The sequence below is a fragment of the Dermacentor albipictus genome, chromosome 2 (genome assembly GCF_038994185.2).
Source record: "Dermacentor albipictus isolate Rhodes 1998 colony chromosome 2, USDA_Dalb.pri_finalv2, whole genome shotgun sequence".
Lineage (NCBI taxonomy): Eukaryota > Metazoa > Arthropoda > Arachnida > Ixodida > Ixodidae > Dermacentor > Dermacentor albipictus.
In genome coordinates this window covers 105,848,925-105,914,209 of record NC_091822.1, presented here as the reverse complement: position 1 = coordinate 105,914,209, position 65,285 = coordinate 105,848,925, and the positions used below count along the sequence as shown (strand labels likewise).

Below are 65,285 nucleotides of genomic sequence, written 5' to 3'. Positions count from 1 at the left end.
AGTAACCGTTTGAAGTGTATACGTATTGAGTCTGTTAGATTGAATGTGCATGCCAAATACACGGATTTTGTCTACTACGGGAACTTCCTTCCCGTTAATGTTAATCTGAATGTTCGGCGTAACACGTTTATTTGCGGATAGAATTAACAGCTCAGATTTGGTGGGCGAGCACTCGAGGTTCATGAACCCGGCTCTCGTAGCCACTGCGTCTGCAGCCTCTTGTAAGGTATATTAAATGTAGCCATCCGAGCCACCTTTAATCCATAGGGTAATGTCGTCTGCATATAAAGAATATTGGAGATCCGGTATTTGTGCTAGCTTCCCAGCAATAGACCTCATAGCTAGGTTAAATAGAAACGGCGAGAGCACAGATCCCTGAGGAGTGCCAAAGCTACCTAGGGTGATTGGGGGCGAAGTTTGATCATCGAGACTTATGATAGCTGTGCGATTGGTAAGAAATTCGCGGATGTAGTCATGCATTTTTCTACCGCAGTTAATAACATTCAACTCACGTAAGATAGATCCATGATCTATGTTGTTGAATGCACCGCGAAGGTTGAGTCCTAAGATGGCTTGGGTATCTTTACTAAACGTTGGAGTGAGAAGGTCATGCTTGAGCCTTAGCATGGCGTCCTGGCAAGAAAGCGACTGGCGAAAGCCAATCATCTCCAGCGGGAATAACTGATTGTCTTCCGCGTATTTTGTGACGCGATTAAGCATGACATGCTCGAGCGTTTTGCCCAAGCACGACGTGAGGGAAATAGGTCTAAGATTAGTTATGTCAGAGGGTTTATTGGGTTTCGGAATAAAGATTACTTTAGCAGTTTTCCATGAGCTCGGAAGAGAGCTGTTATCGAAGCAATGGTTATAGTATTCTGTGAGGGCAGAGATTGATTTGTCGTCCAGATTTCGGAGTAATTTATTATTTACATTATCTATACCGGGAGCAGATGTAGTTTTAAGGGAAGCTAAGGCATGTCGCACTTCTGCCTCCGTTATTGGGGCGTCTAGAAGTTCGTTAACATCGCCTGTATAATCTGAATTTTCATGAGTTGTGGTAGGAGGGAGGTGTAATCGTGCAAGCTCCTGAAAAAGATGGGGAATATTATCCTTGTGTTTGTGCAATAATTGAGTGATGTAGTGACTGTGTTGCGCGCGCGAGGTCGAGGGATCAAGCAAATGTCTCAGCAGTTGCCAAGTCTTTTTACTACTGAGATTACCATGCATGCTCTCACATACTTGGCCCCATTGTTGATTAACTAGTTGGGTCGCATATGCTTGTATGTCACCGTCAAGGCGAGCTACACGTATACGAAGCCTGCGGTTATGGCGGCGTCTTTTCCACTGCTTTAATAGTGATTCCTTCGCTTGCCCCATGTGTAATAGTTTGGCATCAGCTGTTTGAAAAGGAGGCATCAGGTGGCATAGTTGTAGTATGATTGTCAACGTCCGTTTGGAGTTGACTAATCCATTGCTGTAGATCAAGAATGGAATTGGGAGCATTATTTGCACGAGTTTTCCGAAATTTGTCCCAATCCGTAAGTTTGGGAGGCTTGTGAGAGAAGGTAACAGAAATCTGTATGACGTAGTGATCGCTACCAAAATTAATTTGAAGGTTTTCCCATTTAGTTAAGCTAACCCGAGAGGTGAGGGTGAGATCTGGTGATGTATCTATGGAGACACTATTCCCTAAGCGAGTGGGTGTGTCGAAGTCATTGTGGAGGGTGAGTTGATGATCCTGAATGTGGGTCCATAAAGCTCGACCTTTAGGTGTGGAAGTAGTGTGACCCTATAGTTGATTTGGAGAGTTAAAATCGCCAACAATGAGGAGCGGGTTTCTTCGAGCTTCCTGTTTAGCACGAGCAAGAACGGTAGTAAAACGGTGGTGTTTAGAGCTGGGACTGCTGTAAACGTTAAGGATAGGATGTAAGGATGTAAAATAGGAGCTGACCTGGTCTTTCTAGGAAGTATTTCTACGAAGTCGTGATCAATGTCGATATTCTCAAAATAGGAGCAAGTAACAGTCAAATGTTTTTGTGCTAGGATCGCGGTATTGGGACGTTCGCATCTTTTGCATTGGAATGTGTTGTATCCGGGGAATTTAACGTAACCATTCGTTTCTTGTAAAGCAATGACTGCGGGCGGTTGCGTGAGATTGGCTATGTATTGTTGCAGACTGGCCTTCTTTTTCGAAAAGCCCCGACAATTCCACTGCCAAACAACTAGGTTGGAGCGCTTAGGGGATGCGGCCATGCAGTCGATCGAGTCTTTCGATAATTTGATTTAATCGCTCATCAATCTGGCTAAGTCGCGCGTCATCCTGGTTAAATTTAGCATTTATATGGGCACTGAGGCTATGAATGTTAGTAATGAGGGACTCAAGCTTGGCTTCTACGGCATCCATGCGTTTTTCAAGGGCCTCAAAGCGATTGTTAGAGTTTCTAATGCGTGCGGTGAGTGTACGACTCAGCTTATCGTGTTCCTCCCAAGTATCTCTTCCATCATCAATAGATTTGCGCTTTGTGGCGGTTATGGTAGTAGGATGAGGAGAAGTGTCCATGGTTAGAGATTGATCGCCATTCTGACTGACAGGGGGAGGAGTTACAGTGGGTTGCTCATCAGTGGAGGGTTGAGATCGAGTGGTAGTAGTCGTACATGGAGAAGGGGTTTGGAGGTCGAGAATTTGTTTACGCAGAAGACGATTTTCGTCCTCTAACTGCTGTAGGAGGGCATAGATTGGGGCATCAGGTTGCTTAGGTTTAGGTAAGCTGTGGGAAGCTACCGATGCCCAGCTTACCTGAGGAGAGCTTGATTTGTTGTTAGATGGAGCAGCGGATAGAAGAGGCCAATCTTCGTCTTGTTTTTTCTTAGGAAGAGGTCCCTGCTTCTTGGGCGAAGGAGAAGACTTGGTCTTGGATTGAGGAGGAGTCTTGTCAGCCATGAGGAGTGAGATTTTGGGCTTATATCGTAGTGGACACTGAATGGATCCAGTCTCATGACTTCCACTACATAGTACACACTTAGGAATGAAGCTAAACATTTCGACAGAATTGCCTGTCTGGTTGGGAAATTGATTAGAACTTGAGACTGACTCCAACCAAATAACTGAATTTTATTAGCCCGACGTTTCGGAGCCCATTCGGCTCCTTCTTCAGGGGGTTGTTCTTCGGGGGGTGGCGGTGTGCCGCTTTTAAAGCGTCTTTTTTGAAGAAAGGAGGGGGGGGGGAACACGGGAGGTGGGGAGACACTCCACAGACGGAAAGGTGGGGGGAACAAAAGGAAAGGGGGGTTGTGTTGTTGACCGCTTCCAAGGTGCTGCGATGACCGGTGCTGGGTGGAGTGCTCACGAGGGTGCCCTTGATGGGCCGCGGGGGGGGGGGGGGAGGTTACAGGGTCGCGCCGACGTTCTGTGTTGGTGAAACGAGCGGGAGTCTATCTGGCTGTGCGTCCTTTTCTTCTTTTCGTCATGTCGCCAAGGCCATGGACATAGACCGAGGGTAGGTTGCCCTTCACACGGTTTATGTTATTCTCCGTATTCTGAATGTGCCATGACTCCAGTAGTAGTCTCTTTCGCCAGTTCGTTTCTGTTTGAAGGATTTCAGTTTCCTTGAAAGCAATTTTGTGGTCGGCGACTTCAGAGTGTTCAGCGACGGCGCTGCGAATACGGTTGAATGTCCTGACGTCGTTCTCGTGTTGTCTGATCCTTTCTTTTAGATTTTTGGTTTCCCCGATGTACGACGCCGGACAGTCAGCACAACTGATTTTGTAGACGACGCCTTGAGCTTTTTCTTTTGGTGGACGATCTTTTGGTTTAGGGAGGAGGATATTGAAAGTGTTTATTGGTTTGTGCGCCACTTTGAGGCCTTCTTTTTTTTTAATATTCGGCTGAGCGCTTCGCTGGTACCTCTGATGTACGGGATGGACACTCGCTTCTGGGGTTGGGGAGAAGTAAACGGCTGAAGGTCCCGCATTTTGCTTCTTCTTTTTTGCTGTCTGGTGTTGTCTGGTTGGTCGTTGTCTTTTGTTGTATGGGCTCCGAAACGTCGGGCTAATAAAATTCAGTTATTTGGTTGGAGTCAGTCTCAAGTTCTAACACTTAGGAATGCACACATGATCAGTCGGAGGATTCACAGTTCCGCATTTATGGCAAGTATCCTCAGTATGCGTAGGCCACACGTCCGGTCGATGTCCAACTTTCCAACAGCATGTGCAGGCCTCCATTTTTTGTCGAAAAGGCTTGCATCGGAGCATCGCCATTTCATATTTGAGCCAAAAAGGAACTTTCGTTCCCAAGAAAGTCACGAGGACTGCGTCGGAAGTTTTTCCCATTCCTCTGGCTTCTAAAAAGTGCATTAGTGGGTTGCACTCACGAAGCATGGGTAGAATGTCTTTTTCATAGATAACTTCTCCCAGGCATACCCTGTCGATGTAGATTATGCCTTTTCACGTCTCGGAGTTTGGAACGCTGTAGGAGGTGACTTCGTGCTCTTGGCCGTCGGCTGTGAGCGACTTGATGGCGAGGTATTTCTTCAAGCGATCGCAGCTTTCCGTGCTGAGGGTAACTGTGTTGGTGGTGGGGTTGATGGTAACGATGTCTTGGCGCAGCTCCGCAGTGGCTGGAAAGCCGGCTGCCGTAGAGAGAATCTTGGTGAGTTGGAAGTGGCTGAAGCGGGAGGCGTCGAAGCCTCCGCGAATGCGAAAAATGGCCTTGTATGAGCCTTCGGGTAACTTGGGAGGCCTCACTTTGTTATTCCTTGAGATCATCTGTTTCCATACAGCAGCCTTGGCCGTGGCAGTGATGGCGTCCTTGCGGAGTGAGTCTTGATATGCGGCGTCGTATATGTGCGTTTGTCGCCACTTGAGCATCTCCTCCGGGGAAAGATCCTCCCCGTCTACTACCTCAACCGGGTTCATGACGCCCGCACGAGGCGTGTCAACGCCTACGGCGTCGGAGAGCCACCAAGTTCTCGTAGGCGAGGAACCACAAAAGTCACAATAACAAGCGTTCTAACGCACACACATCTTCAAAAATAGTCTCAAAACGTCGCGGAAATCTTCACACATGTCGCGTGAAAGAGCCACTAGGATATAGCAAAAAAAACGGGCGCTACACCCAAGAACTCACGGAGCCGATGAGACACGTCCACACGCGGCGACGCCACCTCGCGTTTCCCCCGCGAGGAGTTCCAAGGACCGCTCACCGGCGTTCAATTGGACATGAATGCTTTCGCATTCACAACTCATAAGAAGCACTTAGGTGTGCACGGATACTTGGTTTTCTTTTGTCTTCTGTTTGTTTGTATCCCATTACGCTTCGTTATATTTGTTTCACATAGCTCGCTCCTCGTCGTAAGGGGCCCTTCTAGGACTCGGGCCTGCCAGATCATAACTGAGCAGAATCTCAATAAAGTTGTTACCACCACCACCACATAGCTACCTTTATTGTCGTTGTCTTTGTGTGTTGCTCCTGGGCGCATTAATAGATTGTTGATCGTTATTATCAACGTTATTAATGTTATTATTATCAACGTTATTAATGTTATTATTATCAACGTTATTAATGATATTATTATCAATGTTATTATTGTCGTCGTCGTCGTCGTTGTTGTTGTTGACCCTAGAGCGTTATAAATTGAATTATTACGCTGCAAAGCGCACGACCACCAACAACACCACTGCTCATGGCACAGCGAGGGCACCAGAAGAGGAAAAAGAAGCGTAGGTGCGCGCTCTCGTTCTGGGTTCTTGGCCTGTGACCTAAGGAAGAAGGTGGCGCCATTTCGCTTGAGAACAACATCAGCTGGGTCCTATACTGCTGCACCGGGACAATGAGCACCGCATTCCCGCCAGCTAGTCAGGTAAGCAGTTTTCCTGAGAAGTACTAGTAACAAGGCAGGCGTAACCGGGTCTCGATTTGGGAGAGTTGGTCTGAATTCGTGACGTCAATGCGGCGCAAGGAAAGCGTAGGAGTTCAGGAAGATATGGTGCGCGCTTAACGGAAATACTGATCTTTCCGCCAACAACATACACCCATCTTCTCGCAAATGGATGCTTTGCGCTCCATTCATTCCATGAGCGTATTTACGCTTATGCTCGTGTGCCCCTGCCCATCGAAAGGGGGCAGATTGGTGCGGCAAATAAATTGCGTCTTGATGCCATCTAGGACTTCGCATATTTTCGAGCGCAGCTGACGAAATGTCTCCTGTCACGGGGACCGTGGATGGTCCTTCTGAGAGTGCACATGAGAATATCCGCACACGATTAGAGCTTTATATGAACCTTATTTCCATTCTTAGAAAGAAAAAAAATGAGTCACTTAAGTATCCTTACGTTATTTAAATGCAAAAGCATTAGGACGTGTCTAAGTTATCGCTTTAAATTAATTCTCCACCCTAATGCACCTTAATTACCTTGCTCCACCTTAATGCACCTTGCTCTAATTTGTACCAAACTTAATCTTGGGCAACGGCGTCGGACGGACACCGTGGCTGTTCATCGCGGGCTTTCGCAGTGCGAGCAGGTCCAGGACCGGGAACATGACGTCATCACTTGGTCACGTGGCTTTCCTTGCCATCCGACGTTAACGGCGGACGCTAGCTGGATTTTCCACTTCATGGGGCATACAGACTTTCGTATGCCCCATAAGACTTTCGCTTTAATATTATCCTTCACCTGATAGTAACACAAAGCTACAAAGGAAACACAAGCGAGCTTCGTAGAAAGCGTCGCGGCTGAAACAAATTATGCGGATCCAACGCATATGTTGGAAATCCATGAGTGAGTCGACTAATTTAATGCAATGTAACTGAATCTAATGCGTACACTTTTTATCGTCATCTATGCAACACGCGATAGCGTGCAATGTTTAGGTTTACGCGTTACAACGTTCACAATAGAAGCCGAAATGCAAACAACAGTTCATGCGAACACACACTGCGATACGTCGACGCATTGACGTGATGAGGACATGGGTGACGCTTTTTCGCGGGAAGAATGAGGAGCTGTGAGAAGTACGACGGGGAATGCAGGGGTACGGTTGAATTTCGTTATTCCACTTCCATTCTTGCGTCCATGGTCTAATGGAAACCGGCGGGAGCGTGAAGCGCGACGTAGGACATGCGCCTATTTAGCGACACCGCAGCAGCCATTGTCAGGAAGCTCTATGAGGGCTTGCTAAGGAAGTGGCGCTTTAAAAATTCATCCAGGTCTGGGAATCGAACCCGGGACCAACGCCTTTCCCGAGCGATCGCTTTGCCGTTTCGGCTAGCAGGTTGGCTTGCAAATAGCAACTACAATTTTCTTTTTCATGGGCCTTCCTCCTCGTTGCGAGTTTGCGCAAACCTAATTTGCCTTAATTCCTTATTTTTTTTTTAGATACACGTTTTCGGTGAGTATTCCGCATGATCACCAAACTGTTGTGAACCGTGGTTAGGCTGCACATGGGGCTTATTCGGTACGGTGCATCAGGCTTGTTGTTAGGTGGTCTCCGCTCATATTTGCAAATTATATATTGCTGATACGACAGTTGCCTAAAATGACACGGGCGCAAGAATTCTGATAGGACTCGTTCAATACCTAACAAGTCTGGTTGCTCTATCGGCCACAAAGCGGTGTGCCAAGCACTTGGACTTCTCCTATAGGCTACGGCTTACAATCTCAATATTTCTGGGGAGAAAAATAAAGATAATTTTGCCCAGTGAGTGCGACCAATCGGTAATTCAACCAGAACATTGGCGAAACAATTGACACGTTCAAGCCGAAATCGACCCTGCCACCCCACATTGGCCCAAGCGCAAAATATCTGCGGCAGCCAGAATCAATCAGCCACTGCCTCTACATGAAGTGGTTTGCATGTGTTATACTGGCCTAGACTATAACCGACGCAGTTATTACTGTGAAGGTGCCAGTAGTGTCTCAGCGACTATCTTCTGAATTGACGATTTCACTCGTTTTTTTTTTCCTACACTTCGCGGACGTGCTCATTGACAAAAAAAAAATGAACGCAGAGTGTGTAAAGTATAATGCTTCAAGTAAATGTCAACTTATCCACTCTTTCGTGAGTCGTTCTTCCAGTTGCAAAGATGCCAGCAAAATTTGCGGATATCAACTGTCGCACGTGTTTCGAGCGTAATCTTTCCTCGAATCTGGCGTTCAGCAACAGCACAAAGCGTGCGTTCAGGGCAGCTAAGCCAACAAAATATTGACGGCGAGTAATTTCCTGCCTGCGTGATTACATACCTACGAAGAGGTCGGTATTTTCATATTAAAAAAGCAGCGCTTGTTTTACCTAGAGGCCGCTATGGGCAGTTGTTGTTCGCGTCTATTTTTGCCGACGTTAGAATGCCCCACTAGTGCGTGCGGCTGTGTGTCTGGGGAGGGAATTGCTTTCCACGCCGCCTCTCAGCCTAATTGCCTGGGTTTCGAGTCCATTCCCTTCAGTTAGCCCTAGGAACGCGAAAATATCATTTTTTTTTAATCTTCGTTTCTAGAGCGGCAGTCCACAAGTGTGTGCTGCGGAGCCACTGAATGCTTCCCAGCGTTCAAGCGCCCCGGCAATTTCCGCTTCCGAAGAGGCCACGCAACACGTAAGAGCCCCTGCGGCCCGACTGTGTCACTTGGTTCGTTCGCCCGACTACGACGGCTACGGTTTCAAACTGCTTACTGTCGAGCAGCTCTATCTTCCACGAGTGACCGCCGTGGAATCCGGAAGTCCAGCGGAAGCTGCTGGCCTACGAGTCAATGACACTGTCATCGAGGTGAGACGTCGCCTTCTTCTTTTTTGCTTCTTTTCGATGCGAAAGCCTCGAATGGCCCATTGAGCGAAAACGCTGGCGTCTGTAGTCTGTGGCGGCGAAACGGCTCCCAAAGTCCCGTTGGCTGCGACGCCACGTCACGAGCGACGGCTCGACGGAGCAGAGCGGGCGAAAGGGTCACACGTCCTGCCGTGCTAGCGCGCTAGGTGTCGCGTGAGGGGAGAGGGCTTCGTAGTAAAACCCCTTAAACTTCGTAAAGTAGCGGCACTCTCCTCCTCCGCCTTCACTCCTCTTCGTTTCTCCTCTCGTTCACGCTCCCTCCTCGACCGTGGCGCCGCCTACACTGCTCGAGCGTAGCAACGGCCCCAACATGCGCTCCTCGCCACTCCGTAGACGCTTCTCGAGCAAAAATGGCGCCGACGCGTGGCGCGAGGGCCCACGTGATGCTATTAGGCCAATAGCGACGCGACGTCGGTCTCGGCCAGAGCACGCGAGGAGGAGGCGGCATTCTTTAAAGCGTGGCACTACTTTACGAAGTTTAATGGGTTTTACTTCGCAGCGGTGCCACGTCACCCTCTCTCTCGAAAGACGGCGCGCGGCGCCAGCGCCACGGGCTGCTGCTGCTTGCTGGCTCGGGCAGCACGTACCGCTATGCCACATTACTCGCAGCGCGAAACTCGAAGGACCGCTCTGCGGCGTTCAATTGGACGTTAATGCTTTCGCATTCACAACTTACAGGAAGTGCTTTTTTGTGGACGCTTTCGTCACGGAAGGTGATGCAATCGCACAGTAGTGTAGAAAGTAACTGAGTATAAACTAAGCGAGCCAGATGTGGTTTTGTTCGGGGAGAAAATATATCTAAAGGTTTTGATGATATTAAACCGAAACCAATAAAATACGTAGGTGACATAATAGCTCCAATCTTGGCGTATATTATAAACAGAATGTTCGAAACTGCTGTCTTTCCATATTGTTCAAAAATTGCGAGAGTATGCCCTGTTGGTAAAGAAGGGGATATGCTATAGTTGACCAATTGCAGACCAATCTCCGTTCCAAAGTATTTCAGAGCGCGTTAATTATCGGGTTCCATCGATTCTTCTCAAAGTACAATATAATTATATGCAATTAGGATATCGATAGAATAAATCATGTGGAATGGCGCTTCTTAATATTAAACATTAAAAAATTTAGAACATTGAAAATAGGTTCTATACACATTGCGTTTATACATAGATTTAAGAAAGGCTTTTGATTCATGTGTGATAACATCCTAATGAACAAGCTCGGCAAATACGGTGTGCGTGACGTGGTGTTCAAGTTATTAAAGGACTAACTAATCGCTATCAGTATGCTAGCATAAAGGATAGCCAACCCACTTATGCTGCAAAAATAATTTTTAAAAACGTGTCCCGTGGGGTCAATCCTTGGGCCGCTCTTATTTCTAATTTATGTTAATGATCTGTGTGATATCCCAGTCTCCCCTAAGCTAATGATGCATGGTGACGATGAGAATGTTTTCCTCAGCGGATCATCTCTTCAAGAGGTTGAGCATGACATAAATAACTACTTAATTAAACTGTCACACTGGTTAAGGTGTATTAAGTTGCAAATAAATGTTTATGAAACTTAATCTGTGATCTTTTCTCCCATAAATAATCCACCCAACTCCACTACAACTGTTCTCTTTGGGGGTGAAATACTGGAATAAGTAGAGAGCCAAAGATATTTAGGGGTTTAGTTCAGCGAGGGCTTAACGTGGAATAAGCACGTACAAAAGCTCGTAACAGAACTGAGTAACGCTGTAGGGTGTATCTACATAATTAGCTCCCTTCTTACGAAATAGCTGAAAATTGAATTATATCACGCGCTCTTCTACTGCATGCTAACATTCTGGTGTGGGGCACAACCACGCAATATAATTACAGAAAAGTACCAGTCGAATAATGTTAAGAGCATTTGGACAATATCATGGGCTCGTTAGATATTTAAATAGAGGACCGATCTTCAAAAATATGCTTTGCTGAAGGATAACCGTGTTTAAACTACTTCAAACTTATGCAATGGATTAAACGAAATTCGCCGGAGTGTTTCCGGACCACACCAGAACATACGCTTACTCAAAACGTCAGAGAAACAGAAAAAAGCCAAAACTAAGGACTAGCTTCGGTAAACAGAGTGTAGAGTACCGAATACCGCATCGATAAATCGTCTAAACAAAGTCAGCAATACCAGTGCTGTTTGTACAAATGATGCTTTCAAATCAGATTTGATAGAACATAGTACTGAGTTTGTGTAATTAGATTTCTTTTTCTTGTCATTGTTGTAGTTATTGCTGTTTTATTCGTGTGTACACAGTTTGTGTATGTATAGTTTATGTATATGTGTCTATAATACTGTGTATGGTTTCTAGAGTGGCGTACATTAAACTGCATTATTTTTTTTGTACGTGCTTGCTGATCTTGATCATCATGCGATTATTGCATGCGTCTTATTGTCCCCTGCGTGTCTAACTGCGTTAAAAGCAGAGCCTTTAGCTTCTGCGCCTGCTCATGTAAATAAGAAGGACAAGTAAAGTGAAATCGAAACTGATCGGCGTAGTCATTCTCTCGACAGTGGTTTGTCGAAGATAACGCAGAGGTACTTCTTCAAGGTTCTTAATCCAGATTTCATGGCATCTGCCTTTGTGTATCATCCTCGTGATTATCATCGTCGTGTTTCCTCGGTTTCGCGGTTTCACGTAAGGGTTCCCGACATTACTGCACAACACCAATTACGCTAATTTTGTAATCAAGCGTTGTGCCGTGCGTGTCAGTAACATCCCCGGACGTACAATATAGAACAAAAGCATATTCGTGAAAGCTACCGGTACCGTCGGAGGACGCATCAGAAAGACGGCTACTCCTAATGAGAACTTGGTACATGGAACCGGGTGGAACATGAAACGTGTCCGGGGGGGAGGGGGGGAGGGGGGGAGGTGGGATGCGTTTGGTGGTACGCCTGGTCGTACAGCTAACGTACGGCTCTTACGCCACAAGTATAACGTGCACGAACGTCTGCCACGCAGGTGAACGATGCAAGCTTAGAAGGGCTCAAAAATCAGGAAGTCGTGCAGCTCATCAAGTCGATGCCCAACGAGGCTCGCCTCTTGGTCGTGGACGACGAAACCGCGGCCTGGTACGAAAGACAAGACATCGCCATCCGCAGCAACCTACTGAAGATCGTCCACGTGAACTCCAAAGCACCAGAGAGTAAGACGCGCAAGAAGCAGGACACGACGCCGTCGCTCAGCAGTCTCTCATCGGGCAGCACGACGCCGAGCGTGAGTGTGGCACGCACCACGTTTTTCATAGCGAACAACTTGCCTCCGCACGACCCTCTTCGTGTGTGGGGGTGGCGGTGTGTGGCAACGTGCTCGGCACCAAATGCCAACCAAAGGACAGCCAGCAGCGTAATCTGTCTGAATCGCCATGTTTAGCTTTTAAAGGTAGTGGAATGTGGCAGCGCATTTCGAAATAATGACGTTACACAGAATGAACTTACACGCACGCTGTTCATTCTGTGGAACGTCGTTATTTCGAAGGGCGCTGCCATATTCCACCGTGACTCCCTAACTAGACTACCAGTGCGCCCTTTGAAACGTAATTATAAACGTTTTTAAAGTTAAAGGTACATTGCGTATTCGTCCCTTGAGTGCATAACTCCTCTGTGCAGTAGCTTGTATGTTTGTTTGTTTGCTTGCTTGCTCGTTTGTTTGTTTGCTTGCTCGTTTGTTTGCTTGCTTGCTCGATTGTTTGTTTGCTTGCTCGTTTGTTTGTTTGCTTGCTCACTTGTTTGTTTGTTTGTTTGTTTGTTTGTTTGTTTGTTTGTTTGCTTGCTTGCTTGCTCGTTTGTTTGTTTGTTTGTTTGTTTATTTGTTTGTTTGTTTGCTCGTTCGTTTGTTTGTTTGTTTGCTCGTTTGTTTGCTTGCTCCTTCATTTGTTTGTTTGTTTGTTTATTTATTTATTTTTTTGTAGACAGAATCCCGTAATTCTTGCGTCTGGCGATGTTTTTAACGGCTCCACGTTGGAGGTCAGGTGAGGCGGGTAAAACAGCCGAGGCGAGGAAAACTGATGGCACCGTCCAGCAGCAACTTAGCTCCCGTAGAAACCCCGAAGCGGCTGAATAACCAAAGTGTCGGTGATCAATTGTCACTGAGCACAGCCAGCAAATAGGCCCCGAGTACTTCCGATAGGCATGAGAACTCGCCTATATATGCAACTTCGCTGTCATTGATGTATCAGTTGCTCAGAGCGGCAGACATCTGCGAAGCACTTGGTCGTGCCAGACACTGAGCGACCCAGTTCCACGGACTATCGGCTCCGTCAAAGCGCTTTAGTGTTTAAGGAACGACGCAGTGGGTTCGTGACCGTCGCTCACACGAAGTCTAAAGCAGGGGCCGCATATCTGTAGTCCCGAAATACGAAGATTCCGAGCAGGCTGGCCAAAGGTTATACTGCACTGCTTTCTAATGAACAAAATGGTTGCTTAAAAATTATTCGCACATGAGGTCATAGACAAGTCATATTCGTTTTAGAGGGAAGCAAGTTTTCAAACTGAATCCACAACTTTGCATATTCGGCTTGCATAGATATGAAGATTGTTGCGGATTCGCCCTTGCTTTTACTCGCTCTCCATTCACGCCAGACGGAAGTCGAGGTTACATGAACACGAAAAGGAGTTCATTATAAAAACTTACGTAATGAAGCAAATAATGAACTCAAAGCCGTCGCTCACGAACATAACAGCTGGCCGCCATCTCCAGCCATTGTCGCCAGTCTGCTCTCCGAACGTAGGTGCGCAGACCATTTATATATCGGCGCTGTAGATCAGTGCGCATTGCAATGCCCAGTACGTGGCAATGATGCAGCACCTATTAAGAAATTGATGCTGCGGCATTACCTGCAAAGTGTACGTCGCTGTAGGTGTTCTCCATTCAACGCGATCAAGCCATTGTTCTTCCCGTCATCAGCGCAAGCTTCGAATTGTGAAATCGAGCGATGAGGAAAAACTGCCACCTAGAGTTGATATGTAAGCTGTCGCATTCGTATACACAAACGGCAACATCAAAGCTTATATGAAAAGACAATGACAGCAAACAATTTTAATTGGAGGCAGACATACCAATAAAATATGCATCTATACGCAATTCTTCAAGGTGTACAAAGTCTTATTTCTTTGTAAGTATGAAGAAAAAGACGTAACAACCGTAAGGAGACTTCACCGACGGTTATCAGAGAAGTATAGAAAGTGCACCTGCATTCCACAGTTTCAATTATGTTTACACTGTGTGCTATATCTTTAATGACTGTTACTACTTTGGTAACTGATTTCTTTAAACGAGCCCTTACAATCAAATATCGTTCACGACGAAAGACATCTGAACTCTCCCATTTATGATTAAATTAAGAACGCAGTTAACGCAACGGGGTTGGAGTGATGGTGTTTAACATCCGGAACGACATAAATAACATGACAAGCATTTTTATCATGTCATTTACGTCACGTCATTCATAATGTCCCAACAGACAGGCTAACGGTGCGACAAAGACTATTACCATATTTAGTGAGCCGACGCGCCAACTTCTTCTTCACCCCCTGGCTGGTGGTCGTTGGTTGCTGTCCATGTTGCTCGCCTCATTTTCATTTTAACGCGATAGCGTTAAGGAGCTCGTGTCGCAGAAAAGCCGGTGTCGTCGGCGTCGGTGTTTGCGGCGTTGACCGTGAGCGATAAATCACGGCAGGCGCTTCATAAATAAAAAGCAACTTCCAAGATTGGCCCGGTGGGAATCGAACCAGGGTCTCCGGAGTGTGAGACGGAGACGCTACCACTCGGCCACGAGTTCGATGCTTCCAAGCGGTGCAAACGCGCCTCTAGTGAATGCGGTGTTGCCTTCGAAACGAGCCGTGGAAAGTTATACTGCGGTGTATATCGGTAATTATGAACATGTAACGTACAGAAGTCACAATTACACGAGTTGCGAAGTGCGTTTCCGCTGCATTTCTTCTGCGCTTTCCGCACACGCAGAGCCATCTTGCGGCAAACACAGAAGACCCCCTCCTCTCAATGTACGGCGCTGCCCCGACAGGAGGCGCACCGCGCGCGCATTGGGACCGCTGCCAGGCGCGTCGCGGGACTCCCTCTCCCCTGACGACGCTTCGCCGTGCTCCCGGTCCTTTCTTTAGATTACTATCTATCTCTCTGCCCGTGCCGATCGCGACGTTTGGCTGGCGTAGATCGTTTCCCCTCCGAGACACCGAGTTCTTTGGTTCGTTCCGTTCGCTCAGGCGCACGTTTCGTTGCCGCGCCGAACGCTGCGTTGCTCGACGCTCACCGCGTGATAGGTGGGCGCTAAGTCCGATGCGGGGCGCATCGTAAGTGATCGCTGTGCCGTAGCACATTGTCTTATACCCCTTGGCGGGTCAACGGGAACGCTGTCGCGTCCCACTCTTGAAGGCGAAGCTTAAGCGTCCTCCAATTTTTCTGTACCTTTAAGATGCGGCATTAGCCTCTCTTCAAAGAGAGCATCGTACCGATGCTTTATTCACGTCATCAACATCCTCACACGTTGGTGGTGCTGTGAAGTGATTTAGAAAAGAAGAGCTCGAAGAGACCGCATGCACTACTTCTGGTACACGTCGTTTACACCACGAGCAATGCGGACGGTCGAGCGCAATTTCATAGTTGGCGTCACTTAAGCGTCAGAGAAATTTCTACGTCCCGAAGTACCACCTCAACAGTTTCTCGGAGAGGCTGTGATGGCGGACACAGGTGCAAACCCAAAAACGCCCGCCCGGCTCGTAGGACACAGATTGGTGAAGTAGATTAAATTAAATTATAGGGTTTTACGTGCCAAACCCACTTTCTGATTACGAGGCACGCCGTAGTGGAGGACTCCGAAAATTTGGACCACCTGGGGTTCTTTAACCGGCACCTCAATCAAAGTACACGGGTGTTTTCGCTTTTCGCCCCCATCGAAATGCGGCCGCCGTTCCCGGGATTCGATCCCGCGACCTCGTGCTTAGCAGCCAAAGACCATAGCCACTAAGCAACCACGGTGGGTATCGGTGAAGTAGATTGTAGTACCTTGAGCCATACTCCTACTGTAGATGGATACGTACTCGTGCAAGCTGTCGGGCTTCTTCAGCGCGCTGATCTTCGGCAGCCGTCTGAGTGTCGTCGCATTCATCATTGTGCCTACTTCGTGGCCGTGGAAAAGACGGAAAGGTGTCATTCGTGTTGTCTCATGCTCAGGTGTATTATAGAATAACGTAACAATATAATCTCATGCATAGCTAGCTTGGGCTACTAGTTATGTGATCGTGGTTTTTCATGTCATTACATGTCTGTCATACATGCCTTGCGTGTGAAGCCATGCGTGTATATAATTTGTGTATTGCATGTAATGTTATGACACGTCCTACATGTCATTTGTGTCATGCGTGTGAAGCCATGCGTGGATATAGTTTGTCTTGCATGCCAAGCCATTAAATGTCATTTGTCATGCAGACGTGTCACTACTATTCCATGTCATGACATGCCAGTCATGTCACGCATGCATGGTATAACATGTAGTTACGTGACGACACGAACGACATGTAATATATGTCATTCATGTTATGTATGTCATGTCATGTGGGCCTGCCTGTCATAAATGTCATATCTGCATTTCATGTCATGCATGGAATGTCACTCTTTTCGTGTAACGCGTGCCTTGTGATGTCAGTACATTTCATCTTCATGTCATGTCCTTCATGCTTGACAGTCGTCATGTCATTTATGTCGACATTACATGCGATTATGTCGTTTATTTATCTTATTTACTGTACCCTCAAGACCGAAGTATTACAGAAGGTAGTGGGTAAAAAACATAAGTAAATACAGAGCAGCAAAAGGTGGTTAGTTATTACAGCAAAGTTGATTAGTTAATTGTATCTGGGAGTGATGATGTCTGATAAGGCCGAAAGACACTTTGAGTTGTCCTTGATCGCGACTACTGCGCCGGGAAAGTGGTTCCATTCCTGATAGGTCCTAGGAATAAATGATTCGTTATAGGTTCTGGTGCAACATTGAATGATTCCAACCTTATGGCTATGATCAATGCGAGAGGAAATGTAGGTAGGAGATGATATAAGATTATCGCGCAGGTAGGAATTGTGGAAATATAGTTTATGAAATAAAGCAAGGCGAAAGCACTTACGCCGGGCTGAGAGAGGGGCAAGAAGCAAAAAGCTTTTCATGGCAGTTACGCTTGATGTCCGGTTGTTATTGCTATGAATGAAACGCTCGGCATTGTTTTGGATTAGTTCAAGTGATTGAATAAGGGTTTCGAGGTGTGGGTCCCAGATGGATGAGGCGTACTCCATTTTACTTCTAATAAGCATTTTGTATATGATCACTTTTAAAGATGTATAAGCAGCATGAAAATTTCGGCGAAGATAACCTAGCATGCGGTTAGTTTTGTTGATTACCTTATTGATGTGTAACGACCAGGAAAGTGACAAGGTTATGTGGACGCCTAGGTATTTATAGGAGGTTGCGACCTCTAGGGCAGTATCATTAAGGTAATAGTTCGGCGGAGGAATACTGCAGCGAGTTACACGCATACATTTACATTTAGTTACGTCAAGTTGCATTAACCATACGCGACACCAGTTAGAAATAGCGTTTGTATCGTCTTGTAAGAATTTGTTATCAGATTTGTCCGAGATTTCACGGAGGATAACACAGTCATCTGCGAAAAGGTAAATATTAGAAAAAGCGTCATTGGTTAAATCGTTAATGTAAATTAACAAAAGAAGAGGGCCTATAACTGATCCTTGGGGCACACGTGTTACGGAACCAGCTGGTTGCGATGTTGATAGCATTGAACGTAACGAAAAGTCGGTGTCCACAAAGTTGGCTTCCTTGCATTGCGTTGGAACATGTACATCATTATAGACCACGTGATGGCGTTGGACGGCTAGCGGCGCGATCGGCGAAAAGAGAGGCACAACTCCGCTCGCTTGCGTAAACCCGGACAATACGCGCAATCTCGGTGGTACACTTCGACGGGCGCGCGTGAGCTCTTCGCTTTAGACACGCGTGCACCGCGAAGCCAGGCCCTCATCACGGAGCTCAAGCAGAGCCGTGCCTTGTTGGATGCGCACGATCAGGCACGGTACGCGCTGCGTTTCCATTTCCTTCTGCGGGTGCCGTCACGTCGGTATCGGCGCGGGCGTCGGGGCGCGTCGCGATTTTATTCGCTAAACGTTTCGCCACGCACGGGCTCACCATTGCGTCGGACGTACCTATGGCACCCGGTGGCCTCCGCGGTGCTGTTCACACTGCGTAGCAGCACTGGCCTAGCGACCTTGTTATCGCTGTCATTGCTTCGCTCTTCGAGCGAAACTGTAATTAATAAAGGGCTGCACATTTATGGACTTGTGGTTCTCAGTGTGCGGTGAAGCGGCCACTTATTCTCAGAATACGCGTTTCACTTTCGTGTTCTGACCAATCACTCGAAAAGAGGAATCAACCAACTCGTTTTTTGTTAGAATGTTATCGATAGTTCTTTAGCTGAGAAAAACGCCGTTGTACGTTGATATCCTTATTTCTGTGCTAACATCTCCTCCTTTGTTTTGCTTTTTCTTTTTCGCAGGAGCTTGCCGGCGGTCTCCGGTTGTGCCACCTGCGCAAGTGGCCCAACTATGAAGGATACGGGTTCAGTGTCCGAGAAGACAAAGAGCGCCAGAGCTACTTCATCACAGGCGTCATGTCCAACAGCCCGGCAGAGCTGGGCGGACTCCGCAACGATGACAGGCTCGTCGAAGTAAGCACAGCCTAGCAAGTTCTTGCTAGGACAACTGGGTCAAAACAAGCGAGATATTACAAAGCTTTCTTGCATTGTTGACTATATAGTGACTTTCAAGTTTCGTCGAAATACTGTCGCCGGTTTCGCGAGGTATCAGCAGTCGTTTGCGTGGCATAGTTGATGCCTGTGCCGGTAAGTTTTTAATGCCTAAATAATTCCAAAAGCACATAATGTGGGCACGTGAATGGCAGTATCGATGACGCCGTCATCAAAAGATGACGTGTAAAACGCGCTGTATTACTGAGCAGCGCAGTTTGTCTCGGAAAGTCAGTCTAGCAGCATCGGCGGTTTAGGAGAAAAAAAAATTCTTGCAGGAGCTGCAGTTCTGCGAGTTTGTGGCGAAATAACGGTGCAGACATTACCGACGATGATTCTCAATGTAAGCGAGTAGCCGAACGCTTCTATAAATATATTTTCTTATTAAAGAAACCATACGCTTCAGGGCGTATGCTTCTAGCCGCGATGATATTTTGGTAGCGTTTGTTATTATAGTGCGTATTTCCTTAGAGAACAGAGCCGTTAACCGGCGACGGCTGACGCACCCTGCAACTCGGAAGCGCGATAGCACGTGACTTATGCATCAGCGCCTTTGTATCGGTTTGTATCGGCAGTACAGTTCTGCCACCACCTACCGCCATGAAAACGGATGGCATAGCCAACGAAAGATATTTGCTTTCAAACTTGTGATGGAGACAGATACGAGAAATTCGGTAACGAGGGGCAACGGTTACGAAGTTTACATTTTAGTGAGGAGATCGCTAGCGTTGCACGCGTATCGTCCTAGAGGGTGACTATAGCGGCATGGTTCTGGACGGATGCGAGTGTTTGAGCGATATTGGATTGGAGTGGGTCAAATACGACACGTGAATATTGACGTTTTTTATCCTATGAAGACATGCAGACTACTAATTTTACGGTAGACAGTGTCGCGTAGATGATATGGCGTAGATAACGAAGCGCGTTCTTCGCAGAATTACGCAGTCTACATGATTCCGCCAAGTAGAACGTAGGTGAGGCAAAACAAGGGTCTTAGCCAACAGACAGGAACAGGCGTGAGGCTTCTCGCACAATAAACGCACCTACGTTAGTTTTACGTACCGTATATACTCGTGTAAGGGCCGCCCTCGTGTAAGGGCCGCACCCCAACTTTGAAAGCGGATATTTCGAAAAAAAAAAACAAAAGTTCAAAATGTCCCGCCAGAAAAGTGTAGTTAGTTCATTTACAGCCAGATGGCGCTGCACGCTTTTCCGCTTTTATTCTACTTCCGCCGACGCGCCGACCACGCTGTTGACAGCGCGCCGCCATATTTGCCTTGTGCGGCCTCTTTGTTGGCATCGTTCCTAGCATCGTGTCGATACGTTGGCAGCGCGACTTCAGATCGGTGTCGTCGGTGTCACTTTGTTGGTTGTAGTGAACCCTGCAGAAGCCAGCGCACGTGACGGACGATGGGCCGGCATCTGAGATCATTCACTGCAGCATTTAAGCTGCAAGTGATTGACTATGCCGAGGAGCACGGGAAGCGGGAAGCTGGACGAAAGTACGACGTCGATGAGAAGCGCGTGCGTTACTGGATGAATCAGAAAGATGCCCTCGCCGCTACTAACAGGAGCCGAAAGGCGTTTCGCGGGAAAAAGTGCAAGTACCCGCAACTCGAAAGCGAGCTCGTCAACTACGTCGTCGACACACGAAGGGACGGCTACGCCGTATCGACTGACATGATACGCGTCAAAGCCCTCAGCATCGCTCGCCACATGGAAATACCCCCGGCACAATTCAAGGCAAGTCGGGGCTGGGCTACGCGGTTTATGAACCGTAACCAGCTTTCTATTCGGCGCCGAACGACGATTTGCCAAAAACTGCCGCGCGAGTACGAAGACCACGTCATTAAGTTTCATCGCTTCGTGAATGCTCTCAGGAGGGAGCATGAATACGACCTGTCCCAAATTGGGAATGCGGACCAGACACCTGTGTGGTTCGATGCACCGGAAAGCACCACAGTGGATTTAAAAGGTGCGAAAAGTGTGTCTGTGCGCACGACTGGTGCAGAACGCCAAAGGTGCACTGTGATGTTGTGCATCACGGCAGACGGCAGGAGGCTTCCGCCGTACGTCGTATTTAAAAGGAAGACTCTCCCAAAAGAGAAGTTCCCTCAGGGAATCGTCGTACGTGCGCAAGAGAAGGGCTGGATGTCCGAGGAACTGGTCGTTGACTGGATTAAGACCGTCTGGGCAAACAGACCTGGAGGGCTGTTACAACGGAAAGCCCTCCTTGTTTTGGACAGCTTTAGGGGCCACTTGACCGACCGCGTCAAGAACCGAGTTGCCGCAACTCGTACGGACTTGGCCGTCATTCCCGGTGGCCTGACGAGTGTGCTGCAGCCGCTCGACGTATGCGTCAACAGACCATTCAAAGTGGAATTTCGCCGATGTTACTCTGAATGGATGGCTGGAGGCGTCCACGAGAAGACCCCTACAGGACGGCTGAAGCGGGCGTCGCTCCAACAGGTGTGTGAATGGATTTTGAATGCGTGGCGTGCCATGTCAGTAGAAGTAGTTGCTAAAAGCTTCAAGGTAACGGGAATTTCGAACTCCATGAACGGCACCGAAGATGACCGTCTCTGGGAAGACGCGGACGCCGAGGCGAGCTCCTCCGAGAACGAGGACAGCGAAATGGAATCCGAATAAAAACATTTCTGGCATGTCATTTGTGACTCTTGCACTCTGCTACTGTTGCATAAACAGTACAGACCTTTGGCCTGTACTGCCTGTACTAAATCGGCCTGATTCGTGTAAGGGCCGCACCTAGCAAAATTTTCGAAGAAAAAGTGCGGCCCTTACACGAGTATATACGGTATAACAGCGCGGAATTTGTCGCGAAGTTCCTCTTTGTGCGCTCATCGTGGAACACCGCAGGTGAACGCGGTGTCGGTAGAGAACAAGAGCTACCAGGAGATAATGGGCCGCATGGGAAAGGAGCCGGACCAAGTCGACTTGCTGGTCATCGACCGCGAGACGGACGAGGCGTTCGCGAGCCGCAGCCAGAGACCCAGCGGCCAAGCGGACGGCGTGCTTCGGCGCTGGACACCCGGCCGACCACCACGGCTGACCTCAAGGAAAAGCAAGAAACCGGTATAACAGCTGTGGCCGTGGTAACCTGGCATAAGCAGCCACTTGTGCCTAACGCAATTGAAAAGCTCGTCTGCAGAATGTACCGACTAAAATACTGTGCGCTTCTTTTTTGCTTCGAACACTTCTCTTTTTTTTCAAGAAGCCCACGAAATATGCTCCTATAACGTCCTTACAATTTTATTATCTGCCCAGTCAGATACCGTGTACAAGAAAAACAAATGCACTTAATTCATTACAAAATTCCACTATTCGCTAGCTTCCACCACTACAGCACATGTTTACACTGGAAGTTGAGTGCAATCGTCATAAAAGTAATTGTCATAAAAGTCTACTTCCGTGTTCGTACATATTAAAAACGGCCATGTAAAGCGAGAAAATTCGGCAGAGACACTTAAGACCGCTTGCGTGCCGGAATACGAAAGCGTTATAGTCAACTTTCCTGGTCTCTGTACCCCGGAATCTCTCTTCTGCGCCGTCACGTGTCCAATGACGCACGCACTAGGCACACCTCTAGCCAACCAGAACCGTGGAGCTGCCGTGGCGTCTGGGAAGCGTGCTAGTCTCGCATCCCGGAGATCCGGGCTCGATTGCCACCCTGACCGATGTGTACCAAATTTTCTTTTCAAAGCCATTAATTTACTATGTTTACTGGAACCTCCCTGACAAGATTGACGTCAATCGGAGCATATCTTATGCGTTTTTACTCTTTGCACCGTCCACCACTTTTGGCACCATCGCTTAGACTCGCCGACGACGATGACGCCGAATTGTCGCGTGCCTGGGCGTATAATGCTCTCGCGCTTTAATAACTGGCGTCAAATTATTTCCTCAGTTTAGCTAATAAGACACGCAGCACCTCTACGGCGCGATACAGCGGTCCGCCTTGCCCCTGATACTCAGTTAATCTGCAGCTGCACACAGCGTCAATCGGAAAAAATATCGCGGGAAGAGGGAAATACGACGGCTCCTGTTTTCACGCCACGCTTTGCAAGAGCCGCGTTTCGCTGCGCCACGTGCGTGTTCAAGTTTTCACGTCAGTTATTAATAATATATGGGGTTTTACGTGCCAAAACCACTTTCTGATTATGAGGCACGCCGTAGTAGGGTACTCCGGAAATTTTGACCACCTGGGGTTCTTTAATTAACGTGCACCTAAATCTAAGTACACGGGTGTTTTCGCATTTCGCCCCCATCGAAATGCGGCCGCCGTGGCCGGGATTCAATCCCGCGACCTCGTGCTTAGCAGCCTAACACCATAGCCACTGAGCAACCACGGCGGGTGCGTCAGTTATTTTGGTCAGTGTGGCCACATTGAAATTTAGAAACACGGAATTAGACATTGCGGGAGCGCCGGCATGATGAGCGGCATCGGAGCCAGCGGCGGAAGAAGTCTACGAACCCGCGTGCAGTGGCTCGAGGCGCGGCCATGGGCACTCTTGGGCTTGGCTGGCCAGGACTGGGCCCTGCCGGCATGGACTGTGGGGGCCAGGTCGTTCTCACAACATATGTGATAATTTCTTTCAGCTTAGGACTATAGACATGTGCCATAAATTTGGCAATTTGCAACCTAACTATTGCATTTATCTTAATTAGTAGGTGGATTGCTGTGGTTTCTTTTGCAAATCATGTCCGCCTGGGCAGATAATTAATCTGTAGTGGCTTAATTCCGTTAAATTTGTGCGATTTTTTGTTCACGGTGTTAGAAGTAGAAAAATGCACTGTATAGAACCTGCTTGGCTTCAAGGCCAAAAGTAACATAGGTTCGTATCGGATGTCTCCTATTCGACCCCAGCGTGCTTGCGCGAATATGAAAAACTTCGAATGCTGATCGGATACATAAGCAAAATAAGATCTCGGCACGCTCATTCACGAAAGTCAAAAAGACGCTCTCCTAACGAACACGTTTTTTCAGTTAGATTAACTATTTAAAGCATGACGGGCAACGACGATTTTGATCTTGTCGCTCACCAGTATCGCGTCTGTCAATTAACATCTCAAAAAAAGACGCAGTTTCACCCAAAGGCGAAGCGTCGATCGCGATAGCAAATTAGTGTACAGCTACACGAAGTAACGATAGCAGTTTTATTAGCCGCATATACTTGTAAACATAGGCGTACCAAATAAATTGACAAGCATGGTGTTACGCGCGCACAAGCAAGCATGAAGACATCTCGCTCGACGACCGCGGAAACTCGCTGTCGAAACGCTGGAGCGAGGAAGCGCGGCAGCAGCAGCGAGCGAATTGACCTTCGTGCTGCATCTCGCATCAACGCGAACTAAGCCGCGCAAACACAGCGCGCGGCAAACTCTGTCCCTGTCGCAGATGGTTTTGAAGACATAGGGGCCGGAGCGGGCGCGCGCGACCGCCCGTGCCGCCCGGAATAGAACGCCCCGCCCCCCTCCACCCACAGCCTCGCTCGCGAGTCGCGACTGAAGACGGCGTGCTTCCTCCCCGCTTTCCTTCTTCGCGTGCGCGAGAATTAAGCCACGATCACCGCCTCACCCTCGCGCGCTTTCACTCGCACATACAGCATATGGCGCGCGGCGACGATTTTGGCGCCCTCGGACTTTATACGGAACCTCACGCGACGGCGACGGCAGAAATGCGTTTGCAGGGTCCATATAATTGCTATTGCAAAAAAAATATTTAAAAAAATGAAATTCTGGGCTTTTACGGGCCAGAACCAAGCCATAGTGGGGCACTCCGAATTATTTTTGACCCCCTTGGTAAAAAACACTCAAAAAAACGAGTGTTTTTGCACTACGCCCTCATCGGAATGCCAGGATCGAACCCCTGACCTCGAGTACAGCAGCGGAGGGCCATAGCGACTGGGCTATACCGAGGCGGGTCAATTAACTTCTCAAGAAAGATGTGCCAACATGCCCGGAGTGTGAAGCGGAGTTTCGAAACTGGCATAATCGAACTCTAGTGCAACCCCTGCGTTACACAATATGGAACACGACCAGACAGGCGTTCGTGAAATTCTTTACTGAGTCCGTTCACCTTCTGCATACTTCCGCTACCGTTCATTAGCCGTGGATGCCTCCAACAGTGGGAGATTTGTGATTTCCCAGGTTAACAAAGCAAGCCCAAAGCACATCGCCACTTCAACTGCGAACGTCGCTGAACGTGACGGCCCAGCAGTCAGTGAAAGGCACCAGGTCGTGACCGAGGACGGCAACTTGATCGAGTACAAACAGCAGCTTCCCGCCCCCCGGCCCGTGTTGGTGAACTGCGACAGTCCCTTATCCACCCCGAGAAGTGGCACCGATAGCATCGACCTTGCGTCCGTTAGCATCGGGTCATCGGAAGCCATGTCGCCCGTCGTCAGTATTATGTTTCTACCGCGAGTACTTCAGACTATTCGGTTCCACACACTATAAAGACGAGTGGAATGCTGACCACTTGTTCTGCGGGAGTCTAGCGTTTAGCTTTATTATCAAGCGTTATATTATTATCTACATAGTAGTATACGCTCACCCTTAAATAGTGCTTGCTAAACTTGGGGCAGTAAAATGTTTCCTCGTGCCGCTTAAGTCCATCACTATTTTGCTTAAATGGATCGTCCGGCGTAATCTTATAATACAAAAATGTATTCGCATTCTCCTACCTCTGAAACACCCAGCACCTTTTTCTGGCTTCCAAGAGGCACCAAAATATTATAAGAATAAATTTTATCTTGAATACCAGACTTGACATCATATGGCTCGACTGACGCAATGTAATACGCGTGAAAAGGGTTAGGTGCTTGGTGTGCGCTTGCACAGTGCTGCTACTCGCGTATTCTCAAACGAGCCTCGACTGAAATGTCTTCTTCACTACACTGACTGAAACTGCAGCGCCGCCTCTCGAACTGAAATCATGTCACGTAAGAGGGTTTCTTCACTGACCAGAGATCAGATGCCCGTCACTCATAATAAAGTTGCTTCGGTAAGGTGTATATCGCCGCGGCAACGGCCTATCGCTGATAGCACATCACAGGTATTTAGGGAATACGTACACTCTCAGAACAGTTTACACCCTTTGGCTTGCCCCTTCTGCCACACAAAAATAATCGTCATCTGCCTTGATGCGTTTCCTTTCTTTATCGCTGCAAGCCCGGAACTTTCCAGTACACTCTTAAAACGGTTGCACCCTTTGGGGTGTATATTTGACCCACAACAACAATCATCATCTGCCTCGCTTGCGTTTCCTTTCTTGAAAGCTCGGCGCTCGCTACTTTCCTGTCGAGAAGCTGCGTCACACTGATAACGCGCATGCCGTTCGTGACTGGGAAGTACCAGGCTCGCAGCGTTAAAGAAAGGAAACGCGGGCCAGACAGATGACGACTATTGTTGTGGGACAAGATACGCCCCAAAGGGTGTAAATTTTTCTAAGAGTATAACGAACGGCACGCGCGTTATCAGCATAGAACAGTTCACACCCTTTGGAGTGCCTCTTCTGATAACGCGCGTGCCGTTCGTCACTGGAAAGTTCCGGGCTTGCAGCGATAAAGAAAGGAAACGCATCAAGGCAGATGACGATTATTTTTGTGTGGCAGAAGGGGCAAGCCAAAGGGTGTAAACTGTTCTTATAGTGTACTCTGAATGAAACTGATCCGAGGCTGAAGCGAATTCATCAGCACTCGCCGCTTTCAGGCGGCGGACTCTCTTATGTGCACCAACCGAGCGCAGTGCTGCTTAGTTTCTGTGACGTGACGATCATTGGTGTATTTGGCGCGACATGGCCACTGAGTCTGAAGCAGGTCTTTCGTTGGGTTCTTTGCCGTCGCCATCGCGACCTTGCAGGAGCCTACAGAAGGGCTGCGTCTGTGCCACTTGTGCAAGTGGCCAAACTTCGACGGCTACGGATTCGCGCTGAACGCAAACAGGAACCGAGAAGGACAGTTCGTCGCGCACGTTGACTTCGGCAGTCCAGCCCATCTCGGCGGCTTGCGAAAAAGAGACCGGATAGTCGAGGTACCCTTCCTTTTGATCCTGCAGTAGCACAGGGGAAGCAAATCATGGGTTTCTTTTTTTTTTATCCAGTCGAATTCAGTTTTCAGTTCACTGGTGTCGATAATCAGCAGTGGCTTTGTGATGGCACGTGAACCCGTGAATATTGTTATTGCTACAATATGTGAAAGCACGGATCTGTGCAATAAAAGGCAACGCTATACAGACGCAAGTGTATCTCATCGCGTATCTGTGCCGCCTATTTATACACTTTGGCGTGTTACCATCTTATGCAAAAATAATATGATCGCAAACTACTTGGCCCTGTCGGAGCTTTGTCTATTCTCGATGCCGTTGCAATGCACTAAGTGCTACAAGCATATCGAGCGTTAGTGAAGCGCTTAGTGCTGCAAGTTACCTTCTGGGCAACTTTATTTTCGCTTGTTCTATGTCGAAAACTCGTGCCCGTACTCACAAACTCACGTCTGCCTCAATGATGTTTTCGACTTTTTTCATGTATGGTACATACAGGGTGTCCCAGCTTAAGTTAGACTGTTAAAAAAAGCTTATGCAATATACGATATCGAGGCCTGCAGTGTTCAGACAGTTTCTTCTCCTGCCACCAGAATAACGTTTCTGTACAAAATACCCAACGAATGAGATATTAAATATATTTTATATGCGAAGCATTTCTTTGGCTAGTAAGAGCCAAGGTCAACGCAAGATCACGCGCATGCAGTCGATGACATTTTGATGACATTAGTCTCCGCGAAATTGGGTCGATCCCAAAGGTCTTGCAGTCTAAAAATTTGGATACAGTGCGAATTAAGGTGACCCGATTGACCATTATCGCACATAGTGGACACGAATATCAAATGTAGTACGAATTGAGGCGATTCGCGGCGGCAGGTGATGCACTTGAGTGCAGACGTGAGCTTCAACACCAACATGCCGGCTTTGTCGTGCTGCCTTCATCATTCTATCGTCGTCATTTCATTGCCTTCGTGACAGTGTGATGTCATTCCTTCGTTGCCTTCTCGTCGACATTTTTCAGCCACGATCACTCGCTTTCTCTGACTGCGTTGTCATCACGCCGTCTTCGAGCCATCGGCGCCATGCCGTCGTCAGCGATCAATCGTCGTCATGCAATTGTCGACATCGCGCCATCATCACAGAGTTGCTGTCATGCCTTCGTGGTCATCTTATCGTCGTCGTTTCGTCGTAGCGACTGCACTGTCGCCAAGGCGTTCTCCCCGTATCTTTTGGTCCCGGTGTAGTTCGTGGTCCATTTCGGTCATCCTTTTGCCGTCGTGCCATCCCCAACACGCCTTTGTCGACACACCTTTGTAATCATTTTGGCAATGTCGTCCCACTGTCGCCGGGCCGACATCGTCATTCCAGCTCCGTCATTCCCGCCGTGACACCATCCTCGTCACGCCATCCTAGTCACATCGTCGGCATCGATCCAGCATCGGCGTCCCTTTGTCGTCACGTGATCACCGACGTGCCGTCACTGTCATACGTAGCCATCCTCTTACCAACGCCGTCACTCCAGCGACGCTATATCTTGGTCATCGTGCAGTCGTCGTCACGCCATCGTGATGCAATGGTCGTCACGTCACCTGCGTCACTCCAGTCCACACATTTGTGTCCTCTATACCTTTCATAGATGCCTCGCACGACATAGTGATAATCATCAATAGTGGTTTCTGTCTTTATTTATTTAATTTTTTTTAATTATGGGTGCGTCTAGCGATTGGAAAGCTGTCATCGCATCCTAATGCATTCCATTCGGGCACATTTGAGCACGTTACGTCCTTCGTAACTATTTTTACCGCGCTTTACTCCGTGCGAAATGCTATGAGTGCCACGTGATTTACTGCCCGCGCGCCGCGACTGCAGCGGTCCCAAACGTGGCTTGAAAAACATAACTCCACTCAATGCCTGCTCGACAAACGCCTGGTCATTGTACAAACGGGGACTGTGACGTGGAAACACGCGGCTCGCGATGGCTCCCGACGCCTGCGTAACGGACTATGATTTCCCGCAGTGCGGAGGCGCAGGCGAGGGAAAAAGCCCCCGCGGCATGCATGCATGTATGGGCGTCTTGCGCTGGAGTTTGAGGTATAGTAGCGGCGCCTGGTGGCGGCGCTACTGGGTCGTACCAGCTTGGGTTGTATTGAGCCCTGGCTGTGGCGAAGGACGTTTCTAGGCCGAGTTTTGCGTCGATTCGCACTTATTTCTGCCCTGTTGCGAGTGCGAAAAGGCTCGTCACTTCTCGCAGACCATGTCAACCACGCTGCGAGCTCGCCGCAGCCTATAGTTTAACGAAAACGGGCTCTCTGTGTGCCGTGGGACGCAATGCTGGGAGCAGACGGAATCGGTAGCGCCGATCCGGAGACCTAGCCCAGCCTCGAGAAGGCGTCACCGTCATTACTTCTGCGTCGTGGGATGCCATGAACAAGAAGGCCTGAATCCCAACATCATATTCTGCCGTTTTCCTTCAAGGCCTCACGAAGTGGAGCGTCGGGCGCGCTGCATAGCTGCAGTTCGTCGCGCTGAGTAAGCGAAACTTCGCGCCATGCTGACTGCTTCGCCTGTCTTGAAGCTTGCTTGATTATCTGCGTTCTAATGTTCGGTATTTTGCACCTACAGTCCCGACAGCAGACCGACATAGCAGCAGGCATGGCTGGTAATTCACGATTCGAGACCCGGCCACAGCGACAATTAACAATTCGACCGATGCGAAGTGGTGAAGTGACCAGGTGTGTGCAAATGAGCACAAATGGTCGGGCTCATTCGATGACAATTCACTACTCCACTACGAGCAGCACAGGTTAAGAGAGTTAAATGCGCTCATCCTTGATCTCAAGCCAGCACGTTGAGGCAACGCAGCAAGGCAGTATTGATTGCAGCACATCGATGTTCGAGCGCTGTCATTAAAACCTACATCAAGCGAGCGGCGTACGAGCTCGCGCTGCAGCGCGATTCGCACGTACGTACTACGTGCGAGCTCATATGCATTGCATCAGTTATTACCAGTTACTAAAAGGAACAGATGGCCGCTACTACAACGCAGGCATAACTACTTCTTTAGCGGCATGCAGTCAACAAAGAATGCAGGAGGCCCACCGTTTCGCGGCATGTCGAAAGACCACTGCCGTCGCGGCGCGTACGATCGTGCGCTCGAGCAGTTCGTACATCGCGGCACGTACCGTCGTGTGCTCGAGCAGTTCTGTACACATGATGCCTGCTTATCGCTGCTGTGGATTCATTTATAACAAGCATTTCCTCGCGTTTGAGCGCCTGAATCTAGCAGCTGGCGTGCAAACCTTACCTGAAGTTCCACTTCGTACGCGACTCGCTTCACTTGCGATTGACACGGTGCTAAAACTTCGCCGCCTAATTCTTGAACGGCGTACACGTATTCGGCACTGCATAATTTCTTGCCTTTACGCAGCGTGCCACCCCTGAAAAAATCTTCGGCGCCCGATATTCGCTGCAGGCCGTGAAACAACACAACCGAAAGCGGCGGGTCCATATTGTAAACGTGCTTTCCGAAGCAGACGACCGAGCTTGGTACGACCCATTTTTGCACAGAGGGCGCTTTTTAGCACCTTTTTCGCAGCGCCCCCTGGGCAATGCAAGAGCCCCATGGTGGAACTGGTTCTGAATTTATATAGACCATCTTATTGAGGGCGCCGCCATTTTGCGATTACGGCGCCTTCTGTCGTCCGTCGCCATTACTGGTATGTGGGATCACGCTGGACGTTGTACGGCGAACGTGCTACTGACGAGTGGCAAGTTCTCGCGTTTTCCTGAGAGGTGTCAACAAGTTTTTTTGTTTTTTGTGTTTTTGCGATTGGGAAACTTCTTAGGGTGTCATTTCTAAGCTTTGAGCTACGATATAGCCGCAATATCTAACGGCGATGGCGCGTTCTGCCACAGCTGCCACAGCTCTGGCCGCGACCGAAATGGGAGGCAAGTCGAATCTGAACATTGTCGATGCGTAAGATACGGGAAACATGTTATTATTGTATGTCTAGGCTTGAACTCTATTAAGGTGTCACTCAGATGACAACAATCAGTGGTGTCTCGTTGTACTAAGCTGTGTCAACAGCGTACATCCTAATCCAGGTAAGTAGCGAAGATCTGAGGCAACCCTTTTTGCTAGCTTTCGTGCTGCTAAAATTTTCGCTGTTCCATCTTCTCTGCATAGTGTACCTATCGCACGTGCATCGAGATTTACAAAATAAATAACTGTACAATAACTCTACCGGAAAGGCCTTGACGTTAGAGTACTCGATAAAGCGACCTGGTGACAGTGGCCGCGAATGCGCCAAGGTCAACCAGCAAGCGACGCGTTGACAGAATATGCGCACTCTTTGGTCTTGGATGGTGCCTGTGCACATGTGCAGTATACAACTGATGGAAAAGTGCACAATAAATTCTCTCTGTATATGTATCTGCTCCGGACCGCATTCAGTTGCACTTCGCTCCTCGAAGGTGCAGGTCGTGCGTCGAGTGACCTCCTCACCAACACTTCGCAGTGTAGTGAACGCGGTTTAAATCATGGATCCGGGAGCTCAAAGTGCTGCGACTTGATAACGGATTTCTCTAGCAATAACTGCTAAATTGCCACTGATTGTTTTAGAACAATAATCCGTCCCATCATTTGGACGTCATTTCATTCAATATACAGTCCCACGTAACTTGAGCCAAACTTCAAAAGTATACAAGTGCCACGTAGCTGAACCGAACCAAGCTAATGTTTTTTGTGGACGCTTGGAGATACTCAGATTCTTTTCTGCATTCCGCCTAATGAGATAGTCTTAATTTGTTAATCAACTTCTGAAGTATTATGATTGGATGAGAAGCGTCAATGAGAAAATTGTAAAGCAACATGAAAAACTCCTGATACAGCTTTTTGTTGCTCAATACGTGCTACCTAAAAGTCCTTTCCGAGCATGAAAGAAGCCCTCGAATACACGCAAAGTGCCTCGAGCGGCCAGTCGCGCGGTGATTTTGCGTGTATTCCCGGGTTTCTTTCACGCTCGGAAAAACACTTTTATGTAGTACGCATCGAGCAACAGAAAGCTGTATCGGGAGGTTTTCATTTTGCTCTACAATTTTCGCATTGACACTTTTCATCTAAATATAATAATTGAGAAGTTGAATAACTAATTAATTACTAATTAATTTATTAGACGGAACGCAAAAGAATAATGTATCTCCAAGCGACGGCCAACGAAATTACCTTGGTTCGGTCCAGCAACGTGGAATTTACATATTTATAAATTTTGGTTCAAGTTACGTGGCACAGCCGGCATATTGATGACATGTCACGGGCTTTTCCCGATCGAGCATCGATGTCTGCGGCATAATCCTTCGCCATGTCGGCATGCTGTTCACACAGGTAAATGGTGAATCGGTACAGGGGGCCACCTACCGGGAGGTAGTCAACCGCATAAAGATGGATCCCGGTAAGGTGGACCTTCTGGTCATCGACCGGGAGACTGACGAGGAATTCGCGCGTCAAAGCAAGACTCCCAGCAGCCAAGCAGACTGCGTGGTTGAACGCAGGACGCCACCTACACAGCCGCAGTCATACGCCAGAGCTCCAGGTTTCAGGCTTTCCTTTTGTGTAAGTCAGTGATAAGTGTTTTCTTGGGAAGAACCGCAGTTACCAGGTGCACGAACCAAGCCATGCAAATACAATACCGCGCTTTGAATAAACACGCGTTTGACGCAACCAGCCGTCGCCAATGGTAGTTCGACTACAGAGAAAGACATTTAACAAGAGCGGACCTTCCCATAGAGCCCAGCGGCCGAATCGACTGTAGTGCACCAAGCGGATGGGATTAACATCTTGCGGTTTCGGTTTTGGCCGCGCACGTTTTGAACACTTGCTAACACGCGTTGCGCCGGCTGCGCTAATCGGTGCATTTTATAGTTATTTTATTTTTGCTTCTGCTGCTCAAACGCACGCGTTCTTAGTACAGAATCGTTTTATTTAGTACAAATGATTGCGAACGATCTTTAGAAGCCTCCGTCGAATCTGTGCCACGTGCAATTTCATAAAGTAGATGTAAGGCGTCTGTATTATATGAGGAAATTTTTATTTTGCTCTATATAAATGCTCGTTCTGGGCTTGTTGTGCGTTCATCTAACGTCGTGGCACCAGGTGAAGCTGAAAAAAATTAAAGCATGTGTCAATTTGGTGTTCAGACCTTACAGGAACAGTGCGTGTAGAGGCGAAGCGTACGAAAGTCGTGAATGGGCGGCATTACAAACCAAAGAAATTCGCTTCTACGCACACTTCCCTTGGGAAATACCCAACTCATTCCAAGCAATTCCATAAAATATGAAAACATCTCATTTGCAACCATTACCCATTGGCGGTCATTATTGCTTGCCCTTTAAGAGCACAAATACACGGGTGACTGCGCGTTTCCAAAACAACTTGGCCTCAACCAACGCGATGGTAAGCTACATACACAGAAGTGGCCATAACACAGGCTCTCAGCCAGACCGTGCTAGACGCTGGCACAATTCCATCTACTCGCACTCAAGACAAGTGCGTGGGTGCAAAACCTGCTTTCAGTCATTGAGAAGACAAAATTTTCAAGTTATTGATTTTTTGAGCTCCTCGGCGTTATCATTTGCGGGTTCTGCCGGTGCAAGCAACACACTCCAGTGTTATCACACCTGGAAATCGCTCGTCGCGGTTTCGCAAATGTGTGCACCGAAAGAAGGTATGTTGCGGGATCATAAAAAGCGTCACAAACTTGTCCCCACCGAGATTCTGTACACGCCAAACTTGCTTTCTCGCCACGACCAAGCTGCTTTTCGCTAACTGCGTCACAATGCCAGGCGCGGCAAGCGTACCTCAGAAGTATCCCAAAGAGTCAGTAACGAAATTACAATGATGATGGGGGTCAGAGAATGCTTCACGAACTTGTCCCAGCAATATTCAGTACACGCGAAACTAACTGCGTCAGACGGCGGCCGAGATGCTTCTCTCTAATTGCATCACAACGCCAGGCGCGGCCACTGCGCCTCAAAGGTATACCAAAATGTAATTCGTCAGAATAATCTTGGGAATCAGAGAAAGCTCCAAAATTTCTCCCAGTAAGATTCAGTACACGCGAAACTAATTACGTTACCTAGCCGGGTGCGGCGAGCCCGGCCAAATACTACGGAAAAAAAGTTAAAATAATGTTGGGGCTCACAGAAAACGTCGCAAACATTTTCCAGTACGAGTCATCAACTCAAACTAAATACGTCGGGACGGCCGAGCTGTTTTTCGCTAACTGCGTCACAGGTCTCGGTTCCGGAAGGAAGGATGTAGCAAAAAGAAAGGAAGCAAATAAATAGGAAATAGAAAGAAGGATGTAGACGAACTAAGTAAGTGTGACGTAACGCTTACGCATTTCAGCTACAGCCCTCGTGTTGGTTTTATCTGCCATTTCTTTTCATTGTCGTGATCGCAGTACACTTATTGTCGAATTTTCGAAGAATGAAATTGCTATCTAGTTCGTTCGAAACGCCTCTCACGTACCATTACCGCTATGCGCTTTCTGTTACACGAATTTCACAGTACGTCTAAACCATATTGTCAATTTATATGTGTTCGTTGACCTGTACCAGCAAACGGAAAGTTATACTGTGAACCGAAAGATATGGAACGCTAAAGCAAAAATTTATAGGACGCTTAAGCTTCGCCTATAAGAGTGGAACGCTGCTTTTCATGCTTCCCGGCAACTGCAGCTTATGCAACCCTAACGTTTAACGGGAAACGCTGGCTGGGAACACTATCCACGAATGCGAGCTTTCTGGTAGAAACGCGGCCTCTTGCATGGGTAAATCCCCTGTTATCGTTTCACACTTCTAATATTTCAGTCTGAGAAATTTTTCAGCTGAGAAGAGGCCAAGTCGGAGTCTGAGAAGAGCTAACATAAAGGATATGCGCTGTCGCTGTTTTTTTTCTATTGCATTTGTTTGTGGGCTGCCGTTCTCAATATTCCGAGGAGTAACTTTGTAAAGAATGAAAGGCAAGGTATGAGCAACTTTGGTGGTAGAGAAGTGGTCGGGATGCGTGGTTCGGGATTCGGTTCGAAATTCTGTTTGCCGAGGCGATGTCCAACCCGGTACGCCGCATTTTCTGTAACACGGGCTCCTTAACGCTGTCGCGGTAATATAGTGCGCTTTCCGCGCATAGGAACACCGCTGAGCATCTGTGATTCTTGCAGGAGGCCCTCGGGACAGCGACTACGCCCGATGCACCCACTGTCATCCCCGGCAACATGCCTAGGGACGGGTGCACGGCGGCTGGAAAACCGCCCAGCAACCAACAGTCCAAGCCCACATCGTCCGTTAAGCATGTGCCACAACCTTCGGCACTTGTCGGCACAAGGCCAATGACGCCATCTTCGGAAACCCTTCGGTGCAACGACGACGAAGCCGCATCACTCCGAAATAAGGACAATGGCCGCACCCAATGGGCAGTCGAAAGTCAGCCGGCCAAGTCGGAGCCTCGCTACACTGCGTGGCCTCCTCCCAAGCTCTACACCATCGAGGAATCTCCCAGGCGCTCCACGCCCGCAACCTCCGCCTTCATGGCGTCGCAGCTTCGCGTTTCGTCCGGACCGTACGACAACGGTTCGCCTTCGTGCTGTTCTGTGAGAAACGCCGCGGACTACTTCATGGCCTTCGACGAGTCCTCCGGCCCTACCTCAACGGAGTTCAGTCCCGTTCGGAGCGCTACTCCGTCGAATCACGACAGCCCGCACTACTCGCCGATGCCCGCCACGCCAGCGGCGTCCGGTCAGACCAGTTACGCGTCCACCCAGCCGTGCGGGCCTTACTGTCCGGCGCAGAGCTGGTTGTCCATGTCCTACCAGGCCCCTTACGTTCCGCTGGAGTCCGTTCCCCGGCAGGAGCGATGGACCACTTACGCGCCGGGCTATTCCGACTACCTGACGATGTACTCGGGCTACGCGAGTGACGCGCCCCTCAACAGCGCCAGGGAGACGACGCCCGGTCTACGCCAGACGCCAGCCGAATGCTGTGGCGCAGAGAATCTTCACGCGTCACTGTACGATCTGGCTATCTCCCCGTCTAGCTCTAGAAGCAGAGTCGTCCCTCCAGAGCCCAAGCACAGCACTCGCAGTTCGACGAACGCGTCCAATGAAGACGAAGGGATCGAGGCGTGAGATAAGAGCGACAATGCCAACCTACATTAGTGCTGTTCTCGCTACCCTCTCCTAAATTCATGATTTACGCTAATATTTCTTTCTTGATCGGTTTAACACCGTCCTCTTTCTGCTCTTGACTTCGACGTATCCGCTTGCGAGTGTCTGACGTTTTGAACAATCCTGTATTGTCCAAATCGGGAGACAATGGGTGACCTATGAACCGACCACGTGGCCACCACTATACTGACTGTACTTCCCGGACGCCCATCGGGTTTCTTATTCTTCCTTCCTTAGGCGCTGTTCAGGCCGCCCAGCAACTGGTCTACGTTGGAAACGAATTAACGAAGCCGCTCTGCCGTCACTGTCGTCCAAACGGACGAGTCTTGTCCACGTATTTGTCTGCCTCACGACAGCCCATTGTGCATGTTACACTAAGAATCCCATACCTGGTGAGGACAATGTCACCCCCATATGCTTTGCCTTTAATTGCGGTACAGATGATCGACATTGCGGCGCATAATGTTCAGGATACAGAAGTGCATTGAAGTTTGGCAGTTTCAGGAATTTAAGGTCGAGAGGAACTGTGCAGCCACCAATTGGAGGTTACTTCACGGACCTTTTAATAGAGTGGAGACCTCACGTGTGCATGTACTGCAGGCGAGGACTTTTTGTTGCCTCGGATTAGGCTCTTTTTGGATACTGAGCTACTAATTCACGCGTAATTGCGAAGTGCCTGAATTTAGATTTTTGTAATTAACCATAAATGTCAATCGCTGGATGTCTCGACCACCTAAGAGTGACGTTCTCGATGAATTCCGTTGTCCCGCCACCTTCATAACTCAAATCACCCAGGGGGCCTAATTAAGGGGAAGGGGGGAGCAACCATTACATAACATTGTAAAATACGCTTAAGAGCGATGTAGGCAAGAAAATAAATAAAAATACACAATAAACTAAACACTAATACAAACCACCATTTATGATGCCCTTCTAGTTAATAACCCTTCTAGTTCTTTTAAATTCTGGTGTTCCCGCTCATTGACGGATATTATATGGAGTTTTTTTTTTTTTCTTCCAATAAGCACTGACAGCGGGTAACAGAATAACTGAATTTTCTTGTTTTACCGAATGCGAGCTTATTTTTTTCTATCTTTCTTTCTTTCTTTCTTTCTTTCTTTCTTTCTTTCTTTCTTTATGTTTGTGTTGACGTTCAAAAATCGCGCCGATCGCTGCAACTTGTTGATAGCACACCGCAGGCCTTCTGCGACGAGTGTGATTTCGTCGTCCCAAGGATCAAAATTTAGAACGGCGGAATTAGGTAGGTCGGCACATACGCGGCCTGGCTCGCGGATGGCAAGTGGTCAGACAGAACCTTTTGATGCAGTGCTTCTTGCTTGCGCCAATTATCGACACAACAGTAGCTTCGGTGACGACGTTGCGTCGCAGTGCGCGCCGCCGCAGCGTTGTTTCCGCTTTCTGCATGCGTCTGGCGAATGTGGCGATGGACTATTCTGGTGCGGTCTTGTAGTGTCTCCGACCAAGAAAGACAAATTGTCGGCTCTTCTTCTAAGTGCCACAGACGCAAAGGAGACGCAACACGCGCCAGGAACAAGTCCAATTGAACTTGTTCGCATTGAATAGCTGCATACGCGGCCAACTGAGGCAGAGAGTCGGGACTCCGTACTACTAGGTTCCAAGCATCACGCCAGCATGTGGCGCCACGCGTCTTTCCCACTAAACCTTTTCACTGCAACAAAGAAAAATAAAGAAAATGTAACCATATATATTTATGCCAGTGACTCACCCGCTCTGTTTTGGTCCTTCTTTTTTCCTTTCTCTATAGGCTTAAGGGACCTTCCCATCAGAAATTAACAACAACAGTAACACTCGCAGCTTATATTTTGGTATTTGCTTCTTGATTTTCGTTTTTTATGGTCGATACGAGATTTTGGGACAACCAGCTCTGGCGTAGCCTACCTTTCCATGTTCCTACGTACAGATTAAAAAGAAAAAAGAAAACGTTGGTAAGCAAAAAGGAGCCAACAATATCAGGCGTTTCCCGCGGCTGCGTTCCAAGAATTCTGCGTAGTAACGTTCATTATTACGAGCAGTGCTACAACAGTGCCAAGGAAGCCAGAGGCAGAAATCTTCACACAAGTCGATCTCTTATTGTGTCTCGAACTATTGACCATATCAAGCGTGTGTGCCCAGTACCTCCTGCGAGTGCAGTCGCCTTCGACAGAGTGCGATTACGGCAAGGCTGGCTGTGTCACTTTTAGTGAGAACGGAGGCAAGCTTGAGTTATTCAACAGCTCAACAGGCCTTCGGTGAGATCCGATACCCACAGTCCTTTACAATCCTTCGCCATATTTATTACGGTATCGTTGCACAACATTTTGCGGGTCAAATGGGATATGTGTCGCACATGCATGTGTGAAGCGTTGGATAAGAATGGACAGACACACACGGTACTTTACGCCGCCCTAGTACAGCGACCGATAACTTCATCCATACGCGGAAGGATTAAAGAAACGCGGTAGCGTATAATCTTGAACCAAATCATACACGTTTGGTTGAGCAACGCGTTACAGGGAGCGTTATCTGTGCAAGTGCCTTTTTAATCCGAAATCAACCACTCACTCGCCATCGAAGAAGTGTCTGAATATGGATTTCATAACGGATATAACATTTCCGGCCCCAGTAATTTCATTTCTAAGGCTTTCGCCTTAGATCTCTATGTTTCAAGGTCGCGTTGTGAGGTACAGAAATTAATGGAGGTATGAGCCATTGCTTGAAAGAAAGAAAGAAAGAAAGAAAGAAAGAAAGAAAGAAAGAAAGAAAGAAAGAAAGAAAGAAAGAAAGAAAGAAAGAAAGAAAGAAAGAAAGAAAGAAGTAGACGGGGAGAAGATCAGTTCAAATTGCGCCGAGAGCTATATCGCGGTTTGTTTTAGAGTCGCTTGTCATTCTAACATAGCATCATATACGACGCTGAATCCACGATCATTCATTGTGGTGTCGTCTCCTCGTCTCGTGTCCCGTCTACGTTTTGCGCTGTTAACACCAGGCAGTCATTTGTTGCCGCGTACAGATGTACGTGTTGCATGCAAAGTTAAGGCCTAAATTATCGATGAGTCCATGTCGCGTACCACGCAGAGCGATCGGTGGCATATGTCTTGGCGATAACCGAAACTAACATATACCGCCGTGATTGCTTAGTGGCTACATATGGTGCTGGGCTGCTAAGCACGAGGTCGCGGGATCGAATCCCGGCAAATACAAACTTCTTCGAGTACATATATTATGTATCGAATATCGAATGGAACAGCCAAACGCAGGCGCATATATCTACAGCAGGAATATTTATATTGATACTATAGGTATAACGCCTGTACTTACTAGTCCAAAAAAGACTGCGCACTCCAAGGGAAGAAGGACTGGACTATAGTGAACTAGAATCTATAGACTGGACCTCGCAGTTCACTCCAAAACTCACCTCCAATTGATGCAGAATCCTGCTCACCAACACAGGCGTATTCTGTCCAACTCGAGTAGGTTGTGAATCGAGCACCTGACCAGTCATCTGCTTGGTTCCGTCTTATTCATAGCTAAATACCAAGCACGAGAACATATACCAACTAGCCCACCAGCCCGTTTCACTGTGATATTACATATTCGTTTTAAACTAGGTGCAGTCTTTCATTAAATAAACCTAACAGGTAATGCATGGGTAGTTAGCAGCATATTTTAACTGCGGTGCCAATATGTGTGCCGCTACGTTCCTCCAATGCTAATCACGTTAACCTCGACACTAATGGTGATATGGGATCTGCCGGAATTTTACAGCGAAGCTGTTAAGGCCCCACTATTGCGTCCGCGTGTAGAAAAAAATTATCATCATCAGCATTGGCTCCAGCATCGTCGTCTTCTTCCACAGTTGGCTCGTTGGCGGCTCTCGGCGATGCCGCGCGAACGCGCTCTTGCCACTGCTCCCGCGTTCGCCTTCGTCAATAATTAATTAATTATGAAACACAAGGACGTAACCAATAATTTATAAAGACTTCATAGAACCGTCGGGATTTACCCAAGAAACACAAGGACGTAACCAGTAATTGAGAAAGACTTTAACGAACCGTCGAGATTTACCCAGTGATAAACACTGGGGCCACAAGCTTCAGCTTCACTGGTTAACCATCTGTACGGAGTGCTTGGCCTGACAGATGTTTTTTTTAGGTATAGAATGTGAAGGGGTTGGCTTCATGCAGAGTTGGCTTACAAAGGCTTGCTGCGTGCCTTACCCCCGTATTCAGAAATGCAACTTAAGTTGAAGCCCATGCTTGACTATCTTTAAATGACGCCTGGCGTTAACGTGCCCAAAGACGCTCACTGCGTTTCCTTCGGCGCGTTCGCGACAGGCGTCATTTAAATCAAGTCAAGCATGTGCTTCCAGATAGGATGCATTTCGGCTGCCCGGAAGATCCCCCGCCCGCCGACCTCGTCTCGCCACCCCCCACCGACGAACAATGGGAGGCTCTTCTCTCCAGCACCGACCGAGACATCCAAACACGGGCACTGGCACGAGCTGAAGACTCCATCGTGAAGCACAACCTGGCTAAGGGAGGCTAAGCCTACGTAGCTTAGCCTCCCTTATCCCTTACCCCTTCTAATAATAAAGTTGACACTCACTCACTCATTTCTGCGTACGGGGCTTAATTTTTCCCTCCTAGTTTATTTTCTTCCTTCATTCCCGTGTCGATCCCTAACAATGGCGGCCAAAGACCAGCGTTCCCTGATTGCAGTACGAACTTGTTGTCAGCTTTACGCCAGTTGACGTTATGCAAACGGTGCCCTTCGCAACGGGATCATGACGCTGAAATTTTTTTCCAAGAATGCGTTAAAATGCGACTCCCGTTTTAGGCAAGAGGGTTCTAGACAGTCGGAAGGTTTACAGAATACGGTAGTAAATCCTTCTCTTTGTCGTTGCAGTCTTTCTATTCGTTTCTTAAATTGTGCATAGCATGCGATTCTGTATCCTCGTTCTCGTCTTTCATATTTGCAGAGAAATTCCACACTCCGCTTCGTACTACCAAAAGTCGTGGTCGTACTTTTGGTAAGACCGCGAACTCAATTCCCCGCAGAGTCTTTGGGCCCGCAACCCAAGAAACGCGCCATAGACAACACACGAAAACGGGACGTAATCTAACATCGAAAGAGACGCGAGATCCTTCCGGCATTTGCTTCACATAATGTTTTTTTGCGTGTATCACGTGCTTGCCGTCACGTGAATTGACACCTGCGGGGATCTTTGCATGCGCTGCCGGGGCGCGAGCTGCGCGTTTCGCTCGCGATAAATTCGTTCCACGTCAGCCATCTGAACCTGGCTTCCAGAATCGGCGCTCCCGAAGCTTCGCCTATTCCATCGAAGCGTGGCCATCTTGAAGACACGTCAACCGTCGCTGTTCTAAAGCGCTACAGGAGAAGGAAGCTGAAGCCAAAGCTTTCGTTCGGCTCGGCCAGCCTGCTGAACAACATGAAGAGAAGCCTTCCCGAACTCTTCGCCCTTCTCAAGATGCAGCAGAAATTTGACGTTCACGTGAGCGCGACTGCAGCAGCAGCTTCCAAGCGTTGTTCGGAAAATGTCATCCTGGCGACTCCAGAGACAACGCCGAGCGACGAGTGCAAAGCTCGATCATCATTGCACAGCACCGAGTCTTTGAACGGGACGGAATGCTCGGCAATTGCGTTCAAAGTTGTCGAGGTAGAAAGAAGCTTCATTGGAGAGCATGAACTCTTCGGGAATGAAGAGTCCGAGTCAGATGCAGTGGATCTCATAAGACAGCCGCGAGAAATGCTGCAGGAAAAGGGCTCGTCCCAGGAAGACGACTTGTTGGAAGCGTTTAGCCCTTCGCAAGCTCGGCTAATGCTTGAAGTATACGGCAGCGTGACTACATTTCTGGACCGACGCCCAAGATTTCGAGTGCTGTACGAGGACCTGTATTCGTTTTTACATTACCAGGACGCCGATGACGAAGACCCATGGGGCTGCACATCCCTTGTTCAGGACAGAGCTACCGCCACGTCTGTGTCTGCTCGTTACAACTACAGTGGACGCCAGCACCCGGAGGAAATTGACAGCGGACCTCGGCGTGCGCGTGTCAGCTCGTCGAGCAGCAGTGCTTACGAGTTCGCCGTCGATGGAGACGGCGAAGAGCAAGGAAAGCGCAGGATGAAAGACGGCTGGAGCCAAGCGCCTTCACCTCCTTGTCTGTCACAAGCTCAGCAGGCGGTGCAAGAAACGTGCGATGTCGAGGCCGGGACCAAGGGATGGGACCCTGCCCTGTTCGCCGAGTTGGAGTCGACGCTGCGGAAGCGCGACGCAGAGATTGCGGAGCTCAGAGTGTGGCTGGAAAGCTTCCAGGGGAGCCATGCCAGCGAGGTGCAGGAGCTCCGTGTCAAGAATGACCAGCCACTCCGGGTGCCCACACCAGCACCTACGCTAAGTGTGGCGGAGCTAAAGTACCCCGCCAAGAAAGAGCAGAAGCCCACCGGCACGAATGAGGCAGACTCCCAGGTCATTCCGCCGCCACCGCAGCCACGGCCACGGCCACCACCGCGCCAGATGTACCCGTCACCTCGTCGAAGGCCCGAGGGGAAGCCGCTCTCGTTTCCCATGGACCCAAAGACCCGGCCACTGCCCCTGGCTGACAAGAAGTTCAGGAGGTGCTCAAAGCGGTTGACAGTGCCTAAGTAGCACGAACTGCGCGGTAGTAGGAGGAGGTTGCTGCTGCATTCCCGGATGTCGAGTCCATGCGGTCCAGCCAGGGAGAGTCGTCTATGAAGAGCAAGATGGAACGACAAATTTCAAGAATAGTGCGGCCGGGGAAGAAGCAGCAGCTGAGCTACACTGTCCAGGAGATCTGCAAGGCGGGTGGTCCACCTGCACCTGTCACAGGGTGGTTTCTCCCGGGTGACGTTTAACACCATCGTGGCAATGTTGCTCCACCATCTGAAAGCCACACCGGGGGAAGGCAATTGAAAGCACAATGCTTTCTACAACTACTTGGTGGCGTTGCAGGCCGATGCGTTCTTTTATTGTTTCTTCCTTTTGTTTCATTTTGTGTGTTCGCAATTTATTAGTGTTGCTTCATTTTCAGAATTCACGTGTTCATTATGTAATAAATGCCAACTTGGTGGCCTCCGACGTAGTCTCCGATTTCACCGACAGGGCATGTACGCTTGCGCGTAAAAAAGCGGATATTCTTGTCGAGTGTCGGATCCAGTACAGGCGCCACCCTACGCAACCTGTTGTCACCGGCGAAGCCAAAAGTAGTTAGCCTTCATGTAAAGTCCCCCCTCATCTATAGTCACATCCGGGGACCCTTGAGGTTCAAATCAAAATAAGTACAGAGAGCTAATAGCGACCTTGAAGAGCAACTTCAGCCCACCTCCGAGATTTCGTTTTCAAGCTGAATTCGGGTGTTGAATCGAAAGCGTCGTGGTGTTCGTTGCTGACCTTCGGCAGACGGCGAAAAACGGAAACTTCAGTACTAGCTCTCAGCCGCATGCTGAGGGACCGCTCTGTGTGTGGAATACGGGACAAGGTCATGCAGCAGAGGCTTTTGGTGGAAAAGAATGTTGCCTTGCAAAAGGCAGTTGACATCGCGAGAACAGTGGAGCGACACGCATGGGAACTTCAGAAAGGCCTTGCGGAATTGTCCACTTCTCAAACTCAAGAAAGCACTGCCAGTTATGTCAAGTACCGCGAAAAAAGAACGGCCCTCGTTTCACGAAGTTAACACGTATTTCGCGTGAGCGTACTTTATCTAATTTTTGTCGTCATGGTTTGTCTACTTATTCTCTTATTGTTCATCTCATTATTTCTCTGAATATTTCTCTTATTTATAGCCCACTTCAAGACAGCTTGAAGCCAGCGTTGGCTCGTACATTATTAACTGGCTATCTTATTTCGCATTTCATTCACTGGGATTCGCTGCTGTTTCTTCATCTTCCGACCCACAAACCTTCTCCTGTTCTTTCACTTCCAATTCGGGTTCGTCTCATATCATTTATATCTCACTTCAAGACAGCACAATTACTTACATTATTAACCATTTTATTTCACATGATAGTCACTAGGATCCGCTGGCCACAAACCTACCTTCTTTTTTTTTTTCGACCAGGGATCTTCTCCGCCTATCTACACCTCTTCTTTTTCCGACCCACTATTCATCCAACCTGGCGACTCGCACACCTCTTTTACTTCTATTTCCGCCAACGCGCACCCTACTCTTCCTCCAGCCGTCGACTCATTGTCCACCTCCTTTCCATCCGTTCTTTTTTTTTTCTTTCACGTCGTCCGACGGGCAGAATCCATCTTTGATCTGTTCCGCAGTCGGTCTCCAAGACAGACCGAGTACGGCTACCAGCGTTTTGTGGTTACTGAAGTAGTTGGATAAGTAAAGGGCCTGCTTTTCTGTACATCTATACACCAGAACACCGTGAATTCAAAGGGCGCCGCCATATTGATGAGCGCCGGTCGAGCCATCTATCCCAAGCGCCGCGAAGTAGCAGGCCTGGGCTGCCACGCCGGGAGATGCGACCCGGCGCGAAAGCGAAACTTGGGCTTTTTAGCTGGGCGGAAGGCGTGTTTCGCGTTTTTGCTAACCTGTCATTTTCGCTGTCTGGATTCAATCAAACTTCAAGACCTCATGCAAGTCCGCAATGGCCACACTGAGTGCTGTGCAGACTGCAGAAGCGAATACATCGGGAAGGTACGCTATTACGTTTGTACAAACCGCGCGCTATATGCTAGAACACGTGTGAGCTTTTTGGCACGTAACCTGTGAAGGAATTTACAGCACTGTGTTGGTGCCATATATTATTAAAGCACGCAGAACACTGTCATCTGCACTTTCAATTTGGTCTTGTTTGTCATGGTCTCTACTGGGTTGGCCGCGTTTGGCAACCAACTGGCGAGGTCGTTTGACTGCCTGGTTAGCAGACGCCTGCCCTTCACCACCTGCACATTGAAAACAAAATAGATGTTATAGTAAGAAGGGCTGTAGTTCTTTCCCATGCCATCACTGTTGCGAAGATATAAAGTCCTCTCAAAATGAAATAGAAAATACACCAGGCCAATTGTATCGTGCAACCACTTAAGAGTACAACATTCAGAACAAAAGCCTACAGCACTCGAACAAGCAGCATATGATGCTAAACCTGCACTTATTGGAAAATGAGGTACTACAGTAGTTATAATGTTCAACTACATGTGCAGTCAAAGCCCGTGTAACAGGGCGAGCATGACAGATGCAGGTGTTGTACAGTTGCACAAACCATGACAGGGCACGTAAAATTACCATCCCTACTTAAAGCTGCATCATCAGGACCCCTTTGGTACAAGACAACAACCGCACCTGCATTCCAAGAAATTAGCCCCACCAGCTTCAGCTACCTGGTACCAGACCTGTTTCGATTGTGCGAGGCCATCGGATTGTTGGCGCTCCCTTAGAAAAAAAAACAGTAAAAAAAACTAGTGAGAACGATCAAAATTTTGTTACAAAATACAAGAATAATTAAGCACCTTATTTTCCTCGCCATATGAACGGAAATATTTTGCGCTTTGCCCCGCATAACAGCCCGCACGCAGTTTAGAGCTCAGGAGGCTCAAATGAATTCGTTACGAATGACACCTGCAACACCAGCTCGTAAAGGTAGGTGCGCTGCAAGAACACCTTCGGCGACGAGTAGTCGTCGTTTACGTTTTTGTGGACGCATGCTACGTGACGAGCAGACTTCGGTTTACTTTCATTAGCAATAACGCTCACCAGCACGGCCTACAACTTGTCGTTCACGCTTAATGGTCATTCCATGCACCAGCTGCAAGTATCGCTAACCGCAAACTCAACTGTTCCGTTTAACCATCGGGAGCTCTGCCTGAATGAAAACACGAAAAGGCTTGCCTTTTTGTTATCGCCAAGGCGAAGCACCGGCGCGGGATTCTGCTCTGTAGGCTTGTTGCCCAGAAAGTGCTCGGAGCAAACCTGCGTGTTACACATATTACGCTTGTAGGGCGCAAAGTTGAACGTGGCACCAAAATATACACAGATCGAATACTCACTCGTGCATTTTCACTGGGTTGGTAGTTCTTCCTATTCACTGCAGCTATCCACCGGTGGCGCAGCTTGGCATTCTTCGTTGCGGATGGAAATCGGTGCAGGCTGAAAACACCGCACCGGCACGATTCCCTACGTGTGTTGTGCTCTTCGCAAACAGCGCTAAGCAACCTGCTCCTTTTCCGCTGGTTGTTTTGGCATCCAAACACGACGCAATGATGCCCAGATGACTTCTTGTACTTTGGATCCGTGTGAACGGGCACATTTCCGCACTTTGGAGCCCTAGAGCTGGCGCTTGCCATGTCTACTGGTCGCCGGCGAACACACTTTGGCAGCCCAGTGCGCCGGTCGACCGGGCAACCCGGGTGCGAGAGTATGCGTTTGGTTAGTCTGGGTGCGAGACTAGCGTGTTCTGGTCTATAGACCAGAACACGCTAGTCTAGCGTGTTCTGGTCGAGACTAGCGTGTTCTGGTCTATAGACCAGAACACGCTAGTCTCGCACCCAGACTAACCAAACGCATACTCTCGCACCCGGGTTGCCCGGTCGACCGGCGCACTGGGCTGCCAAAGTGTGTTCGCCGGCGACCAGTAGACATGGCAAGCGCCAGCTCTAGGGCTCCAAAGTGCGGAAATGTGCCCGTTCACACGGATCCAAAGTACAAGAAGTCATCTGGGCATCATTGCGTCGTGTTTGGATGCCAAAACAACCAGCGGAAAAGGAGCAGGTTGCTTAGCGCTGTTTGCGAAGAGCACAACACACGTAGGGAATCGTGCCGGTGCGGTGTTTTCAGCCTGCACCGATTTCCATCCGCAACGAAGAATGCCAAGCTGCGCCACCGGTGGATAGCTGCAGTGAATAGGAAGAACTACCAACCCAGTGAAAATGCACGAGTGAGTATTCGATCTGTGTATATTTTGGTGCCACGTTCAACTTTGCGCCCTACAAGCGTAATATGTGTAACACGCAGGTTTGCTCCGAGCACTTTCTGGGCAACAAGCCTACAGAGCAGAATCCCGCGCCGGTGCTTCGCCTTGGCGATAACAAAAAGGCAAGCCTTTTCGTGTTTTCATTCAGGCAGAGCTCCCGATGGTTAAACGGAACAGTTGAGTTTGCGGTTAGCGATACTTGCAGCTGGTGCATGGAATGACCATTAAGCGTGAACGACAAGTTGTAGGCCGTGCTGGTGAGCGTTATTGCTAATGAAAGTAAACCGAAGTCTGCTCGTCACGTAGCATGCGTCCACAAAAACGTAAACGACGACTACTCGTCGCCGAAGGTGTTCTTGCAGCGCACCTACCTTTACGAGCTGGTGTTGCAGGTGTCATTCGTAACGAATTCATTTGAGCCTCCTGAGCTCTAAACTGCGTGCGGGCTGTTATGCGGGACAAAGCGCAAAATATTTCCGTTCATATGGCGAGGAAAATAAGGTGCTTAATTATTCTTGTATTTTGTAACAAAATTTTGATCGTTCTCACTAGTTTTTTTTACTGTTTTTTTTTTCTAAGGGAGCGCCAACAATCCGATGGCCTCGCACAATCGAAACAGGTCTGGTACCAGGTAGCTGCAGCTGGTGGGGCTAATTTCTTGGAATGCAGGTGCGGTTGTTGTCTTGTACCAAAGGGGTCCTGATGATGCAGCTTTAAGTAGGGATGGTAATTTTACGTGCCCTGTCATGGTTTGTGCAACTGTACAACACCTGCATCTGTCATGCTCGCCCTGTTACACGGGCTTTGACTGCACATGTAGTTGAACATTATAACTACTGTAGTACCTCATTTTCCAATAAGTGCAGGTTTAGCATCATATGCTGCTTGTTCGAGTGCTGTAGGCTTTTGTTCTGAATGTTGTACTCTTAAGTGGTTGCACGATACAATTGGCCTGGTGTATTTTCTATTTCATTTTGAGAGGACTTTATATCTTCGCAACAGTGATGGCATGGGAAAGAACTACAGCCCTTCTTACTATAACATCTATTTTGTTTTCAATGTGCAGGTGGTGAAGGGCAGGCGTCTGCTAACCAGGCAGTCAAACGACCTCGCCAGTTGGTTGCCAAACGCGGCCAACCCAGTAGAGACCATGACAAACAAGACCAAATTGAAAGTGCAGATGACAGTGTTCTGCGTGCTTTAATAATATATGGCACCAACACAGTGCTGTAAATTCCTTCACAGGTTACGTGCCAAAAAGCTCACACGTGTTCTAGCATATAGCGCGCGGTTTGTACAAACGTAATAGCGTACCTTCCCGATGTATTCGCTTCTGCAGTCTGCACAGCACTCAGTGTGGCCATTGCGGACTTGCATGAGGTCTTGAAGTTTGATTGAATCCAGACAGCGAAAATGACAGGTTAGCAAAAACGCGAAACACGCCTTCCGCCCAGCTAAAAAGCCCAAGTTTCGCTTTCGCGCCGGGTCGCATCTCCCGGCGTGGCAGCCCAGGCCTGCTACTTCGCGGCGCTTGGGATAGATGGCTCGACCGGCGCTCATCAATATGGCGGCGCCCTTTGAATTCACGGTGTTCTGGTGTATACCGGAACATCAAGTCCAAGCTTGGCATTTAGCGACGACTTCGGGATCTGTATACTCAAGTTGTTCTAGACGGCGCTTCCATTGCGCCTCGGTCCTTCTAGCCCCCTGTTCAGCTGCAGAATCACAAAAGGGCCTGCTCCGTCCATACAGCTTCACAGCAATGAAGCACCGACTATTCTTCGCTAGCGCCGATTCAGAACTGATTACGTGCCTCTCCGAATACCGAGTTATGTCGGGCGCTGAAGCCATCTGAACTGCGCTACCTGTGCGTGTTGGCGCCGTGCCGATGACGTCATCTTGCAGCACCATTCATCTATTCTTATCTACATGATACATCATCCGCCGTGACAGCTGCGCCACCGACCTCATTCTTGGTATTGGGCCGACCCTTATTACCGAGCGTTACACCCGCATCGTGAATCTTCAAAGTGGAGGCATGTACGCTCACACGTAAAAAGCGCCTTGCGGCACCCAGTGAACAGAAAGATCAAGTAATAAAGCCCAAAGGGCAAGACAAATCCGGCATATGAAATCCGGATCTCAAGGAAGAATGAGACCCTGCACTCGCCGTGGAGGACATCACACAAGCCACCAGATTGCAAGCACTTCGTGCTACAATTAAGTGTGGCAAGGTGAGACATCTGGCCAGCTGCTGTCTGTCCAGCACTAAAAGGCAAGAAACCATTCAGGTCAAGCTAACAATCTTGAACCAGGTAGCAATCAAATCGAGTAACTTCTGCATTCATTTCAAACAAATTCAGCAGTAAAGCTCATCACAGTAACCTTCAAGGAGAATGGATCATCATTAGATATTGGTCGGGTTAGACTCTGGGTCACCGGTTTCCGTCATCTCGGAAGACAAATAATAACTCAACCAACGTTCGCTATTCCGGCTGGTGGCAACAGACGTCAAGCTACAGTGCATCCGTGAGGCTGTCCCTGTGCTTGGTTCCTTAAGAGTGGTCGTATGCCTAGGCGGGACTGCGAGCCAACGGACACTCTTGGTTGTCGGTTGCAATGGCACAAAGTTGCGTGGTAGGATCTGGTTGGCAACATTCAAGCTTCTACCAAGGCCGGTGAACACAGCACAGCTGGTAGAAAATGCACCGGAGCTCGTGGTGCAAAAGGTGTTGCAAGTGTTTGAAGACTTGTTTAAGCCATGCTGTGGACTACTCAAGGAACCTCCAGTCTTAAAACGACAGAAAGCTGAGCTAGTTGGTAAGGATTCATTATGCTAAAAAGAGGCGAGGCGTGCAGACAGGACACAAGTGGACAACACGAACGTGTTGTCCTCTTCTCTCCACTTCTCTTCTGTCCACTTCACTTCTCTTCCCACAGCACATAAGAACAGAAAAGACCAGGCCAACCTTGAATGCACAGTACGAGTTCAGAGCATCTCCTTGCCTCCTGTAGTGTCCATCTAATTGCACCGCTGCAATCATGCCTGGCTGCTGTTCTTTTTATTCTGTAATCGCAACTATATAGGGACCCATCTCACGATGTCTGTCGGTGTTATATGGGATTATAATTCAAGCAATGTAGTAACAAACCTATTGCCGAAGAGACCTTTATAGCCATCTGTAGAGGAAGAAATAGGCTAAGAATGCTAATCACATTAGTAGACCCACGAACCACAGCACAACCTCAAACAACAGTGCCTACACCTTCAGCAGTCGCAAAGAAAACTTCCCTAAATGTGGCCTCCCAACAGCGGCCAGTTTTGTCCTCCTGGCATCGTAGAATTGAGGTCCAATATATCTGACTTTGAATGAACTACGATGCAATTGCACAGGCGTCTTTCCCAGGTGGAAGGGCAATTTTCATTGGCACCTAGAAGAGCACACATTCCCATTTTTATCAGACGGACATGCAAAATTTTCTTTTTCGCAAGCGATAGCAATGGTTCAGGGGCTAGATAGCAGGCAGCAGCAGCATGCCTATGTGGGCGAAGTAGGCTAAAAATGCTAGGAGCACTAAAAATGTTCTTGGCACATATGCAACTGAAAATGATTTTGGTTAACTTACTAAATTAATGCTGCCCTCACATGAAAGATTCCTACAGCAGTGCACTTTTTGCAATTACGAGTCTGGTTCCCACTCCTCATTATTATTATTTGGTTTGAAGACATACACACTTTGAAGAGAGGGAAGGAAAAGCAAAGAGCAGTCTGGCAAGTGACACTGAAAGGGGCATAATGCCTGCATGCAAGACTACTAGAAATAAGTCACAAGGACACCAATCACATACATAGCGTCATGTTTTTCATAGCATACCTTCAACCATCTCTTTTCGAAAACTGTGGTTCCTCTTCTACAGAGTTGTTAAATCAACATCTTAGTTTCCACAAATGTGGAGGTTATGCGTTTTTTGTGTAACATATCTACATTTCTCGGCTAACACCTGCACCATGGAAGCCAAGGGCATAGTCCAAGCCATGTACTACTGTCCAATAGGCAAAGTGCTTTTTTTAAAAAATGAAATACACGGTATTTTTCAATGTACATACTGCGAAAGTCACATGTGCACAGGGCAGCTACCATTACTCATTCAAGCAGCACATATAGGTAAGTAATTTTATGTAAAAGGCTTACTCGTGTGCCAGTACTATGCTGTCCATTTATTTCACAGAGTGCACACAATGGAATGTTGTTTCCAAATGCTGTATAAGTGCAAATAAACAGCATGACTCATTTTGTCAATCTGCTGTTTCAAGAAACATAACTGAATGGATCAATCACTCAAAAAGTGACACTGAAAATGTAATGCTGTTCACATTTCACTACAAGCAAGGATGTCAGCAGCTGTTTCAAGAAACATAACTCTGACTGGATCAATAACTCAAAAAGTGACATTGAAGATGCAACGCTGTTCGCATTTCATTCCAAGCATCATGCGCACCCGTTCGTCATGTTCGTAGCGCCATCTTGTCCGACAGAGTTTAACCTGAGAGGACACAGCCGTTAATACAGTAACCAACCATGTTCCACTTAGCTATAGGTGTAAAAAGTCGGCAGTGACGTAGTCGGCAACATGCAGTCCACTTTTCTTACTTTCCTTCCAGAGCCCTCCATTACGGCAAAGGCTCATAACACACTGTGCAGTTTTGGGATATTAAATTTTACAATTTTTAATGCAATCAAATTTGAAATGATTTTGAAATTTCAGAGAAAAGTGAAAGGGTAACTTTACAGCAGCTGTTTACTAGAGGCACTGTACCAAGTTCCACGCATGAGTGACACTATGCACGAAAAACATTTGTGAGAATGGTAACCTTTCAGTGTCTGTATCCAAAAGACACGCTGTTTTAGGTAGTAAAACTGCACAGTTAGAAGTTGAGCTGCACCATCGCCATGTACAGATCTGAAAGTATAAAATTGGTTTGTTTCAGCGGAACCTTTAGATCTGGCGCATCACCTCGTGGTCATGCCCCATTGAGACCCAACCAGAACCACAACTGGCTGTGCATGTTGCAGACAAGGCAGACAAATCTCTTAATTGCCTATTGGTCACATCAATGACACTTACATATGAACACCGCACAGTTGTTCATCCTTGTGCTGTCTTTTGAGGAGAAACCAGCACAGCAGGCCAAACAGTGTCACATGAGCTCAAGCAGCATACAGCTTAACTTATGTTGAATTCCACTTGTCATGCTTTAGTGGCTACATAAATCCTCGAGTGATGCTTTGATTTTGCAATCAATTGAATTCCCACAGTAGGTAAGAGCGCAAGTCACCACACGCAGCTTCCATGAGTGGTATGATGTGCCATAGAAGTTCTTGTTGAATCCATGCCTCAAAGGCAAAGAGTAGTGATCTGTTGTGGGAGCGAGTCGATTAAAAAAAGGCCTGTGAAACCTGCACACTCAAATGTGCTATCCATCATCTATTCTTTTCTTGCCCCTCTTCTCTCTGCACCAGGGCAAAGGAACAGCCTACAGCATGCTGGCTCAGCCCGTTTACTCTCCCTTGGTTCAAATAAATTTTTGTTCTCCCTCTCAAATCAAGCAGAAAAAATCACACTGCTCCACCATTGATAAAAGCCATTACATGCAGCCACCAGAAATGGCACTATCATACTTCTAGTTGGATCTACTCGAAAATATAGCAAGACGAAGCTATCTACTGTGGTGCAAGTTGATCCAGAATCACAACTCGACCATGGGACCCTGATCCGGATTAACCAGCGAAGAGCAGGTTCTTCACGACAGAACAAAATGCAATTCAGCTCAACCAGTGTAATTCAACTTCACTCTTCACGCTTGCCACCACTTCTATTTCCGAAGCATGGGAATGAGTTCCCAACACTTGTGCTTTACCATTGTTATGAAGCAAGAAAGCGAGCCAGACATATGGCTTCCGAAATCATGCAGGTCACACTGTGCAAATAAAAATTACCAGAGAGGCCATTGGTTTGATGTGCTTATGTTTGAACACATTAGCATGGGTCAACATCAAGTTATTTCTCAATGTTGTTACAAATGAGGCTTCATTTCTTTTATGGCACTATGACTTGTATGCAGAAGGAAAAATCTGTTTGTGAATATCGCTGCAGTGGCACAGCGATAAGAAGTGCAGACCTTCTGGAAGTTTCTTTGCATCCAATAGTAAGCCACAAATGCCATGAAAAGACAATACATTGGTTAGAGACAACATAATAGTACAACGTGCAGCACAAATGGATTCAATCCATGCTTTCTAAAATCAAAGGAATGCTAATCGATCAGCATTTGTCAAGAATCCTTACAGTCCTAGGGGAAGCATTTGGAGTGATAGCAGTGATAAGCAAATAGATGCAGTTTTTTTTCATGCTTAGAAATGCAGTACCCAACCAGCTTTAGTGAGCAACAAATTGGTGCACATGATCCAAGAGAAAGTACCTAGGATGTTATTGGTATTACTGTTGCTTTTTATGCATTTTAGTTTGGCCCTTCGTAATAAGATTTCCCAATCTCCGGCGATTCCCCAAAAATATCAAATAGCAACTAAAACCAACTTGGTCACCATTCACAGAGACCAGCAGCCATACTTCAGACACTTTAGATCCATGTGCTTCTAAATTAAACACTGGCATTCAATTTTGATTTGAAATAAGATCAAACTGACTGAACTTGTTGACAACAGTGAATTAAAGCAGTCCAATAGTTTGCAGCAATGTTCAGCAGTTTTGGCAGTTTTGATCACACTCTGCAAGAGTCGAAGGGAATTTTTTTTTTCTCACTTTGATGGCTTTATTTTGTCAAGAAGCATTCAGATCGTCAGTGGATATTGTTGGATGCAACTATTTACGAATGCTAAAAAAAGGATTTCATCATTTGAAGCATTCCCATTATTGCACTTGCGTAAAAGCAGTTTTCGTTTTTCCACACCGGTGAACTTCAGACAAGAGTTATACAATTTTATTATTTTTCAACTTCGCATGCCTGCATTATGCAAGTGAACCATAAAACATTACTTAGCTTGAGCAATCATAGAAATGTGAAAAGCAGGCAGCCATGACTGCAGCACTGTTTGTTTTGCATGCATAGTTTGTTTTTTTTTTCGCAAACAAACAAGCTCTTGTAAAAGCAAATTAGCGGACTGGAGCTGGCTTGCAGGTACAAGTTGCCTGAGGATGTGGAATACCACTGTACACTTGATATCCTCACACATTTGCTCTCCTCAAAAGAGCACATACGCATTTCAGCGCTTGCTAAAAAGGGAAGCTATGGCATGATTGAGCATACAATTGTAGCTTAATAAATATGGAGTGGGAAATTAGCCATCTCACAAAATTAACCATCTCACAAAATGCACACATACACACTAACTAGCAGTGTCACCCTGCATAGATACACCTTTCTGCTTCACACTTTGCTGAACGGAGGCATTCTTGTGGCCTCTGAAAGCTGACCAGTGTTGACGAAAAGAAAATGAGATTCACAGCGCGACATTGGGAATGTTAACACCTCAGAAATAGGTAGTTTTCGGGGACAGAATAAAGCAAAACTATTCCAACCTGTTTTTATCCCAAATCCGCCCTCCGTGATGGGTCAAAAGGGCCCGGGCTCCGCCCATATGAGCAAGCACTGTACCCATTTGTGTGAAGCCCAAGCCATTTTGACCTCTCGCCGGGGACTAATGGTGGAGTTGGAATAAAAACATACTGGCATAGTTTTACATTATCCCGGCCCATATCGCATTGCAAAAAAAATGCTAACCAATGATGATCATTTACTTGAATTTGATAAAGTGGCTAAACTGGCCGATGCACATTTTGCGTAACGCAATTAAATAAAAAATTCCTGCCAAAACATTACAATGAGAATAGGCAATGAACACTCTGGTCCCATTTCTTGAACACTTGTATATTATGTGGCATATAGTCATCAAAAAAATATTTATGTATCACTTATCATGTTATGAAACAATAAACGTTCAAGCACAGGAATATTATATTTCATGATTACCTAGCAATATTCTGCTGCTTTTAGATGAGCTTTTTAAATTTAGTCAGCCACACAGATAACACAAAAAATAAAACAAGCTTAAAACTGGATGAAGCCAACAGACAATGAATCCAAGGAAAGCAATGGGGAAAATAAAATTTCATAACTGTAATATTGTAGGCAAAGAACACTTAAATTTGTGCTATACATAAAATGTTTAATAATGGAAGCGAGGAAGAAAAATGAGAGACAAGTTTGTGTTCATAATTAGGCTTATGGCAAATTTAATTATTAGTTACTAATTTCACAGCTCAATTTTTTTTTTAACTGTTCCATTTCTCTCATACTGTTCTTGGCTTCATGTGGTATCTACTAAATATTGAGCCCCTCAGTACCCTTGATGTTTAAAACTAGCAGTTTAGCACCTTGATATCCTCCATGCACATGAAATGACCTTTTGTGTGATCATTTAAGCGTGATCATTTAAGCTCGAACTTTCTTCATTACTAGCCAAAGCATCACACCGGTACAAATAATGTGCTTGAGCATTTGCTTCAAGTACCTCATGCATGACTCGCACAAATCTTGGGTATGTAGAATTGCTTACGCCTACTCACTGCTCCTATGACATCAACTACACTAAAAAGCTATCAGTTCATTTCACACAAGGAAGGAACACCATCACTGATCAGTCCTTCAATGTCGGAGGTGAATGGGAGCCCATGCACTCACAAGCACTCAAAATGGAGCAGCTGGGTGTGAGGTCGATTGTCCTCCACGTGCTTTGCAGTGTAGCCGTTCCTGGCATCGACTGTCGTGCGACGCACTCCGGCAGTGCTTCTGCAAGGTGCACGAAGCATCAGGTGGCCGGAAACCCTGCGCCTCCAGCCGAGCCACCTGCCTCGCAACACTCTGTCGTGGAATGGTATGCACTGCCTCCCCATACGGCTGCACAGTCACAGAGCCGTTTGGCTTCGGTTCGGCCCCTGTGATCTCCGTCGTCCGCTGTTTGTTCGTTTTTGAGGAGGCAGACGCTGACGAAGAAGAACGAGGCGACTCCGCCTGGTGGTCCGACACATCACTACTGGGCTGTTCTGTCCTCACGGGCCTGCACTTGACCGTGATGACCACAGGGCAGGCAGAAGTAAGAGTCTTAGGTGTCGACGTGGCCGTCGGAAGGTCTAGGGAGCAGGGCCGCACCACTTCCCTCACCATCCCTGCAGTGGGCTCAGCTGCTTCTGATGCAATGTGGGCTCCTGATAGATTGCACACTTCGCTGCAGCCTTCCGGCACTCTCCGTAAGACTGAGCTGTCCCATGAGGGGAGTGAGAACAGCTTTCTCTTGCCCGTTTTCTTTCTTGTGGCCTTGTCTTCTGCACTCTCCTGGCCGGCAGCAGAAGAGTGCTGAGCCTCTAGTGGAGGAGCAGGCAGTCGTTCGAGTCCACCACCATTTTCGGGCAGCTGCTGGATACCCTGTGAAGAAGAGCTCACAGCCTTGGCTTCCCTAGTTCGGTTCTTGTCTGACTCCATGCCCGAGCTGTGGCCGAGACAGCAGGATGTTGCGATGCCTTCGGCCGACGACGATGCTGCAGCTGTGGGGGACTTCTTGGAAACCTTGCGTTTTGGCATAGAAAAGCGCTTGAGCCTTTGCAGCGTCCTGTCTAAAGGGTGCCTCGCCCTGGGTGGGTCTGCGGCAGCAGCGGCTGCTGGCTGTGGAACTTGGCCGACTTCCGGGGCATCTGCGGAAGCACTGGACTCACTGCTGGTGGGACTGAATGCACCTTGACGGTCGTCAACGCTCGCAGTGCAGCTTGAACTCGTCTCACTTCCTCCTTCTTCACCTTCCCCACCCCAGGAAGTTGGGTCAGGGTACACATTGTTGTTTTGACTTGAAGGAGGGCCCTGTAAAGAAAGGCAGTAGCAGTCAATAACCAAGTCACAAAGCAAGCTTCACATACTCAGCTTCAAGCTACTATTTTAGCAACTGAAGAAGCAGCTTAAATCTTTGAAGAGCTTTACCTTCATAAAATGGAAGGATGGCATTCACCTTATAGTAGCATGAAGCAACCGACTGAGCCTGCACACATTTTTCTGATGTCCACAATCACTTCACTGTGTCTTGCAGATTTCCACACAGCTCACTGTTTGCACTCCACAAGTGAAAGGCTGCAAAGTGAACTAACCCGATGAAAAATGTTTGTCAGGACCCTCAAGTATAGCTACTAACAAAAACAGTGCCCTGCTTCAAATTTATATGAATTAACACACTCTTTTTTTCCAATAAAAATGTTTTAACATGAAGCGCATTTTCCATTTTCCTGTTTCACCACCATTCATGTTAGAACAAGACGAATAAGAGCAAAGCTCCATTCACCTCGTGTGCACAGCTGGCAACAAATTACTGAACATGTTTCTGTTCCCTTCCATAAGTAGATAAGGCATATTATGTTTCAAATCACAGAAATGCATAATGCGGTGATGACTTTGCTCATACTGCACTTACCAGCATAAAAAGATAAAGTAACCCCAAAAGGAAAAAAAAAAGGCGAGCATGCTCTGCAGTATTGCGTTCAGAAGTGAAATGGAAGCGTGGTTATGTTTGTCGATTGGTATGTCATGCCTGTTCAAATGTGCAGATCCCATAGTGAACGTACATCTTTCCCAAAAAATTTTCAAAAAGTTGTGGAGTGGGTGCATTCACTATGCGGGATAAAATGTTTAACAATCTTTCTGTGGCCATCGTTAAAAGGTAGGGATGATACAGTTTGATATGGCATCCGATGCACCGCAACCGAAGCATTTTGCCGTGTCATAGTGCCGGATCGGATGCCTGCACACGCCAAGTGTCTGATCCGGCACTATGGCATGGCAAAACACCTCGGACCCAGCTGCCGTTCTGGTGTGTTGGATGCCATATCGGACACCATATCAACCAGTGTGTCTCCTACTTCAGGGTGTAATCATTATGTGAGGAAAAGAAAAAAACTCCCTTTTTGAGTGGAAAAGTTGGGAGTGCATTCATTACTCGAGTAAATATGCTAGCTCTCTCTGATAGAATGTACAAACATTAAATCTGCCCATTTTTCTCTAAATTATGATAGTCAAACTAGGGGTACTGTTTCAGATAATATGGCTCCTAAATTCACGTCAATGTGATAAATATTTCACTGTCCCAAATACCAGTTCCAGTATTCACAACTGCAGCACCAGCAGCAGAAAACCTCACATCTGTTTTATACCTTCTATGCTTGAAAATAAGATATAAGAAATATTGAGATACAGTCAAACTCACAAAAAAAAACACCTATCGGTTTGATATAGGGCATAATTCGATATAAGCCTGCTAAAGAATTGGGCATCATAAAAGCACTCCATTGATGAAACTAGCCTAGTTTCGCAAGAAATAGTTTCGTATTTTCTTCTGCTTGGGCAATTTCACTGCCTGCGATGCACGCACTTCTCCACATTGTCTAAAGAGTTGGACAGCTGAAGCCGCAACCTTGCACCTTACGCAGAAGCGCCAAACTAGTGCGAGTGGACCAATCACCTTGGATGATGTCAGCAAAGTATCGTCATTGCATTCCTCATTGTGCCCACTATTACTCGTGCTCGGTATGATGTCCACAATGTAGTCTTCATTTGCACACTCTCCAGTGGTCACGACACCATCATCCGCACTCACAAACTCGTCTACCATTCATCCGCCAGCGGCTTGCGGAAATTCTGACAGCTTGCTCCAAACTTCAGCGACAGCGGCAATGGCTTCATCGCACTCATCAGAATTTTCAAAGTCACCACCGGGCATGCGGAAGCCGGCACACGTCTGAAGCCATTTCGAATGAACCACTTGCGCACAACCACTTCCACGTCACCATGCGTATGTGTCGATTGCAACGAGCACCGGGTCACGAGTTTGTCCGCTTTAGCCTTAATCTTCCCTTCATTCTTACTTCAAGCTCAGGCTGAAAGTGCTCCTCAAAATTTCGCATGCTGCGGCAACATCCGACTTCTCACCACGTTCAACTCGATTCACGATTCTGAGCTTCACGGTGAAAGGCAAATTTTGTCGCTTCGCGCTAGCCATCACGGCAGCACAAGCGGGAGAAAGCCCACACAGCGCAAACACAATGAACCAGAAAAGCAGCGAGACCGCTCACACTTCCACCATTTTGCACAAGGGCACAAAAGCCAAGTAGCAATTTTGCTGAAATGCTGTGGGCTCGCAGCATCATCACAGTAGCCAAGGAAGTGCGCCCAAGCAGTGATAGAAAGAAGGGGGAAAGATAACTGGGAGCATGGCGCTGTGTAGAGTTTGGCACGGCTAGCGAGCTGCCACCGTGTGAAAAGTGAGCGCAAGTAACACTGCCACTGCTGCCTCAATGCCTTTTTCCTGATATTTTCAAAATCAAAATTTCCAGATATATTCCGAATCTGGCACAAAAACTTTTCAAGGTAAGCACTGCATACCTGCCAACCTGGAGAGATAATTGGGAGACATTATTCGCGCCAACGGGGGGGCATCCCTGTTTTAACTTCCGGTGGCCTTAGCAACTCAGTGAAACATGTTTTCCATCAGTGTTTTTCATTTTTCCAACCATAGACCACTGCATGTCCCACCTTTCTTCATTAAGAATGTCCTCTGGAAGACTTTACGCCTGTAGTGTGGCAAACTCAGCCTCGAGAGCATCTAAAGCGTCTTCAGCAGATTCATTGGCAATTCGGGGCAGCAGCTGAGGGAAACTCTGAATAAAGAAACGAAGACTCGAGAGCGATGCCGGTGAAATTTCAGGTTGGCCACCTCCGCATTCTTCATAGTTACGTTTCAGAGTTGCATCTACATCCATAGCGCTTCACCTCGTCTCATTTCGGAAATATTTTCCATAGAAGAGGCCCAACGTAGTCGCTGACACTAAGGGGTAGGTTGTGTTTGACGAGGAATCCCGTAAACAGGCACTCCACACGTATGACACTGTCGTCGCCCTTGTTCCGGAGAAAGTTCACTATGTTGCGTTGCTGCTCAGCGGTACGAACATAGCTTTTATGCTTCGCCGTGGAAATGTGCAATTTCAAGTCGCCGTTGACACCGTGAGACACGCTGACGTCGCATCAAAACGTTCTACAAAATTGAAAATGTTATCCTTTTCTTGATGTCAAAAAGCACGGAAATTCAGAAGTTCGCAATAACTTCTGCAAATACCTCTTCTTCGACTTTCGTAGCGCCATGGCATCAAGCACACGAGAATTATAACTTTATACAGTGCCCCGCACACACGGCCTAGGCAACACTAATCAAACACAAAAGCAGCAGCAACAAGATGCACCATGGAGGAATGCATGCATGAAATGCAAGAACTACGTTGGCTCTGGCTTTGGTCGGCTTACTAGGCGCTGTAGTCAGCTGCTTAGTCGATGATACCGATGGTGCTAGTGCTGCCGTTGTTGGTGATGCTGACGATTACAATGCGGCTGTAGGTTCCGCGGTGCCGGTTTCGCAAAAACCATTATTGCGCGAACAGAGACCACTTTTCGGGAGATATAAGATAGTGATCGTACAATCAGAAAGTTCAGTCAAAAATCAGGAGTCTCCCGGGCGAATCGGGAGGGTTGGCAGGTATGGCACTGAAAAACACAAGGGCTGGCACAAGGGCCATAAAAAAATTTCAAGTTGACCGATAGTTGACCGATATTCGTCTCATCCAATTATCTCTATCTTTGCGGATTTTGTCAAATTCTTCCGTTTCACTAAAACTTCTTTCTGGGCGAGTTGGTGCATACTTGACATAAAAATTGATACAGCGCAATCACATGCAACCACAAAGTATGAAGGACAGGACACAAGCGCCAGCGCCTGTGTCCTGTCCTTCATACTTTGTGGTTGCATGTGATTGCGCTGTATCAATTTTTATGTCTTCCGTTTCATGGCAGCCATCTCTTAACGGAACGTACGAGCACTGCATTCAGGAACGCGACTACACAATCTCACAACTGAACGAACTGAACCGATCTTCTTGGCGGTTTGGGTGAAGGAAAGGACGCACGCAGGCGCACGTGGCTTTGAGAGGGCGAGGTAAGTCGAACCACTTCTTTTAGGGGGTGGCTCTCTGAGCGAGAGCAGCGCCGTACACGTGCAGTTCGGCTAAACCCCTTTGTCTGGGACGGGCGTGCCTGCGGCTGACCGAGCCGTTGCGTGGTAAAGCCAACTTCTCGGACAATGTTGCGGTGCTTGAAATTCGATATATCAAGTGCGGCTGCTATTTTTGTTCGATTTAACCGTACTTTTTGCTGTATATTCTCATTGTAACATTACCGTGTTCAGAAATTGTTCGATATACAGGATAATTAAATGTAAACGAGTTCGATATAGTTGGGTTCGACTGTACAATATTCAAAAACCCCTAATTATAATAATATGTCCTTTAAAGGCACATACGTGTGCTTTCTGCAACTTGTTAGTAAACGAAGCAGCGATGACACTTTCATGGAAGTTATGCTGGATGTTTCACATTTCTGATCCCAAGTGTTGCTCAGAAGAGGCGTATATGGGCAGGTATTCTTTAGAGCACCACTCTTAATGGCCCATTTCTGCGACAAGCAGGAACGTAACTGAGCAAACGAGCACAACAGTGAATGATGAAAGAGTGAATGCGGAGAGGCAGATGGAACACGCGAACCACAAATGGCAGAGACCATTGAGGCGACCCCTGCAGCGATGTGCGCACGGGAAACTGGTTTCACGTGGACCCGCCTGACCACTCATTGTGTACTCGTAACTGGTCTCAGCCTGACCGCTCGTTTCGTGCTATTGTCTCCTCACGTCAGCTCTCGCTCGCACTTTTTTGGTTTGCTTGGTTTGGTTTCATCTCGTTTGCGCTTGTTTAGATAGTCATGGTTTGCGGTTGCTTTGTAATCTGTTTGTATGCACGTTGTGAATTGTGTAGTAGTTTCTGGAATTCAAGCGGCACCAGCACAGGATTACATTGGAACCTTCAACGAGTCGTGTACAAAGCCAACGCACTTGACCCACAGATAAGATTTTCAATGATTGCCGACTCTGCTGCATGTCTCTCTCAAATACTTTGCTTCAATATATATAGAGCTGCACTCAAATTTCGCATTAGAGGGTATCATAGTCATCAGTGAATTTATTCCCCTTTTCCTAAGGATTGTAACTCAGAACGCAGGTTACCTGCACAGACAGCTTATACATGTGAAAGCAAGGTATTTGCGCCAGCTAGTCACCTGCAAGCTTAGCCGCTTGTCACCGTCTTGAACCAGGTGTCGAACGGAGGGCTCGCAGTGCGACAGTCGCCTGCGTGCTGCTTGGTCCCCGACGAGCACAACCGTCACGTGTCGCAACCCATCTTCATAGTAAGCATCTGAGCGAATTGCTCGTTGCTGTTGAGGCAGCTCCCCTGCCTCACTGCTGGTTGACGAGCCTCCACACAGCAACGGAGGCGTGGCCGATGCAACACGTGGCAATGGCTCGGTAGAGATGGGTGCGACTTCCTGTACAATCAGTGGAGCACATAAGTGAATTGTTTGTACAGAAAGAAATGCACAGCTTGTGCGCAAGTTCACTAAAAGCTAGTAGTATCATAGTGTGAGCAAACCACCCGTAGATGAAGATTATATAAGAAATCAAGGTCATGAGTGCAGCACACCAAGGTCCCAATGTGCATGCTTTGCACAGACCATTTTAAACAGAAGGCATATCAAGTGTAACTGTGACCTGTGAACAAGAAAGACAAAACCACCTAGTGAACTTCACCTTCACAGCATGGAAATTTATTTGATGTCTATCATCATGGCTCAGACTAGCACTTTATTGCAGTCTATGAAGAACCACGTGTCATTCTTCATAAGGTCCATAGAGCATTTGATATTCTGTACGTATCAGACGACTCCGCAAGAATTGTAAAAGGCATTGTGGACCACACCTAGACTAACCCCTTCAATAGTTCATTCTGCGACGCACACAATTCTCCGAAATGCCAAGAACGTGTGACGCAACTTATTGCTGATAGCTTAACATGTAAAATACCTTACCGTTTGAATGGGCTTCCGTAATCGACTACAAGTGGTGCACCGTTGTCATGCTGTGTGAGAACTCAATTTACCATATTTATTGAAATTTGCGCCGATGGTTTTTTTTTTTTTCAAATAATCATAAACCAAACTCTAGGGCCGGCTTAGATTGAAGGATTTTAAAAATCTTGCCAGTTTTTTATAAATATGGTGCATAGCTAGCACCATCTAGAAAAGTCAGTGTCGCAGCCGCTACTAGCTGCGCCGGGAGCAACTTCAAGCGGTGCAAGCCATTCAAGTTCAAGCCAGGCAGGACTTCGGCATCGGTGAGAAAAATGGCCGTCATTGGAGGGGGCAATGGGAGAGGCTTTTCGCGTGCGCTGGCCGCAATGAGGAGATGACACCGATAAGGAAGACAGCGATGTAGAATGAGCTTCACATGTTCATATTCAATAAATGCAGTTTCATTTTGTGAACACTGTCCTCGCTTTTTTGTTCGGCCTACATTCAAGGTGACTCCTTTTTTTTTTTCTCTGGCTTCGGACTTTTGGGGGTCGGCTTAAGATCAGGGCTGGCCTAGATTTGAGTAAATACGGTATACTCGTTCTGTCCAACGTTGGCTCTGTTGGCATCCATGGTCGCCATCTTGTGATGGCAATGATGCTGGCTAGGCTGGCTCCGATGGCAGGCTGGTACGACCACTGTTTTGGTTTCGTAACAGAGTGCACTTCCCAAGATACTTTAGGACGAATTTTCGTGGAAAAAATGAGCACATTAGAATTGGGCACATACTGGAATAATCCATTGGGAGCTACCATTTTTGCTTTAGTATCATCCTGAGCCAGACCAAAAATAGGCATTTGTGATGGGAGGTAATGCGTGTTCAACGCATTCATTGTACCTTAAGCGCTGCCAAGACTAGTGGACAAGTGGAGTCACCACTGCAGTCACCATCAAAATCGGGTGCATGGATCATGACCAGTGAAGTTTCCTAAAAACATGCTGCACTCATACGCAGATGCTACAAAGTGCAATCATAAACAGTTAAAGAAGTTCCCAAAAGGCGCTGCAACACACCCAAAGAAACCAGGCACTGTATAACATATGGATGTGACATGTGGACAACCACCAACAAGGGGTTAAAGATGAACCAGCAAGAACCAGATCAAGTGTCATAGTACTACCATTAGAAAGACGCAAGTGTTGAAGCACCAACCTGCTGTTGCAGCTGCCGGTCAAGTAATGCAGGAGGAGCATCGTAAGGAGGTGGGGCCTCTCCAGGGGGCACGTAAGCCTCTGGGGGCTTCCAGAAGGTGTACGGCGGAGGGGGGTCAGGGCAAAAGCCACCCAGGAAGCCCACGCCCTGTTCTTCAAGTGCCAGCTGCCGCGCCAGGCAGGCCTCTTCCAGGCTGGCCGCTGCCCGGCACCCATTCAGCCCTGTCGACCAGGTCAACCAAACAGTGCAGAAAAGTGCCATTCATGTATGCGTGTGACACACAAAACGGCACACAAAAGTTTGGTGCAAAAAAATATATATATGTGCTCATGTGTATCTTTTCAGCCACCAGTCAGTCACCAGCCCACTGGTGACCGATTCCAAGATATGATCACAAATGCACGTGTTTACTCCTTGTATCATGAAGACACTGAGAATATTGGGTTAGTAAGTTGATACGTTCTGGGAAAAAACGCAAGAAAAAACTTACTAATCAGGAACATGTATGATCCAAAGTAACCTAAAAAATTTGACAGACTCAACTATTGTTGGCATCTACATAAAATTAGGCGTCGCGCAGATTGTTGCGGCACGAGACGCCGATGTGCGTTGGGCTGGTGGTGCTCCGGCAGCCCAAGACGTGTTTTGTTGTTTTCCTACTGAGTGGTGTTTTAAGAGGGCAACGGGAAACTGAAATTAAATAAAGCTGGTGGGCAATGCTGGATGCCACCAAAGCGAAACATGATACATGATGGCCACGTCGCACTGCATGCAGCAGGGAACGGCGGCGTGTTTATATTATCGCCAAATAAATGCGTGCAGTACGCTACTAATGGCAATATGCACCGCATACTGTGAAACAGATAGGCAAGGATGCTTATTGCAACAGGAGTGGCAGTGATAGCTGTGAATACTGCGTGCAACGACCCCGGAGAAGATTTGCTGGTGCCAAAATGATAAACTGAGTGTGCGCCAGCGTTTTCCCGCGAGATGGACGGGCGAGCATTGCGGTGAAGCTGCTGCAGCGGGCAGCTATATACTGTTCTCAACTGCGCGTGCCTCGCGCATTT

At 47.6% G+C, this 65,285-nt stretch overlaps 2 protein-coding genes across 7 annotated transcripts in view; one reads left to right on the top strand and one right to left on the bottom strand.

Moving 5' to 3' along the window:
* The first annotated feature begins 5,668 nt into the window (after positions 1 to 5,668).
* Positions 5,669 to 36,693, top strand: LOC135914911 (Na(+)/H(+) exchange regulatory cofactor NHE-RF3-like). Of its 4 annotated transcripts, none has more exons than XM_065447850.2 (9): positions 5,670 to 5,858; positions 8,490 to 8,756; positions 11,818 to 12,072; positions 18,431 to 18,601; positions 21,557 to 21,772; positions 24,848 to 25,099; positions 26,561 to 26,731; positions 32,145 to 32,351; positions 34,960 to 36,693. In XM_065447850.2, the coding sequence occupies exons 1-9, from the start codon at positions 5,829 to 5,831 to the stop codon at positions 35,920 to 35,922; spliced, it is 2,532 nt and encodes an 843-aa protein (XP_065303922.1). In that variant the 5' UTR covers positions 5,670 to 5,828; the 3' UTR covers positions 35,923 to 36,693. The 4 variants fall into 4 exon arrangements, with proteins under 4 accessions (XP_065303924.1, XP_065303922.1, XP_065303921.1 ...); XM_065447849.1 differs by having other exon boundaries at positions 32,124 to 32,351; XM_065447852.1 differs by lacking the exon at positions 32,145 to 32,351 and having other exon boundaries at positions 5,669 to 5,858.
* Positions 36,694 to 53,606: 16,913 nt separating this feature from the next.
* LOC135914912 (uncharacterized) overlaps positions 53,607 to 65,285 on the bottom strand; it is a 22,721-nt gene continuing 11,042 nt past the window's right edge. For all 3 annotated transcript variants that reach the window (XM_065447855.1, XM_065447853.2, XM_065447854.2), the window contains exons 4-6: positions 64,216 to 64,436; positions 62,214 to 62,480; positions 53,607 to 56,876 (exon numbers count right to left, since the gene is read on the bottom strand). In XM_065447855.1, the coding sequence (XP_065303927.1) occupies positions 55,713 to 56,876; positions 62,214 to 62,480; positions 64,216 to 64,436 (1,652 nt within the window). In that variant the 3' untranslated portion in view covers positions 53,607 to 55,712. The remainder of the gene's footprint in view (positions 56,877 to 62,213; positions 62,481 to 64,215; positions 64,437 to 65,285) is intronic.

Coding starts and splice junctions, on each gene's coding strand:
- LOC135914911 (XM_065447849.1), top strand. CDS start 5,829: ATGAGCACCGCATTCCCGCCAGCTAGTCAG. Junction 25,100..26,560: donor CGGAAGCCATGTCGCCCGTC/GTCAGTATTATG, acceptor GCGACCTTGCAG/GAGCCTACAGAAGGGCTGCG. Junction 32,352..34,959: donor GTTTCAGGCTTTCCTTTTGT/GTAAGTCAGTGA, acceptor TGATTCTTGCAG/GAGGCCCTCGGGACAGCGAC.